Source organism: Trichomycterus rosablanca, chromosome 4 (assembly GCF_030014385.1).
Source record: "Trichomycterus rosablanca isolate fTriRos1 chromosome 4, fTriRos1.hap1, whole genome shotgun sequence".
In the NCBI taxonomy this organism is placed as follows: domain Eukaryota; kingdom Metazoa; phylum Chordata; class Actinopteri; order Siluriformes; family Trichomycteridae; genus Trichomycterus; species Trichomycterus rosablanca.
Genome location: NC_085991.1, coordinates 43,144,929 through 43,195,447, shown reverse-complemented (window position 1 = coordinate 43,195,447; position 50,519 = coordinate 43,144,929). Strand labels below are relative to the sequence as shown.

The 50,519-nt window shown below is 37.7% G+C and overlaps 1 protein-coding gene, 1 long non-coding RNA gene and 5 other non-coding genes across 7 annotated transcripts; 5 read left to right on the top strand and 2 right to left on the bottom strand.

The window, feature by feature from the left end:
* Window positions 1-3,755: 3,755 nt before the first annotated feature.
* Window positions 3,756-3,829, bottom strand: trnan-guu (transfer RNA asparagine (anticodon GUU)). Its single transcript has one exon. It is a non-coding gene; the product is annotated as a tRNA-Asn (tRNA).
* Window positions 3,830-4,219: 390 nt separating this feature from the next.
* Window positions 4,220-7,485, top strand: LOC134311713 (uncharacterized). The gene is made up of 3 exons (XR_010011470.1): window positions 4,220-4,326; window positions 7,051-7,151; window positions 7,265-7,485. It is a non-coding gene; the product is annotated as an uncharacterized LOC134311713 (long non-coding RNA).
* A 1,567-nt stretch (window positions 7,486-9,052) lies between these two features.
* trnak-cuu (transfer RNA lysine (anticodon CUU)) lies at window positions 9,053-9,125 on the top strand. The gene has a single exon. It is a non-coding gene; the product is annotated as a tRNA-Lys (tRNA).
* A 716-nt stretch (window positions 9,126-9,841) lies between these two features.
* trnak-cuu (transfer RNA lysine (anticodon CUU)) lies at window positions 9,842-9,914 on the top strand. Its single transcript has one exon. It is a non-coding gene; the product is annotated as a tRNA-Lys (tRNA).
* A 2,178-nt stretch (window positions 9,915-12,092) lies between these two features.
* trnak-cuu (transfer RNA lysine (anticodon CUU)) lies at window positions 12,093-12,165 on the top strand. Its single transcript has one exon. It is a non-coding gene; the product is annotated as a tRNA-Lys (tRNA).
* Window positions 12,166-12,637: 472 nt separating this feature from the next.
* On the top strand, window positions 12,638-12,711 carry trnan-guu (transfer RNA asparagine (anticodon GUU)). Its single transcript has one exon. It is a non-coding gene; the product is annotated as a tRNA-Asn (tRNA).
* An 8,859-nt stretch (window positions 12,712-21,570) lies between these two features.
* Window positions 21,571-48,439, bottom strand: gba2 (glucosidase, beta (bile acid) 2). The gene is made up of 16 exons (XM_062994342.1): window positions 47,732-48,439; window positions 38,169-38,260; window positions 37,959-38,074; window positions 35,557-35,775; window positions 34,135-34,374; window positions 33,725-33,981; window positions 32,498-32,623; window positions 31,368-31,552; window positions 30,225-30,329; window positions 29,969-30,076; window positions 27,218-27,369; window positions 24,813-24,919; window positions 23,330-23,472; window positions 22,765-22,880; window positions 22,472-22,663; window positions 21,571-21,911 (listed from the first exon to the last, which is right to left on the bottom strand). The coding sequence occupies exons 1-16, from the start codon at window positions 47,920-47,922 to the stop codon at window positions 21,645-21,647; spliced, it is 2,616 nt and encodes an 871-aa protein (XP_062850412.1). The 5' UTR covers window positions 47,923-48,439; the 3' UTR covers window positions 21,571-21,644.
* Between the last annotated feature and the right edge of the window lie 2,080 nt (window positions 48,440-50,519).

Here is a 50,519-nt window from a genome sequence, read left to right as displayed (position 1 = left end):
GCTGTATCCTGCGTTCTCATTGGCTGTTCGACATGTCACTCATTTCCAGTCGTACATCTGAGATCAGATATCTGGCTTGCTAGAAAACTCGATCCAGTCGCCGAGCGGTCGGCGAGCCGGTCGGGTCGAGTTGTTGGATAGTTCACACTTAGCGACTGAGAGCCGAGTTTTGATCGCCGAGCGAACGCTGAGTTGCTCCCGACCCGGAAAATCAATCGCCGACCAGTCGCCGAGCGAAATCTGGCCAAAAATCGTGTAGTGTGAACTAGGCATAAGGGGTGTACTCACTTTTGTTGCCGGTGGTTTAGACATTAATGGCTGTATATTGGGTTATTTTGAGGGAAGAATAAATTTACACTTTTATATAAGCTGCACACAGACTACTTTTCATTGTGTCAAAGTGTCATTTTGTCAGTGTTGTCCCATGAAAAGATATACTTAAATATCTGCAGAAATGTGAGGGGTGTACTCACTTTTGTGATACACTGTATATATTATTTGTTTATTTTAACAAACTACAATTAAGTTAAACAGTGAAAACACTGGAAATCTTTTCTTTGCACTTTTGTCAGTTAAATAAAGATTTAAGACAATTAACAAATCACATTTTCTTGTTTTATTGCATTTTATAGAATGTCACAAATAGAGTTTGTACATTTTCACATTTAAAATAAATGTAACTGTTTTACTTTGTTCATTCAGTATTTGTTAATTAGTTGCCGTTTTGCTATTCAGTGCAGGTCCTGTGTAAATCGCATCCTCATTCTTCTATGGGTGTTTCCTTTACTTTTGTTTAGTAGCCCACTTTATTTATGTTTTAACTGGTTGCAAGTAGGAAAACACATCTGCATGTTTCATTTTCCCTTAGGACAACATTTAGGAAAGTTACATTCTTACATGAACACACCCATCCTTTAATCCATGTGAACTGTTTTGCTTTCGGTTTGGTTCACAACTCTGGAATTTCCAGGAATAATCCTATCTGATAAAAAATAGATTAGAACAAGTTTCCAACTCTAAAAAAAAAGCTATATTTATTTCACAACCCCAAATCAAAAAAAGTTGGGACAGTATGGAAAATGCAAATAAAATAAAAATGCAGCGTTCCTTACATTTACTTTGATTTTATTTGATTGAAGACAGTTTGAACCCAAGATATTTCATGTTTTATCTGCTCAACTTCATTTCATTTATTAATAAACATCCATTTCTGCATTTCAGGCCTGCAACACATTCCAAAAAAAGTTGGGACAGGGGTAGTTTAGGGCTAGTAATGAGGTGAAAAACTAAATAATTATGTGATTTTAAACAGGTGATGTCAACAGGTGATTGTAATCATGGTTTGGTACAAAAGCAGCATCCAGGAAAGGCTGAGTCTTTGATGAGCAAAGATGATCAGAGGATCTCCAGTTTATCAACAAATGTGTGAGAAAATGATTGTAATGTGTAAAAACAATGAACCTCAAATAAAGATTGGAAGAGATTTGCATATTTCTCCTCTACAGTGCATAATATCATTAAATCATTCAAGGAATCGGGAGGAATTCCAGTGTGTAAAGGCCAAGAGCGCAAGCTTAAGCTAAACGCCTGTGATCTTCAATCCCTCAGACGCCACTGAATCAAGAACCACCACTTAACAATAGCTGATATAACCACATGGGTGAGGGATTACTTTGACAAACCTTTGTCAAGCACTACAGTACTGAGTTACATGCACAAATGCCACTTAAAACTTTACTATGCAAAAAAAAAGCCTTATGTTAACCATGTGTAGGGGCTCAGCCGCATCTAGGATGGACCATCACACAGTGGAAATGTGTATTGTGGTCAGATGAATCAGCATTCCAGGTCTTTTTATGGTAAAAATGGATGCTGTGTGCTCCGGACCAAAGACGAAAAGGACCATCCAGACTGTTATCAGCAACAAGTCCAAAAGCCAGGGTCTGTCATGGTATGGGGCTGTGTCAGTGCCCTTGGCAAAGGTCATTAACACTTCTGTGATGGCAGCCATAATGCAGAAAAGTACATTGAGATCTTAGAGCAACATGTGCTGCCTTCAAGGTGTCATCTTTTCTAGGGACGTCCATGCATTTGTTAACAAGACAATGCAAAACCACATGCTGAACACATTACAAAGGCATTGCTGTGGAAGAAGACGGTACGAGTACTGGACTGGCCTGCCTGCAGTCCTGACCTGTCCCCAATAGAGAATTTTGAAAGGAAAAATGCGACAACGACGACCCCGTACTGTTGCACATTTTAAGACGTGTTTGCAGGAAGAATGGGACAAAATAAAAGCTGAAACACTAAATCTCTTGGTATCCTCTGTGCCAAAATGTCTTTTAAGTCTGGTAAAAAGGAATGGCAACATTACAAAGTGGTAAATGCTTTACTGTCCCAACTTTTTCTGAAATGCAGGAATGGATGTTTATTAATAAATGAAATGAAATATCTCAGGTCTATCCTGTCTGCAATGAAATAAAAGTCAAGTAAATGTAAGAAACTCTGTGGGGTTTTTTTGTTTTAGTTTTTTTGTTATTTGCTTTTTCCATGCCGTCCCAACTTTTTTCTGATTTGGGGTTGTATTATATATACAGTGTGTTTGTGTGAAAACTCCTCTAGCTAATTATAGTTTTAGTGGATTCTGATTATATTGTGCTACTGGCTTTATGTTTTATTAAAAAAAAAAAATTAGTGTGATGTTAATGCTGAAATAACTGAAGTGTAATCCATTACATTAAAATGTAAAGTAAATTTAATGTAAAGTAAATGTAATGTGTAAAGCCATCAGGGCTTACAAAAGTAATAATATGTAATATCCCACTCATACCTATTCTTACATGTTCATGTTCATGGCGAAATAAGAAGTGCAATAAGTAATTTATTTACAATAAGTGCAATAGATAATATACTTCGCAAATCCGAATAATGTATATATATACAGTACCAGTCAAAAGTTTGGACACACCTTCTCTTCAATGTTTTTTCTTGATTATTTTTATTTTCTACATTGTAGATTAATACTGAAGACATTCAAACTATGAAGGAACACATATGGAATTAGTGTTAAACAAACCAAAATATGTTTTATATTTTACCAACTCTACCTTTGCACAACACAACTGATGGTCTCAAACACATTAATAAAGCAAAAAATTCCAGAAATTGACTCTTGACAAAGCACGAACATTAATTGAAAACCATTCCAGGTGTCTACCTCATGAAGCTGATTGAGAAAATGTCAAAAAAAGCTGTCATTAGAGCAAAAGAAGTCTACTTTGAAGAATCTAAAATATAAAACATAATCTGGTTTGTTTAAAACTTTTTGTTCACTACATAATGTCATATGTGTTCCTTCATAGTTTGGATGTCTTCAGTATTAATCTACAATGTAGAAAATAAAAAAAATCTAGAAAAACCACAGGAAAAAGTGTGTCCAAACTTTTGACTGGTACTGTACACCATATATATATATATATATATATATATATATATATATATATATATATATATATATATATATATATATATATATAACTTTTGTATATATTACTTTGATATTTTTAAGAGTAAATAACTACACACTATGTGTGCAATATTTTTCTCTTAGTTGTATTTCTTTCTGCTTTTCCTGTCTTCATACTGCTGTAACAAGTTAATTTCCCTAAGGGGATCAATAAAGTCTTATCTTATCTTATTTTATTTTAAAATTAAACACTGAAACATGTTGTGTTTGCGAAATGAAGAAAAACTGCCGTCCCTGGGTGGGCTCGAACCACCAACCTTTCGGTTAACAGCCGAACGCGCTAACCAATTGCGCCACAGAGACTTGAGGGCGAGAGAATTGCGAAATGGAACAAGGGCACATTGTTAAAAACAAGGAACACGTCGTTAGAAAAGCGTTTCTCCAAGACAACTTTTTAATAAACACACACTCCAGGACCCACACGCAAAAACACTACAGTTCAACAAACGAGGACCATATTACCTACACACCAAGTGCTTCCATAGTAAACATTACTTTACTCTAGTTTAGGTAAACAACAGTCCAAGAACACAAATCTGCTAACACACTGAGAAATGGTAATAATAAGCTTCTCCTCCATGTAACCTCCTCCACCCAGGACTCGGGGAACACATGCACCACGGCTCTTCTCTGTACTTGCACACAGGTGGAACGAGTCTCTTCACTGTCACGGATAGTTCCGGTGTTACGGAGAATTCAGTTCCCCCTGTTTCCCCTTTAACGCGCATGTGCAAAAATCATGACGTTTTTTTCAGTCGCTTCGTTGAGCGTCGGTTTATTTGGAATATGTATTTATAGCGGTATGTTCTTTTCACATTTCATGTTGTATGTTAGGTAGTTTGTGATTAAATACATACTTTAAAGTACTGAGTGAACTACTGTCAGAGGTTTTATTGCTCCACCGCAAGTCAGAGGTTTTCACACTGCTGTCTTCAGCCTTGCTGTCAATCAACTAGAATTAACGTGTCAGATTTATTTGTAAATAAATCCTAATACAGGACATGCTCTTATTCACACACTAGTTTAAGGTTATTCATCTCAGCTGCACTACCATTTACTTTCAATAATAGTTTCATTCATGGTGATCTCTCTCGTTCATTTAAACTTCACAAACTGCATCCATGTGATTTTAAAATTAACAAACAGTATGTAGAACAAGTTTAACCTATAGATCAGTCCATTATACTAACAACACAGGGGGGAACACATTTACCTGGAGACCTGGGGAATATGGTTCCCCACATGTATATCACTGTGTGTGTAATTATAAAACACTACAGTGATGCTGGTGATGTTAACTGTTGTTATTATGTAGAACAAGTTTAACCTATAGATCAATCCATTACACTAACAACACAGGGGGGAACACATTTACCTGGAGACCTGGGGAATATGGTTCCCCACATGTATATCACTGTGTGTGTAATTATAAAACACTACAGTGATGCTGGTGATGTTAACTGTTGTTATTATGTAGAACAAGTTTAACCTATAGATCAATCCATTACACTAACAACACAGGGGGGAACACATTTACCTGGAGAATATGGTTCCCCACATGTATATCACTGTGTGTGTAATTATAAAACACTACAGTGATGCTGGTGATGTATTTAACTGTTGTTATTATGTAGAACAAGTTTAACCCATAGACCAGTCCATTATACTAACAACACAGGGGGGAACACATTTACCTGGAGAATATGGTTCCCCACATGTATATCACTGTGTGTGTAATTATAAAACACTACAGTGATGCTGGTGATGTATTTAACTGTTGTTATTATGTAGAACAAGTTTAACCTATAGACCAGTCCATTATACTAACAACACAGGGGGGAACACATTTACCTGGAGACCTGGAAAAAATGGTTCCCCACATGTATATCACTGTGTGTGTAATTATAAAACACTACAGTGATGCTGGTGATGTATTTAACTGTTGTTATTATGTAGAACAAGTTTAACCTATAGATCAGTCCATTATACTAACAACACAGGGGGGAACAGATTTACCTGGAGACCTGGGGAATATGGTTCCCCACATGTATATCACTGTGTGTGTAATTATAAAACACTACAGTGATGCTGGTGATGTATTTAACTGTTGTTATTATGTAGAACAAGTTTAACCTATAGACCAGTCCATTATACTAACAACACAGGGGGGAACACATTTACCTGGAGACCTGGAAAAAATGGTTCCCCACATGTATATCACTGTGTGTGTAATTATAAAACACTACAGTGATGCTGGTGATGTATTTAACTGTTGTTATTATGTAGAACAAGTTTAACCTATAGATCAGTCCATTATACTAACAACACAGGGGGGGAACACATTTACCTGGAGACCTGGAAAAAATGGTTCCCCACATGTATATCACTGTGTGTGTAATTATAAAACACTACAGTGATGCTGGTGATGTATTTAACTGTTGTTATTATGTAGAACAAGTTTAACCTATAGATCAGTCCATTATACTAACAACACAGGGGGGAACACATTTACCTGGAGACCTGGAAAAAATGGTTCCCCACATGTATATCACTGTGTGTGTAATTATAAAACACTACAGTGATGCTGGTGATGTATTTAACTGTTGTTATTATGTAGAACAAGTTTAACCTATAGATCAGTCCATTACACTAACAACACAGGGGGGAACACATTTACCTGGAGACCTGGGGAATATGGTTCCCCACATGTATATCACTGTGTGTGTAATTATAAAACACTACAGTGATGCTGGTGATGTATTTAACTGTTGTTATTATGTAGAACAAGTTTAACCTATAGATCAGTCCATTACACTAACAACACAGGGGGGAACACATTTACCTGAAGACCTGGAGAATATGGTTCCCCACATGTATATCACTGTGATGATTCTTTTTTTTTTTAATGCAAACTACAGGCACACACACATTTTAAGAACAAAATATCTGTATTAGAAATTAGTGTTAAACTAAATTATGCATATATTACAATTATGCAAATATATAATAAAGAAATCCACCTCAATGCAAATTAAAACTTAAATACATATTTATAGCTTAATAGAAATATATATATTTTTAAACGAAATAAAATAAAATCTGGGATGGTGCCCTGGGATTGACTAGCATCACATCCATAGTGCACTCCTGCCGTACGTCCAGTTTCCCCAGGAACAGTTCTGGATCCTCCACGGCCATGACCAGGATAAAGCAGTTACTAAACAGAAATGAATGATTAATTTACTATCTACTTTATAAATAAACTAAAAGAGCAACATAAAATAAAATACAGCAACAAGCAAACTTTTTAGAAATAACATCCCAGTTAACCTTGGTCTAATCTTCAGTACATGCCGGACAATGAAGGTCTTCCTCTACTGGTGGGTTGCCAACACATGACTGGTGGTACCAAAGAAATAGTAATAATGCCTTAATTTTATTGGCTTTTTCATTGCACCATGCTATTATATATGTATGTCCTTGACTTTCCCTCTGGGATTAATAAAGTGATCTATCTATTATAGCCTGTGATGGATGTGACAGATGGTACCACCAGTCATGTGTTGGCAACCCACCAGTAGAGGAAGACCTTCATTGTCTGGCATGTACTGAAGATTAGACCAAGGTTAACTGGGATGTTATTTCTAAAAAGTTTGCTTGTTGCTGTATTTTATTTTATGTTGCTCTTTTAGTTTATTTATAAAGTAGATAGTAAATTAATCATTCATTTCTGTTTAGTAACTGCTTTATCCTGGTCATGGCCGTGGAGGATCCAGAACTGTTCCTGGGGAAACTGGACGTACGGCAGGAGTGCACTATGGATGTGATGCTAGTCAATCCCAGGGCACCATCCCAGATTTTATTTTATTTCGTTTAAAAATATATATATTTCTATTAAGCTATAAATATGTATTTAAGTTTTAATTTGCATTGAGGTGGATTTCTTTATTATATATTTGCATAATTGTAATATATGCATAATTTAGTTTAACACTAATTTCTAATACAGATATTTTGTTCTTAAAATGTGTGTGTGCCTGTAGTTTGCATTAAAAAAAAAAAGAATCATCACAGTGATATACATGTGGGGAACCATATTCTCCAGGTCTTCAGGTAAATGTGTTCCCCCCTGTGTTGTTAGTGTAATGGATTGATCTATAGGTTAAACTTGTTCTACATAATAACAACAGTTAACATCACCAGCATCACTGTAGTGTTTTATAATTACACACACAGTGATATACATGTGGGGAACCATATTCCCCAGGTCTCCAGGTAAATGTGTTCCCCCCTGTGTTGTTAGTATAATGGACTGATCTATAGGTTAAACTTGTTCTACATACTGTTTGTTAATTTTAAAATCACATGGATGCAGTTTGTGAAGTTTAAATGAACGAGAGAGATCACCATGAATGAAACTATTATTGAAAGTAAATGGTAGTGCAGCTGAGATGAATAACCTTAAACTAGTGTGTGAATAAGAGCATGTCCTGTATTAGGATTTATTTACAAATAAATCTGACACGTTAATTCTAGTTGATTGACAGCAAGGCTGAAGACAGCAGTGTGAAAACCTCTGACTTGCGGTGGAGCAATAAAACCTCTGACAGTAGTTCACTCAGTACTTTAAAGTATGTATTTAATCACAAACTACCTAACATACAACATGAAATGTGAAAAGAACATACCGCTATAAATACATATTCCAAATAAACCGACGCTCAACGAAGCGACTGAAAAAAACGTCATGATTTTTGCACATGCGCGTTAAAGGGGAAACAGGGGGAACTGAATTCTCCGTAACACCGGTCCTAAAATCTGACTGGCTGAGCCGCGTTCGAAGCCGTTGTAAAATCCCCGATATACACACACCTATGACCACCTCACATCATTCCACATTAATACGCCACTGAAAAGAAAAAGTACAAACTTAGTTGAACACTATTTTAAGCCATGTACTATACATGGAAATGTCCAGATTAATATAAACAGTAATCCTGATCATTAAGAAATAGTGTAATAGTGTTTGTGGAGGAACGTTTATTGCCAATGTTACGCTCGCCCGCATGTTGCCTAGCAACACTGTTGGGGGACTACCTGATTTCGCGGAAGAATGCTTTTTGTAATTGTTTTTGTAAATAAAAACATTTATAAATTGAACATTGTTGTATTTTATTATATTTTATGTTGACCGGCGTTTTATAAAAGCAATAAGCCACTCGAGACCGTGCGTTACTGCTTTGATTTGATCACGGGGAAAGACATCTGGAGAAAGACGTCTCTCGTGGCTTATTGCTTTATTAAAAACTCTCTGACATGTACTTACTAACGTTCTTATTTATTTCTAGAGTACTCCTAACTAGAGTAGGTAAATGTTTACTGTGGAAGCATTTCTGTGAGTCGTTCTGGATACACCACAATAACACAGCCGCTTCTAATGTAAAATGCTCCCCTAAGTAGGGTTAATCTGTCACACTTTAGATGTCCTACGACAGATGTAAACGCCTCCGTCCCCAGACAGCAACAGCCCGGCTAGCTCAGTCGGTAGAGCATGAGACTCTTAATCTCAGGGTCGTGGGTTCGAGCCCCACGTTGGGCGATAGCTTTTTAAAGTGTATACTTATCTACAAGGTTGAATCAGTGAATCTGGACGCAATATTGATTTGTGCATGGATCAAGGGATATACTTATTTACTTCACTAACAAACATATCATTTGATATTGAATATCAAGCGTACGTGATATCAAAAATCAAACACTGAACTTAAACAGTTGATGGTTGTCTTAGCTGGAGCTCTCTTGAAGGTTATAGCTCTCTTTTATTCCTTTGAAAAGTATGAGACATTTTACTTTACTCGATGTAAAAAAAGAAATTAAACAATGCACCCGTGACCTTACAGTAACTATGTATTGTTCATGTTAGAACACGAGATTTAATATTTGTTTATGGTGATGTTTGTTGCTGTTGCTGCCCTAATTTCTAATTTCTGTTCTCCTGAATATAAAGTATAAAGCGGTGATTAAACAGACAATGAAGGAATAACGCGCAGTGTTACATGATAAACTGTATGGTAGTGCTCTGCCACCTAGTGGATTCCAGTGTTCTTACAACAGGATGCCAGAGGTGGCGCTGCACCATCACAAGTGAGTATTTTAACACCAGCTGCAGTAATAAATGACTCGGTTGACTTTACAGCTAGACTTTTTGCATTGTGTCATAATATTTATCTTTTTCAAAACAACAACATTGTATCAGCGGAATAAGTAGTAACGCAGGTAGACAGTAGGTGGCATTTATACAAAAGTTGGTGCACGGCCTGGCTAGCTCAGTCGGTAGAGCATGAGACTCTTAATCTCAGGGTCGTGGGTTCGAGCCCCACGTTGGGCGACCATTTTCTTAAGTGAATTAGTTCATCTGGACACAATATTCATTTGTGTACCTGGATTATTGAGCATGCATCAAGAAATATACTTATCTACTTAACTAACATATCATTTGCTATTGAATATCATAAATCAAACACTGAACTTAAACAGCAGTGAGGTTGTCTGAGCTGGAGCTCTCTTGAAGGTCATAGCTCTCAAAAACATATCTTTGCAGATCTTTTGTTCCTCAAAAAAGCCCCGTGACCTTACTACAACTATGTATCGTTCATGTTAGAACACATGTTTTTATTTATTATTTTTACATGATGACATTTGTTGCTGTTGCTGCTCTAATTTCTAAAATGTAATGCATTAATTCTGTTCTAGTGACTATGATGAAGTGGTGGCAAAATAAAGCAATAAGCCACGAGAGGCCGTGTGTTACTGCGATTTTATCACGGGGAAGGATGTTTTGGCACAACGCAAATTTGCGTGCCTAAAACATCTTTCCTCGGGATAAAATCATAGCAGTAATGCACAGTCTCGAGTGGCTTATTGCTCTTATAAAATGGCGGTCAACATAAAATATAATAACATACAACAATGTTCAATCTATGAATGTTTTTATTTACAAAAGCACTTCCGCGACATTATGTAGTCCGTTAAGAGTGTGCCATGTTGCTAGGCAACATGAGGGCAAACATAACATTTGCAATAAACATTCCTCCACAAACACTATTACACTATTTCTTTGACGAAACACCCGCTTAATGATCAGGATTATTGTTTATATTAATCTGGACATTTCCATGTATAGTACATGACTTAAAATAGTGTTCAACTAAGTTTGTACTTTTTCTTTTCAGTGGCGTATTAATATGGAATGATGTGAGGTGGTCATAGGTCTGCGTATATCGGGGATTTTACAACGGCTTCAAACGCGGCTCAGCCAATCAGATTTTAGGACCAGAACTATCCGTTTTATAATAAAGCAATAAGCCAAGAGATTGTGCGTTACTGCGATTTTATCACGGGGAAGGATGTTTTTTATTGAAACCTCTTTCCCCGTGATAAAATCGCAGTAACACACGGTCTCGAGTGGCTTATTGCTTTTATAAAACGGCGGTCAACATAAAATATAATAAAATACAGCAATGTTCAATTCATAAATGTCTTTATTTACAAAAAACACTCACAATAAAGCATTCTTCCGCCACACCATATAGTCCGTTAACAGTGTGCCATGTTGCTAGGCAACATGAGGGCGAACATAACTTTCGCAATAAACATTCCTCCACAAACACTATTACATTATTTTTGTCTTCTTTTTTAATTCTCTGTTCTGTCCATCTCTTCACACCATTCAATCACTGTTAACCCACCCAATATGTAAAAATTTACCTCAAACGTTTCCATTTTGAATGTGCTGCAAACTAGGTGCAAACTAGTGGTGGGCAGATCTATCCAAATATCGATATTATCGATACCAACGTTGGTATTGGATCGATACTAGTGTGATGGGATCGATACTTTAGTTTTACTTTTTCTCTGCTACATTCAGCAAACACAACTATGAGTTAGCTGCTTGGTGGTAATATGCCATGATGGTGATGTTGTGAGAAAGTAACACACATAAAGGTCATGAAAATTCATTCAGATTAAGCGATTTGATGATGCATCTACCTTACTTATTAAAAAGTATCGTATCGGATCGATATCGGCGATGCTGGCCCTGTATTTACTTGGTATCGGAGCGATACCAAATTTTGCAGTATCGCACACCACTAGTGCAAACTGACAGTGGCGCATTAGTACGGAATGATGTGAGGTGGTCATAGCTGTGCGTATATCGGGGATTTTACAACGGATCTGAACGCGGCTCAGCCAATCAGATTTTAGGACCGGAACTATTTGTTTTATAACAGACAATGAAGGAATAACGCGCAGTGTTACATGATAAACTGTATGGTAGTGCTCTGCCACCTAGTGGATTCCAGTGTTCTTAAAGGCATGGACAACAGGATGCCAGAGGTGGCGCTGCACCATCACAAGTGAGTATTTTAACACCAGCTGCAGTAATAAATGACTCGGTTGACTTTACAGCTAGACTTTCTTGCATTTTACCTTAAAATTAGTATTAATTGTGTCATAATATTTTTCTTTTTCAAAACAACAACATTATATTAGTAGTAACTCTACAGCCCGGCTAGCTCAGTCGGTAGAGCATGAGACTCTTAATCTCAGGGTCGTGGGTTCGAGCCCCACGTTGGGCGAGAAATTGTTTTTGTTTCATTTAAAAGCTGCATTTATGTTTGTTTTATTAGTTAGAAGATCAAAACATTTGAATCTGACATATTGGCAAAACTACAAGAAAACGGTTAGGGTTAAATAGAGAGAGAGAGAGCAACAAAAGGTCTACCAATGTAATGCAATAAATGAAGTTATGGTCAGGGTGTGAGGAGTCGGTAATAATTTTCTCTGCCCGTTTCTTGGTTCTTGAGCAGGACTTCAGACCCACTGTGAACCTGACATTGAAAAAAAAAAAAGAAAAATACCTGGTGATCTACAAAAAAATCGGGCGTTTTAAAATATTTGCTCACTTACTTATTTTGATGCTCCAGGTCCTCATTCACCTGTTCATAGCAGTAATATAAACAATGAAGTAGCGACTGGACCGGACTCATGATATGCCTGATCGGTTTTCACCACTAAATCAAGGACATTTCAGGTCCTCGACGCTAACCAGTCTCTGTGGCGCAATCGGTTAGCGCGTTCGGCTGTTAACCGAAAGGTTGGTGGTTCGAGCCCACCCAGGGACGATGACTTTTTTTTCCCAGTTTCCTGCAAACATTTATAATAAATAATACAACAACAATAATTAATGAAGTCGAGAGTCTTGTCAACATGCTCCCTGTATTTACTACAGAACCAAGTGATATCGGCTAACTGGACTTTGTATGGAAGTAAATCTGTCTCATCAGATTTTGAAATTTAAAAGCCTTTGAATTTTGATTACTGAACTTTAAGCCTTTGAATTTTGATTACTGAACTTTTTTGCCTCAGAATTCAACCCACACATTTTACAATAACTCATTTTCACTTTCATTTTTTGATGTTAACAAATTCAAAATCAAAAATTCAAGTTTATAAAATTCAAATAATATATATTCAGGTTGCTCAAATTCGATAGGTCAAATTCAGATCACAAAATTCAGATTAAAAAATTCAGACTAAACATCCGGGACACGCAGGATGAGCAATCGATTCCAGAGCCGTAGAGAGAACAGAGTAGCGACACTCCCATAGAGAACCGCTGTGACGGGGGCGGGACATTTCTCTGCACAGCTCCGGGTGGAGCTCTGTTCATTTCCACTACTGAGCAGCATTTTCAGCTGTATGTTGCTTTGTTTTAAAGAAATAATGAATTTGGTGTCATTAATATACTTAATACTGTTATTGTTTAGCATTTGCTCAGCACTAAATGTTACATGTTTATCTTATTTAATAGGTATAACTGAATTTAGCTCAGTCAGTTAAGCTTAATTAATGCCACACGAGTCTTTTCACCTAAAATGAGGTGATTAATCAAGAGTCTTGTTACAGAAATGATAATAAAACATTAGAGCCATAATAAATCATACTACTTTTACTTTCACACTTAAGTACATTGGAAGGTAAATACTTTAGTACTTATACTCAGTGAAGTGGAGGTAAAGAGTATTTTACTTTTACTACTACTTTTACTGGAGTAATATTTTACCTACTTCTAATCAACTACATGGTTTGTGTACCTTGTCCACCACTTACATTAGACAAAATGAACTAGTGCATATTATTATGAATTAATTCATGTATTACATGTAGGAATGAATTATTAATCACTCATGAAATAAGAGATGAATGAAGCTATTTCATGTACCTGCACAATAATGTTAAAGGTACGGGAGTGTGTTTATGAATCTGTTCATTCAGTGCAGGTAAACCTTATGAATCCAGCCACATGGCTCAGTGTTTAACCAAAATGATTATTATTATTATTATTATGAATCCTCAGGAAAGTGAAGGGAGATTATAGTTTATGCAAAAAAAAAAAAAAAAAAAAGCTCTTTAATCTCTGTACTGTATATTGTTTATACTACTTAATGATATCACATTATGTAATGTATGCTAATATAATGTACTGTGTGTTAACAAGAACAACCTATTAAGTCATTATAAAAATCTTCCACTTCATATACCAAACTGACATTAAAGCAGATGCAGTAAATGTAAAGGCAGGTGAAAATACCCAGAAATTGTACAATATTTTATTATTTGCCGTTTAATATTTCACTCACTGCTGCTTGTCCCATGACAGCGCCGGGTTTGTTCGGAACTACTGGAGGGGTACATAAACCACGTGACCGCGAGAACAAGAAGTGTCGCAACTCTCTCTCTCTACGGCTCTGCTGTAAACGAAGCCGCTTCGTTGTCACTTGATCGCTGGAGTGTAACTTGATTGGCTGGGTGTCGGTTCGATTTGAGACAGAATCGATCAGAGCCGTAGATAGAGAGAGTTGCGACACTCCTTGTTCTCGCCGCCACACGGTCACGTGGTTTATGTATCCATCCAATAGTTTCAAAAAACCCCGCGCTGTCATGTTCTCATATCCCAGCTAGCACAATCATCTGGTCCAGCTCCCTCTTTTCTATCGGCACAGTCGGCCGAGTGTCAGAATCGGCCAGAATCAGTGTAGCCAGATCCGGTCCAGTTGTTACCACAGCTGGGTTTGGCTGGTGCTCGTAGAGACGCGGAACAACGTCACCATAGCAACAGTGCGATGCGAGCCGTTAAAAAAGAGGACTAATTATTTGTTCGTGTTTGGTAAATTAACGTTGAATCTTAACATTTTACTTAGCAAAATGTAAGCAGAAAGTCTATTTGGAAATGGAAACTGTTAGGTAATGTTATCTATTGAGTTTCAGGTTAACTGGTAGTCTGAACTAATACACTTCAGGTAACGTTAGCTAAAAGGTAAACAGTTTCTTGCATTAGCCAACAGCTGCAAAATAATTAAAGCTCATTCAATAGTGTATTAAATACTTAATAATAATAATTAATAATATAAAATACTTATTTCCACCACTGTATATATATATATATATATATGTGTGTGTGTGTGTGTGTGTGTGTGTGTAAAATATTTATGGTATGTATGTAGGCTGTATTAGTAGATGTAGTTGTAGTAGTAGTATGTTTAGTAGTATTGTGTATGCGTAGTATAGTATGTATATTTACAATATTGTTCACTTTGATAATTATCATTCTTATATGCAATTATATGTTATTTTCTATATATAATATTAATATAGTTGTCATTTTGTTTCACTTTTATAATTTGTCTTATTTTTAATATTCTGATTATTATTATTATTATTATTATACTTGCTGCAATTATCTTAATAAAATACTTTCTGCTGCACAATCTGTAGTTAATCTGTAGTTAATCTGTAGTTAATCTGTAGAATAAATGTATTATTTTATCTATGAGGATGTGAAAGGAGAAGAAAACGGGAAATAAATGGTATCGCAGTGTTTTGGGGGCTATTCCGGCCCAGCTGCGCCGGAAGTGGGCCACAATTACAAGGCTAGCTGGGATGGGACAAGCAGCAGTGAATGAAGTATTAAACACTAAATAATAAACATTTGTACAATTTCTGGGTATTTTCAACTGCCTTTACATTTACTGCATTTGGTATATGAAGTGAAAGATTGATGTTTATAATGACTTATAATGAATAGATCGTTCTTGTTAACACACAGTACATTATATTAGCATACATTAAATAATGCCATATCATTAAGTAGTATAAACAATATACAGTACAGAGATTAAAGAGCTTTTTTTCTTTCTTTTTTTTTGCATAAACTATAATCTCCCTTCACTTTCCTGAGGATTCATAATAATAATAATAATCATCATTTTGGTTAAACACTGAGCCATGTGGCTGGATTCATAATGTTTACCTGCACTGAATGAACAGATTCATAAACACACTCCCGTACCTTTAACATTATTGTGCAGGTACATGAAATAGCTTCATTCATCTCTTATTTCATGAGTGATTAATAATTCATTCCTACATGTAATACATGAATTAATTCATAATAATATGCACAAGTTCATTTTGTCTAATGTAAGTGGTGGACAAGGTACACAAACCATGTAGTTGAGTTAAAGTAGAGATATCCAAGGTAAAATATTACTCCAGTAAAAGTAGTAGTAAAAGTAAAATACTCTTTACCTCCACTTCACTGAGTAAAAGTACTAAAGTATTTACCTTCAAATGTACTTAAGTGTGAAAGTAAAAGTAGCATGATTTATTATGGTTCTAATGTTTTATTATCATTTCTGTAACAAGACTCTTGATTAATCACCTCATTTTAGGTGAAAAGACTCGTGTGGCATTAATTAAGCTTAACTGACTGAGCTAAATTCAGTTATACCTATTAAATAAGATAAACATGTAACATTTAGTGCTGAGCAAATGCTAAACAATAACAGTATTAAGTATATTAATGACACCAAATTCATTATTTCTTTAAAACAAAGCAACATACAGCTGAAAATGCTGCTCAGTAGTGGAAATGAACAGAGCTCCACCCGGAGCTGTGCAGAGAAATGTCCCGCCCCCGTCACAGCGGTTCTCTATGGGAGTGTCGCTACTCTGTTCTCTCTACGGCTCTGGAATCGATTGCTCATCCTGCGTGTCCCGGATGTTTAGTCTGAATTTTTTAATCTGAATTTTGTGATCTGAATTTGACCTATCGAATTTGAGCAACCTGAATATATATTATTTGAATTTTATAAACTTGAATTTTTGATTTTGAATTTGTTAACATCAAAAAATGAAAGTGAAAATGAGTTATTGTAAAATGTGTGGGTTGAATTCTGAGGCAAAAAAGTTCAGTAATCAAAATTCAAAGGCTTAAAGTTCAGTAATCAAAATTCAAAGGCTTTTAAATTCAAAATCTGATGAGACAGATTTACTTCCATACTTTGGCTGAACACTGCACTATAGTAATATATTATTCATATTAACATGCATATATTCTATTTACAATCAAATAGTCAAAGTACATTACTTGCTTTAAAAGGGAAACCTTTGTGCATTTCTTTTATCTGGCAGCTTTAAGGACATTTCTTCTTCGACATAGGGCAACATGATCTCCTCAAGTATTCTGATATATTTAAACTGATCCATGATCCCTCGTATGTGATAAATAGACGTAACACCATGGTATGAAAAACATCCCCATATCATCATTTTGTACCACCATGCTTTACTGTCTTCACAGTGTACTGTGGCTTGAATTCAGTGCTCGATGGTCGTCTGACATACTGTCTACAGCCACTAGACCCAAAAAGAACAATTTTGCTTTGATCAGTCCACAAATGTTGAGCCATTTCTCTTTGGACCAGTCAATGTGTTCCTTGGCAAATTTGAACCCATTCAGGACACGTCTTTATCTTAACAACGGGACTTTGCAGGAGTTCTTGCTGGTAAATTGGCTTCATTTAATCATCTTCTGTACTCACTGGTAACTTCAGATGTTCCTTGATCTTTCTGGTGGTGATCATTGGCTGAACCTTTGCCATTCTGGCTATTCTCTGATCCATTTGAACAGTAGTTCCACGCTTCCTTCTGCGTCTTTCAGGTTTTGGTTGTTTTTTTTTTTGAACACTACTGTACACTTTGTAAAAGTTAGATGCTACGTAAGAATTTAACTGGCTAAATTCGGACATTAACTGTTTACTTTTTCACATAGTTGGCAGTTTTCAGCAACATTAATGAAACATTAGTTAAACAGAACTCACAAACACCGACATAATTTCGCTTGAATCATTTGCTGCTCACGAATAATGCACCAGTTGTCTTAGCCCGCAGGACACGCAATAATATGTCATAATAAGCCATTACTCACTAATCTTTCACCAAGTTCCCTCAAACTGAACACTTTTACTCCCTATGGTTTGGAATCTGACTTGAAATGTACAGATTCTCTGTGCAGTCCACTTAACAGGGAACTACTGGGGTAAATTGAATGCACATCGTGTTTGGAAAAAAGTGTGCACTAAATAGAATAGTATGTCTAACTAGTGCACCTCCAAGTGTAGTAAAGCTATTTAGCTAAACGGATGCAGACCCAGCCAGTAAATCAGGCCTGTGCTTAATCAGCCTGTCATAATCGTTTATACTAACATGCATAGATAATGTATTTATTATTTATTAAGATTTTTAACGTCATGTTCTACACACTTAGGTTACATTTATGACAGAAACGGTAGTTACTCGTTCATCAGTTCACAAGTTTAACGTCAAACACGGTCATGGACAATTTTGTGCCTCAAATTCACCTCACTTGCATGTCTTTGGACTGTGGGAGGAAACTGATGCAGAAACAGGGAGAACATGCAAACTCCCCACAGAAAGGACCCAGACCGCCCACTTGAGGATCAAAGCCAGGACCTTCCGGCTGTAAGGTGACAGTGCCACCCACTGAGCCACCGTGCTGCCCCGCATGGATAAAAACCAGCAAATATCTAGCCAGTTAATTAGTGATATACAATCTGATTGTCAAGTCGGTAAACCTTGAACATATTAGATGCACATATTTTATGTTACTGATCACATTTTCTGCTTTGTTTGTGAAGGTCTCCAAAGCTCCAGGTCATTTCTTTTATTTTTTACTTTTATAGCAGTTTTTGCCTTCTTTGACAACTGGCCTAAATAAAATATTAATGCTTAAGCAATACTTCCTTTACTTCCTTTACTTGGTACACCACCATGTCTTACTGTTACTTCAGCTTGTACTAATTACTTTGTAATTCACGATATGTGCAACTGTGTTTATTGCTTTAAGTTATGTAAGCGGGAACATGTGCCTATAAACTGAAGATAATGTTATTGAACCATGGCTAATGTTTTGCAAGCTAAATGGAGATTTCCCAAACCCAAACTTACATATTAAAATATGTAGGAATGTGGTTTAGTTTCAGTATGTACGTACTTCTATATAGCTACAAACGACAATAAGGCCTTCTGAAGTTAAATATCATTGGACAAATCCTCAAAAGTGAATTCAGCAGATCCATTCATTTATTTACGTTCGCAAGTCTTTAATGTGCATATACAGAAATGGATTGTCAAATCTACAGATGCAACATGACTAAGTATAAATCAAATAATTCATTTAAAATAATGATGGTTACAAGATTAATATTAGTTATTACAGCTGTCATTTTAAAAACGGTTAGTTTTAAATATCAACATTATTTCTGAATGAATCAGGTACCATAAGACTGAGGTAAATAAATCATCTGTCTAAACATTATAAAGGTTCTAAGCACTTAAGTTTTTTTCTTTTAATTTTTTAGCAAATTACATTGATCCACACTTTAGAGTAAATGCATGGATGACTATTTATAATATCTGAGTAGACTGTGTAACAAATGCATTATTTGGAGAATAGAATTTTGCTAATAAATAATGCACATTCGTTTATGCTGCCACATTGACTAGAAGATGGCATCTTCTCATGTAATACACAGACACTGACATCGCTGGCTAAGTTTAGTCCTGCTTTCTTCTCACAAAGAGTTTCAGGAAAAGATACTGTGATTTTTCAAGTTCTGCTATTATTCAGTCTGATAATTGCTAAACAGGACTATTTCCTTTTAAAACATCTATTAGAACATTTTTAAATGAGGAAATACTATTTTGACTCTTGTGAATCCCTGACAACGGGCAAACTCTCAAGTGCTTGAATTCCATATTGAATTGCAAATCAAAGTTAAAATATACATCAATTTACATATGCACTACTACACAGTTATCAATCTTGCACTGTAGTGGTGGCATAAATAATGAAACAATACAGTTACAGTGGGGCCAAAAAGTATTTAGTCAGCCACTGATTGTGCAGGTTCTCCTACTTAGAAAGATGAGAGAGGTCTGTAATTTTCAGGAAATCCAGGAAATCACATTGTAGGATTTTTAAAGAATTTATTTGTAAATTATGGTGGAAAATAAGTATTTGGTCAATAACAAACAAGCAAGATTTCTGGCTCTCACAGACCTGTAACTTCTTCTTTAAGAAGCTCTTCTGTCCTCCACTCGTTACCTGTATTAATGGCACCTGTTTGACCTCGTTATCTGTATAAAAGACACCTGTCCACAGCCTCAAACAGTCAACCATGGCCAAGACCAAAGAGCTGTCGAAGGACACCAGGAAGAAAATTGTAGACCTGCACCAGGTTGGGAAGAGTGAATCTACAATAGGCAAGCAGGTTGGTGTGAATAAATCAACTGTGGGAGCAATTGTAAGAAAATGGAAGACATACAAGACCATTGATAATCTCCCTCGATCCCATGGGGTCAAAATGATCATGAGAACGGTGAGCAAAAATCCCAGAACTACACAGAGGGACCTGATGAATGACCTGCAGAGAGCTGGGACCAAAGTAACAAAGGCTACCATCAGTAACACACTACGCAGAGGGGGACTCAAATCCTGCAGTGCCAGGCGTGTCCCCCTGCTTAAGCCAGTACATGTCCAGGCCCGTCTGAAGTTTGCCAGAGAGCGTATGGATGATCCAGAAGAGGATTAGGAGAATATCATGTGGTCAGATGAAACCAAAATGGAACTTTTTGGTAAAAACTCAACTTGTCGTGTTTGGAGGAAGAAGAAAAACCCAAGAACACCATACCAACTGTGAAGCATGGGGGTGGAAACATCATGCTTTGGGGCTGTTTTCTGCAAAGGAGACAGGACGACTGATCCGTGTTAAGGGAAGAATGAACGGGGCCATGTATCGTGAGATTTTAGGCCAAAACCTCCTTCCATCAGTGAGAGCATTGAAGATGGAACGTGGCTGGGTCTTCCAGCATGACAATGATCCCAAACACACCGCTCGGGCAACGAAGGAGTGGCTCCATAAAAAGCATTTCAAGGTCCTGGAGTGGCCTAGCCAGTCTCCAGACCTCAACCCCATAGAAAATTTGTGGAGGGAGTTGAAAGTCTGTGTTGCCCAGCGACAGCCCCAAAACATCACTGCTCTAGAGGAGATCTGCATGGAGGAATGGGCCAAAATACCAGCAACAGTGTGTGCAAACCTGGTGAAGACTTACAGGAAACATTTGACCTCTGTCATTGCCAACAAAGGTTATGTTACAAAGTATTGAGTTGAACTTTTGTTATTGACCAAATACTTATTTTCCACCATAATTTACAAATAAATTCTTTAAAAATCCTACAATGTGATTTCCTGGATTTTTTTTTCTCATATTGTCTCTCATAGTTGAAGTGTACCTATGATGAAAATTACAGACCTCTCTCATCTTTCTAAGTAGGAGAACCTGCACAATCAGTGGCTGACTAAATACTTTTTGGCCCCACTGTAAATTACTAACCTAATTGTTTATATAATAATACATCATGAACTAACTACTACTTTGACTATAAAAATAATTAAACAAACACATGCCTTTACTGACTGATTCCCAGTGAATTGGCCAAATCCTTGATCAGTGTAGCAACCCTACATTTAAGAAAAAAATCATAAAAATCTGGTGCCTCAAATTGAATACCACCATTCTCAAGCAGCTTCACAAGAAAAACAATTATCTTCAAGAAGTAAACCTCTGCATTAATGTTCATTTATTCAATATCAGAAGTGTTTTGCCCATCAGCAGATCATACACACTATGGTTAATGGCAGTTCTCTTGAACCGGTTGATTCTGTAAATCAGTCTCTAAAGGTCCTGGCTCACTGTTTTGTTGGGTGGTCTTGCACAGGTTTGAACGACTGTCCAACGCCAGCTGCATGGCCCAGATGCTGAGAGGCCTCATGTAGGCTAGGGAGCGATAGATTCCTTTCTCGCAGTATGCCTCTGGAGTCTGAAAAGCCATTCCAGAGCGCTCCCACACTGTCCGATAACAACCCTCAGCAGTGTGAAAACCTTCCTCTAGCATGTCCTGAGAGAAAGAGAAGAGTTGTTTATAATTATAGTAAGTGAACAGACTGGTCAAACTGTTGACATTGTTACTGCACAAGGGTTGCTACATTCTGAACAGTAAATGATTGTGTATAAAAACTGAAGCCTGGGAAACGTCTTTGTAATTGGGAAGATCTGAATGTGTTTGGTGCATGAAGAGCCCATGACAAATTTAAGAATTACGCTAATTACCACTCTTTAATACAGTCTGTAATGTAAATTGACTTGGACTCCTTGTGATTTTAACCTTTAGTAGTTAGTTTAAAAAGTTTGTCTGTAGTAGTGTATTAAAATAATCCCACAAATACTCGAGCTTGTTTGAATTCAGTAGCACTTAAAATGTTTCAGATCAGAACTTCAGATGTCATGTTCCATATGATTTTCGCATCAAAAAAAGACACATTTTAGTTTCTTTATTACAACAGCTAGAAATGGACATTTCCACTTGTAAAACCAGGACAGGGCAGATTATATAATGAGACAATTAGTGACAATTTAGCAGTTGCTATAATGTCCCCAACCATAATGATCAATACTGACCTCATGAATCATGGTAGCTGCTAATCCATAAACCACCCCGACCCAGACCTCATCCGACTGGACGCTGGAGCGATCAGGGACACCTTCTGGCCTCATGCCATTTACAGCCCCCATTTGCCCATTCGCAAAGCTCATCACATTCAGATCAAACACGCTCTTCAGAGCACTGCGAATCTTCTCCTTAGGAAAAACCTGAAAGCGTAAAAATGTACTCATTGCACACACAACCCACATATACACCTGTGATATGAATATGTGAAACATGCATAACAAAAATAGATGGGGGAACTAACTTCGAATGCATCCTTTTCCAGTCCAGATGCCCGGAGGAACCAATGGCCTGCACACTGGTCAGACATCACACTATTAGACAGACTTCGACCACTGCTGTCATAGTTATAGTACTTTCCTAAAATATCAAACAGAATCATATGTAGTAAATAAAGAGATTAAAAAAAAAATAATAATAGTGGAAAGTGACAGCTAAAATAATCTGAGATTTGTTTTGGTCAGTCAACATTAAAAGAGCAAAGATTCTTCTTTATAGTTGGTTTATCTTTGGTAATTGTATATAGGCCAAATTTATGTTCATTGCACCACTCACTACATGTACACTCAAATTATCCATGATTGGTTCAAATGTTTTATAATAAACACAAGCAAAATATTTTGGGTTTTATATTTTAAAGGCTAATTACAAGAGCCTATGTGCTAATCTAGGAGAGTTGGCATCACTCCTAACACCCTGTGTAATGCTGGCTGTTTAATTGAGGATTTTTTCTCCATTCTCTCTCAAATCTGACCAAAATTCAGCCAATGGCTTGTACGGCTGTACTGTCTTGCATGCACTAAACTTACCATTCCAGAGAAGCTTCTCGAAGGCTGCGCTGCCTCGCTTCAGGACCTCCCGATAGTGCCCATACACATGATCATTTTTTAGGAGTTGAGCCATCTTACACATTACACACACCGAGGCCAGCCACAGACCTCCACAGTATGCACTGAAACACCAACATCAGCATTAATGTGTTAAAAAAAAACATTGATTTAGGAGCATTTTAATAACATTTGATTAATGTTGGCACTGCTTTTAAATAAACAGGCTGCCTTCCAAGTTATGATAAAGCATTCCATTACACACAATTTTTAGTTTTGTCTGGGGGCTTAAGAGCTTTTAAAGATTATTCAAAATGACACGGGAAACTTACACCCGAGGCATTAGTTCAGATTATTTTAAACTTAGTGAAAGAACTCGTCAGGGTTCACCACTCTCACCTTTACCTTTTTGTTTAGTGCTTGAGCTTCTAGCTACAGTAATATGTAGGGACAATAATTTACTAGAGTAGTGTTAGGAGGTACAGTACTGTACTGTTCATTCTGGATTATATTTTGCTGTTTATTACTGTGGGTACAGTGCCCAATGTACTTAAAAACATAATCAACATCAGCAGTTTTTTCCCATTAACACAATATTGTCCTATTTGCCAAAACAGGGAACATGTTGTTAAGGAGAAGTTTAACCTTCTTTTGCAAAACAATCATCTGATATTAGTAGGTTGTTACCCTTACATTTGGCTATGTGTGGAAGGGTAAAAGTGTGGATCCGTAGGAGCCCTCAGGATGGTCAGGACAAGGGATTTAAATACAGAAATTAGTGGATCAGTGGGAGAAAATATGTTGAAATTTGAATAGACAAATCGTTTTCTGTATAATGTATTTAATTTCATTAAGAAAGGGGGTTGCAGCGGGATATTCCGCTAGCACACCAGAGCCGAGATTCTGAACTCCTCGGTTCGAAACTTTGCATTGCCACCAGTCAGCTGGGCGCCATCTAGCGGGCATTATTGGCAGTGCCTGCAGCAGACATGGTTCTGCTAGGGCGGGATGACCGGACTATGTGGGTGGGGTCTTCAAACGCTGTGTAAGGACCCTGACTGGCAGAAAGAGAGGCGTCTCTGCAGAGTGCATGGGTGAAAGGGGGTTCCGCTGGGGGCTGCGTGCGGGTCAGAGGATGTGTGGGCAGCAATATATCCACCTCGACTGCAATCAGGGATCCCCCAGCAGCAGAAGACAAATTGACTACACTGAATTGGGAGAAAATTGTAGAAAAATGCATAAATAAAATAAAAAAAAAAGAAAGTGGGTAAGGTAGAATTAGATATTCATCTGCCATGTACTAAGCTATTAGCTTAGTTTTGTGTTGTATTTTTCTCCAATCACACAAGTTTTCATACTTTTCATACCTTGTTTGTCGCTTCAGCTCCACCGTTATCTTTGTCCTCCAGCACTTTTCATTAAGTTAAACCCACAATTTAACCATTTTCTCTCCCCTTTAACAAACCTTGGTCCTGTCACAGTCCATCCATCATAAGTCTGGTCAGCATAGCCAGAGTTCTCTATCAAGCCATCTCCATCCTTATCAAACTTCATTTCAGTCTCCATAACAACCTACAAAAACCAACAAACACTGAGTAAGCTGAATGACATGTTCAGCCAGCAAGTAAAATGAACTCAACCTGTTCATCAAATCTGCAAGTTAGAATCATTAGCTTTATTAGCTTTAACGAGAAAAACAAAAAATGTGCCTTTAAACATAATAAATAATAAACTGACGTGAATTAATTTTAGTTTTACATAAAAAGTATGTATGCATGAGTGCCTAATCCAGTCGTTACACAATGTGTGGTGTGTATTCATTACAAGTATTCATGTTTTTATTCTGCTGTCAGTGACCTTGTAGAAGCTGGTCTAAATCAGCTAGAACTGGGCTTTGGAGGTCAGACAATGCAACTGACGCACTTGTTATCACGTACACCATGTTAACATCCTACATTCTATTGTAGCAGTATTCTTGGAATATGACTACTGGCAAAATGCCCTAAGCATATCTACATTTTCTAAGTAGTAATTGATTATATATTAATACTTCTAGTATAAACTAACATTTTTCTCTCACAGTGCACTGTAGGTTTAATTCAAACAAAAAAAAAAAATGTAATTTCTCTTTCTTTAAATTATCTCATTACATAAACAATTGTAACAAATTAAAATCACAAACGGAAGCCGTTTTGTATCAGCATGGAATCTGACTGCATGTTAAACTGCTCATGTGGATCTGCATGTGTAATGTTTTTTATGTGTATATTTTGCATAATGTCTCGGAATAACGATAAAACTCATCAAGCTTATCATCTTTTATACATTAATGCTGTCAGAAAGAGCTTCAACATAACAACTTCATCTCAGACCTTTAATTAGCATGTTTAGTTCGCATTTGTAATGAACTGTTTGCTACAGACTTATATTATGAATGCTGAAGCTGAACTGGTTCTGCCCTGTGTTCATGTTCATCCTACTGTTCTACTGACAAGTTCACTATGTTACACTGTTTCATTATAAATGAATAAAGTGCAAAGAGCTTTAAGCTTGTCAGCTTTGCCAAGTTCACACTACACGACTTTCCAAGTCGTCAGGTCGCTGTACAGTTCACACTACATGACTGGATCTCTTGTAATCGGGAGTCTTTCAAGTTGGTGTGTATTTCACACTGATAGGCGATAGGGGGTTTCACACTACACCATCTATCACCAACTGGATTCGCAGGCGAGTTTTTCTGGTCTCCCAAACTACGTTTTGTCACAAAACAAACGTGAGAAGTGACGAAAGGTTTAATGATACCACGTCCAAAAAATGCACGTCAACAAGTAGCAAGTGATCAAAGTTGTTTGTGCGCTGATGTGCAGCGTAAAAGCAAAGAGAAAAAGAAATGAATCCGAGTGGATTTGGCAACGCGACCAGCAGGGCTTGTTTTGTTCTGTAGCGAGTTGGAAGTTAATAAATATTTTTTGTAATGCAGTGTCGGTATTATGGTTTGGCGTGGACGTTAAGTTCACAAATATTGTAAAGCTGGTGTGTGTGTGCCGATGTATTCTGATACAAGCTATATTATCCCCCTCACCACACGCATTGCCAGTCGCAACCAACTGATCCAGATATTTAACATGCTAGATATCTCTCTTCAGTCAGCAAGCGCTCAGCAAGCGCTCAGCAAGCCGCTCAGATCGAGTCGTTGAACAGTTTACACATAGCGATTGAGAGCAGAGTTTAGATCGCCAAGCGAACGCCGAGTTGCTCCCGAGCTGCCACATCTAGCGGCGACCAGTCGGCGAGCGAAAATCAGGGCAAAATCGTGTAGTGTGAACTAGGCATTACCACTTAACCTTCGACAATTGGTTAGCAGTTAAAGGAAATTTTATGATTAATTCAAACTACAACAGCATAAAAATGTCCTCTTCCTCACTATTTCTCATAGATGCCTTGTACACAATATATAAGATGTGGAACCTTCCTTTGTGAGCTTTGCTTCCATTGTCCACGTACATACAATTCATTGATTCATATAAAAAGGGCTGTGTTGATTTCTATTTTTAATAATTTGTCATTTAAATGTTTTATATCAACCAGCTAATTTTAATATAAGACAAAGACAACTTGAGTAAACATGAAATCCAGCTTTTAAATGACCGTTTAATTTATTAAAGATTTATTTAAAACCTACAGTTCAGGCTTTTCGAGCATGAACTCATGAACGTTAAACGGTAGCTGACTTAGGGGCACAAAAGTGGATTCCCTCCCCCAAAAACAAAACCGAGTAATCGAGCACCTGCTCATTTTCTGTGCTGAGCACTTAATCTTTCATGTCACTAACAGGGCTTTACATTTAAACTCTGCACCCACGCAGCTCACCTGACAGATGGGCCACATGTCCTTCAGATACTGCAAGTCCTGAGTTAGGTAATAGTCGCGGTACACCTGCAAAACAAACTTTAGGTTCAGGTCTTTCCAGTCGGCTGTGTCGTGAATCTGGTAGGCATTAACACGCTGCCAAGGCTCGTCATCTGTTAAGAAAGATAGATTATCTTCAGTGGAACCACAAATAGAAGGAAGAAGACACACGCTTCAATGAAACTATTTGCAATTGCTCAACAAAAACCTTTACACCGATGTAGGGCAATTCAGTGTACCGACTTACTGTATTAAACCACATATTAATCCTTGTTTCATCCATCTTAATACTATAATTAAATCAAGTTCCCTAAATCAGAGGTCTTCAGGAATATTGGACATGCACAACCTTTTGTTTGTCTAGTTTGCTTTTGATTGCTTTTTCCCTCACATACATGAACATGTGTTATTTCAGTTATTTTATGTCTTCTTTGCAAGTGCCTAATCCCATAATAAGCCTGGTGCACAGATTTACAACACTTTTCTTAATGTTTATTTATTTTATTTATTTATTAGGATTAAACATCATATTTTACACACTTTGGTTACATTCATGACAGAAACGGTAAAGACTCATTACACAAGTTTCATCAGTTCACAAGTTTAATGTTAAACACAGTCATGGACAATTTTGTATCTCCAGTTCACCTCACTTGCATGTTTTTGGACTGTGGGAGGAAACCCACGCAGACACGGGGAGAACATGCAAATCCCCACCTGGGGATCGCACCCAGGACCTTCTTGCTTTGAGGCGACAGTGCTACCCATTGAGCCACCGTGCCACCCCCTTTTCTTAATGTACCATAGTATAATAATATTACTTGTAGGAGAAAATGCTAAAACACTTTAAAATCACATGAGAAAGTCAGTCCTGTTAAGTATTTTAAACCCTGAATTCATTCTATTAACCATATAAGATATGGTGTCCATGGTTGTGTTTTCTGTGTTTTTTAGGTTTACTGTGGAATTACTAGACTGCATAAAATTGTATCAAAGATGGTTCTATTCTTTAATGGAAAAATGCATTCGGAAACAAAAGGCATTTACATTGCAGCATTAAGCAGACGCCTTTATTCAAAGCAACTTACAATTGTGACTGAATACAATTCAAGCAACTAAGGATTAAGGACCTTGCTCAGGGACCCAACAATGGCAACTTGGTGGGCAACTGTGAAATTGGTGAAATTTTAGTACAGGTTGGCAAGTTTAGAATGGATTTAATATTTCAGAAATAAATGTTACCAATAACAAGGTTCTATTCATTTACAGATTGTTTAAGTAGAGTACTACTCAACATTAGTGCATGTACTTAATGGCTCCTTGTGTAGCGTTTTTTTTAACAACCAGAAATGCATCAAATGAATGGCATAGTAAGTATGAAAGTTGAAACACCCAATAGCTAACAACATCTGTGGGGAAAAGAGCTAATACAGGATACTAGAAGTAACTTAAAGCAAATACGACATTGGGAAAGTTATAACATGTTTCAGCAGAACAAAGAAAAGCACAGTGTGGGAGCTAGAGTAACCATTTGTTCAAACTAATCTAATAGCATTGACCCAATCTTTAGTAAATATGCACGTGTGTCACTAAGATGACTTTAACATTCTTTCACACTAAACCAAAACTCAAATATTTTAACTAAAGATAAATTGTACAAATAAGCTAGCATTTACATGTATGTTGGTAATTTACCGAGATTTTATTTTTCATTTTGAAAAACCTATTGACTAATACTAATCGAAATCTAAATGTCATTACTTTCAGCATTGTCGAACTGTCAGTTTCTAGTGTCTTTGTTTGTGTAATGTAAAGCAGCAGCATAAACTTGTGTAAGGTGAAACTTGTTGAGCCTGTAACGTAATTATTCACATCTATAAGACACACTGAATACCAACTTTAAATGTACATGACTTCATAAAAGGCAATCACAACAAAAATATGTAAAACCCCCTATACTTTAAATTATAACAAAGCTCACAAACAAGTGCCCTAAAAGCTATACTATGTGTGTAGGATTGTTTCCTTTTTATTTAGTCCTTAGTCTTGCCTGATTAACAATAACTGGGCACTCAGGTGGTGCAGCACCCTGGCACACCACTGCAGAGCGTCATCTTAGCTAAACCACCAACCTAGCCAGGTGTCCACACAAACGCAATTGCCCATGTTTGACAAAGGGAAGGTTGGACAGGGTGGCTTTACGCTGCTGCTGCAATATGGGACTTTGGGACTGGTCCGGGCACCTGCGTGAGTGGGGAAAGGGGGTCACATGGAGCATAGCATGGTTCTCCATATGTGGCTCTGTGTGGGAACCCAGACATGTAAGGTGATGAGAAGTGACCGCAGACTGGACACATTTCTCTGGGATGTGTGGCTCTACTTGATCAGCTCAGGGTTGTGCAAGGAGCAGCAGATTCACAATCGATAATTGTAAATGACTAAAATGGAGTAAGAAAAAGGGGGAAATCTTGCCTTGGGAAGTTGTAGCCTGGCGGATAAGGTACTGGACTAGTAATCAAAAGGTCACTGCTTCAAGCCCCACCACTGCCAGGTTGCCACTGATGGACCTCTGAGCATGGCCCTTAACCCTCAACTGCTTAGACAATATACTGTCATGTCATGTAAGTCACTTCGGATAAAAACGACTGCTAAATGCCAGAAATGGAAATTCAGGAAATAAAAAACAAATAAGAAAATGTATATTGTACTAACCTGGGTCTCCAATATCATGAGGTACTACATTCCGGGTCTTGACTGGGGTATTGGTACCACTCATTAGGTTTATCCTTACTGTCGGGTCATACTGCACCACACTACCAGCTACAATCAGACGAGGAAAAGAAGAAAATTAAAGTAAGTGGATGGGTAAAAAATGAATTGCTGAAAAGTGTGCTAAGTAAGTCCTACAGTTAAATAAATGATATTTCAGCAACTACACAGCATCATAAAGTATAATAATACCTCTTACCAATGTCATACTGTAGACTCAAAGCCAGTTTAGGCCAGAGCATGATGAGTGCAAAGGAAGCATAGAAGTGGACATCGTATGTGTTATACATCCTATACTCCTGACCTAGCAACGAAAGAAAAGAGAAACAAGTCACCAAAGCTGCAGACTTCTATTTTAATTTTCTATAAGATTTATTACATTTATATCATGACACCTCAGAATGATTATTTATATATAGTTATTTATTAGAATTTTAACGTCATGTTTCACACTTTTGGTTCCGCTGAATAATTACTAATCAGTTAAACTCTCAGTAGACATTACATTATAGACATTATATAAAGTAAAAATAAATGCATTTTTTCTAATATGTTACTGCTCTATTTGTTTACTTCAGTCATTCATTCATTGTGTTTTACCATCGCTTTATTCTGGTCAGGGTCACGGTGGGTCTCATTCCCGTTCACCAGTCCATCACAAGGCAAACAAACACACACTTAGGACAATTTTCTGTAGCTCCAGTTAACCTGACTGCATATCTTTGGACTTCTGGGGGAAAACCAGAGATCCCGAAGGAAGCCCACATGGACACAGGGTAAACATGCAAACTCCACAAAGAAAGGACCCTGGCTGTGGCTGCCCAGTTGTGGATTTAAACCCAGGTCCTTCCTGCTGTGAGATGGCAGCATTACCCACTGTGCCACCATGTCACCCAATAATCTACTTTTATTCATTTATTTTCTTCCCATTAGCTCTCTTACTCCTACTTAGCTACTTACTATTAAGCCTAACTAACTCATTGGTCAGTTAACACTGCACTTTTACTCTACCTTGTGCATACAGCATTTTATTTACAACTTCTATTTTTCTCAACATTTGACAACAACTATTTATTTAACTGTTTTTTAATGCATTTGTACATGTTTCCTTTCAACCTTTTTATGTATTTGTGCATTTTAATTCACGTTTGGAGGTGCTGAAATACAACTGATCATTTTAGAACATTTGTGAGTGTTGATTAACAAGCCTAAAATCATGTAAACCCTTAGCTTTATACTAGCACCATTAATTGTAACAGATGAAAGAAAATCCATGATGCACAATCTTCAGGCAGCATAAAAACTGGGAGCTTGTCATAAAGACTAGAAATGATTTACTTACCCTCTAAATAGGCAAAACGGCCATACTCCTTAATAACAGAAGGCTGGGCTGGAAGACCACCATCTTCTGAGCGTAGCCCTCCGCTGATATCACAGTCCTCAGGAAGTTCCACCCACACCGTCCCACCATCCGCAATAAAGTAAAGCTCATTAAATAGAGCGGATTTGTACCAGGAAGGGAGGGAACTAAAACAGAAGCACAAAGAAATAAAATAAGTCACTGCACTTGCATCCATTGACCAGCACTCACTTTACATGTATTTACAACACTCGTTCATTTTCCAGAAATTTTCAGCAGTTGTCATAAATACCAAGTGGACAAGTTGTAATAAAAAATGTAATATGTAAATTTAATATGTAAAAAATGAAATATGTAAGAGATTTTGTCTTGAGGGTGGGTGGGAACCAAGTCTTATTAGTGCAGAACCATTGTGTTTTTATAAGCCAATCACATAACTCAAAAATAGCAATTAATACAACAGCGTGGTGTTTTGTATAACACTGTACAGCACTAAGTCATACATGTAATTAGTTATTAGTTATAGTTATTAGCTAGTGTTATCAGTGCGATACTAATGTATGTAAACAACATTCAGATATTATAAGTTTTAAAAACGTATAAGATGACAGTGTAAAGTTGTGTATTTCAGGTGTGGAAAAACATGTTCAGTAATGTATTAATGTAAACACTAAAATAAATCTCAGCAAAGGAAGTAAAAGTAAATAAGAGGGGTGATCATATCTGCTGATTACTAATATGACAATATAGCTAGAAATACAATATACTACGGGAAATAGCAGCTATGGTCATAAAATATAAACACTTGGCTTATACTACAGGAGGTATTTGGTGCATTGGTATGAAAAGGATGCACAAATTACACCAGTGCTTTAAAACACCATTTAAACTATGTCAAATAATTAGCACATAGAGCTTTGCGTTGCTCTCCATACACGATACAGCTCTGTGTGGGGACCCAACACTGGCAGGTGATTAAAAGCAGCCACAGATTGGACACGTGTCAAAGGGAAGAGTGGTACTCCAGTTCTCCTTGATCAGATTGGATTCCTCCAGTGATATGGTCCACTTTCGGCCTTTAAGCTTCTTTGTAATAAAAAAGCTTACGTTACCTGTCCTTCAGAATTGGTCCCTGCCATTCCTCGATGCTCTTTTCCCAGTCTTTGTAGTGTGAGAGTGCATAATGAGAGAGAGCTGGACTTAAGTCTTCTTTAGTATTAAAGAAACGTGTGTATCGCCTGTAAGGAAGAATTACCACAACAGTGCGTTACCGTTTTGTGATCAGTTCTGCAAGTACTCATAATCTTAATTAAGTGCAAGATTAAAATGCCTGATACAAGCTATACAAGACAATTAACTTATGTTACATAAATACATGCTAGATGTTGGCATGTTTATTCAAATGAACAAATATAAGAAAATTCAATTAAACAAATGTACGCCTGTCCACAGAAACTCCCAATAAATTACTAAGGCTAAATCAATACAGGGAAGACACACTTTGCGTTATTGATTGGTATGTTTGTTTATTAATTTGGATTTTAACGTCATGTTTTACACTCTTTGGTTACATTCATGACAGACACACGGTAGTTACTCGTTACACAAGATTCATTAATTCACAAGGTTATATCAAACACATCTCTAATTCACCTCACTTGCATGTTTTTGGACTGTGGGAGGAAACCGGAGCACCTGGAGTAAACCCACGCAGACACGGGGAGAACATGCAAACTCCACACAGAAAGGAACAGACCGCCCCACCTGGGGATCAAACCCAGGACCTTCTTGCTGTGAGGCAACAGTGCTACCCACTTACCCATCATGCCGCCTATTGATTGGTATGGGCCAGCAGCAACATCCTATGCATAAATATGTAGGGAGTTTCCTCCTAGGGCCAGCTGTGCTGGCTAAAAGACTACAATGACATTTCAGTTCGGTCCAGTGAGGGTGGCCGTAATATAGGATTTATTTATTCATTAATATAACAAAATAATTTGTTAATATAATATGCTGTTTTATCAAACCCCAAATTGCTTCCAATTCACTGCACATAAGCCCCAATTATGGTACACAAAAACAGATAAATTACTTTATGCAAATTAAAACCACAGCACGCTCCCGTAGTGTGTACCCAATTTAGCAGCCCAGTTTCTCAGGTCACCTATTATTGGTTTAAACTGGATACCTAACATAATTTTAAAACAAACTTAATTAAAAAAATTTAACCAGAACTGCAAACAATATACTGGTGGCAGTGCAGAGGAATGAGCAGTCATGTCCACCCTTTTCTATTTTAAATATGCTGAACTGTGATACATATAGTGTTGTTTATGTACCTGATGTGCTCCCTCTCCCTCGAGCCAAAGGTCATTTTTGGCATGTCCCAGGCCAAGCAGAACTCTACACTGTTGTGCCCATGTGCAGGTACAGAGCAGCTTACTGCCAGTGCCGCTGCCACCTTCTCTCCTGTCCGTGTAGGCGTGCTGGGGTCGGTAGGTGAGTCTAACCGCCCATCACTCACCAGGTCTTGCCAGAGAGAAGTGCCCGTGTCGTTCGGACTAAACGCAGTCTGATGACTGATTTCTCTGTCACCCTAACACACACACCAAAGCATTAAGTTCAAATAAATGTTTAAATATTTTTAAGATACTCAGGATAGTAAAGTCACTTCATAAACTTTAACCAAGAGCAAATTTAGCAACTGTATACATTATTCCATAATACATCCATTATTAAGATGTGTCACCTGTTGTCGTGCTGCCATACACAGTGTGTACGGGTTTACAGGTGAGCAGTGGTGAAGTAAAACCCCAGACACTGACTCGCCCTCTTTTTCCAGGTGGAATGGTTCATTCCAGTGACCACCGCATTTATCATCGCTGTGGCCTGAACCATTGACCATAGTGAACATGATAGACACATCAAGCGGGTAGTCGTTCTTGTTCTCTATCTCCCACACAAACACACCAACTGGAAAACTGGAGTCCTGAGAGAGACAAAAATGCAGAGATTTAAAATCATCTCACTGTTATGTTTATAATCAAGTCATTTTTTGTCCGATAGGGACTCAGAAGTTCTTTATAATCCTCTTTTAAGTTTATGCATCTGCCAAGTAAATAAATGTAAAAAATAACAATGTAAAAGAATGCATCCAATTTGCTAGTAATTATTGCAGTTAAATTGTCATCCGATAATATACTGCGATATACACAGATCAGCCATAACATTAAAACCACCTCCGGGTTTCTACACACACTGTCCATTTTATCAGCTCCACTTACCATATAGAAGCACTTTGTAGTTCTACAATTACTGAGTGTAGTCCATCTGTTTCTCTACATACCTTTTTAGCCTGCTTTCACCCTGTTCTTTAATGGCCAGGACTCCCACAGAGCAGGTATTATTTAGGTGGTGGATGATTCTCAGCACTGCAGTGACACTGACATGGGGGTGGCGTGTAAGTGTGTGTTGTGCTGGTATAAGTGAATCAGACACAGCAGCACTGCTGGAGTTTTTAAATACTGTGTCCTCTCACTGTCCACTCTATTAGAAACTCCTACTTAGTTGGTCCACCATGTAGATGTAAAGTCAGAGACGATCGCTCATCTATTGATGCTGTTTGACTTGGCCATCTTCTAGACCTTCATCAGTGGTCACAGAATGCTGCCCACAGTGCACTGTTGGCTGTACATTTTTGATTGGTGGACTATTCTCAGTCAAGCAGTGACAGTGGGGTGTTTAAAAAATCCATCAGCATTGCTGTGTCTGATCCACTCATACCAGCACAACACACACTAACACACCACAACCATGTCAGTGTCACTGCAGTGCTGAGGATCATCCACCACCTAAATAATACCTGCTCTCTGGTGGTCCTGTGGGGGTCCTGACCATTGAATAACAGGGTGAAAGCAGGCTAAAAAAGTATGTAGAGAAACAGATGGACTACAGTCAGTAATTACAGAACTACAAAGTGCTTCTATATGGTAAGTGTAGCTGATAAAATGGACAGTGAGTGTAGAAACAAGGAGGTGGTCATAATGTTATGCCTAATCGGTGTAAATACCAGATTTACTTATATCTAGTCTAACATTTTTTTGAACAGGTAACATAGTTACTCTTAATACCAAGAGCATGATAATTATTCAGTGAATGGCAGTGGAGTCACCTTGTAGTTGTGGGGAATGATAGGTGACACCTGTCTGCAGGTAAGCGTGACATTCTGGCCAGGCAGCTGGTAGACGGTCCAGGCTCGTGGGTAGAGTGCATGGTAGAAGGCAAATGCACCACAGTATCCCCAGTTCCAGGCCTGCAAGGTGCGAGGACGTTCAGTGGACAATACTTGCTGATATACTGTCTTATCGTCCTTACGCAGGCACACTGTAAACTGAAAGAAAGTAAAAAACAAAGAACACACCATTGAAGAAGCACACCTTATCAGGAACAATTTGAAATTCTGATACCAAATGCAAATAGCAAAAGACTTATTTTTTTTGCAGCATAGTATCTGCAACTTGATTTATGTTATGTTTGTTTGTTTAATTCTTAACGCCATGTCAGCTGCTATGGCTATTATCATGGCTAGCTAATAGATTGTCTTAAAATGTCAAAGTGCTGGGTCGATTTGCTTTCTTTACTTGTGCTTATGGTGGTTAGTGAGTTTGTGTAATTATGAGGTTGTAGAGTTTTAATTGTTTTTTCATAACTTATATGGCAGTTTAAATGCAATTGCTTCCAAGAAATTAAGTAGTTGTTGGGGAGGTACTTCCTTGTAGTTGTTCGTATGGCAGAATTTTGTTCTGATGGTGTTCATCTGTGAGCATGAATATGATCTTTATGACCTTTAATATTCCTGTACGATTTGCAGAGGCAGCCACCCATACCACGACGTGCCATCTCCATACTTTACTGTGGGTGTGTACACCGATCAGCCATAACATTAAAACCACCTCCTTGTTTCTACACTCACCATTTTATCAGCTCCACTTACCATATAGACGCACTTTGTAGTTCTACAATTACTGACTGTAGTCCATCTGTTTTTTTGCTTGCTTTGTTAGCCCCCTTTCATGCTGTTCTTCAATGGTCAGGACCCCCACAGGGCCACCACAGAGCAGGTATTATTTGAGTAATGGATCATTCTCAGCACTGCAGTGACACTGACATGGTGGTGGTGTGTTAGTGTGTGTTGTGCTGGTATGAGAGGATTAGACACAGCAGCGCTGCTGGAGTTTTTAAATACTGTGTCCACTCGCTGTCCACTCTATTAGACACTCCTACCTAGTTGGTCCACCATGTAGATGTATAGTCAGAGACGATCACTCATCTATTACTGCTGTTTGAGTTGGTCATCTTCTAGACCTTCATCAGTGGTCACAGGACACTGCCCACAGGACGCTGTTGGCTGGATATTTTTGGTTATTGAGGTGTTTAAAAACTTCACCAGCATTGCTGGGTCTTATCCACTCATACCAGCATAACACACACTAACACACCACCACCATATCAGTGTCACTGCAGTGCTGAGAATGATCCAACACCCAAATACCTACTCTGTAGTGGTCCTGTGGGGGTCCTGGGTCCTGACCATTAAGGAACAGGGTAAAAGCAGGCTAAAAAAGTATGCAGAGAAACAGATGGACTACAGTCAGTAATTGTAGAACTACAAAGTGCTTCTATATGGTAAGTGGAGCTGATAAAATTGACAGTTTGTGTAGAAACAAGGAGGTGGTTTTAATGTAATGGTTGATCAGTCTTTTGCCAAATAAATTACACCCACACATTTACCATTTTCTATAAATAAATACGTGACAATGCTCACTAAACGTTATAAAACTATATGGGAGACAATAATACCATCCTTTCCACCTAGAGAACAACACTGGTAATGATTTTTTGGACTCTCAGCCACATATGCCTATGGCTTTATAAAGAGTAAATGTGAAATCTTTTAACAACAGGAAAGATACTTTGGGCTAAATGTTTTTTTCATTTTCATTTCCCCAAAAATTATGTGTCCAAGTTCCCAACTGTAACTTCCTCTGCCACTGCAAACACCTGCCCTGACAGAGGAGAGGAGACACAGACTATCACATGCTTCTTTAGACATGTGAATAGTCGCGACCACTTCTTACCGGCCGAGACAGCACCTCACATTATCATGTATGCAAAGTCAAGCACTGCTATCTGTGAATCTTCCATCACACTTACAGGCACACATTGCAGCAGCAATAAGGAACCCCATCAATCATCACCCCCAGGCACAGCCAACCTGCTGGGTGCCCAGCTAGGTCAACAGCACAGCTGAAGTTTGAACTGTTGCAGTTCACAGTTGACTCTACAAATTATAGACGCATAGGTGAATAGAATGGTGACCAGCTAATATAGTTATCCTACAACAGCTAACTAGTTGTCCTACAAAACTATACCCTTACTAAATGTTGTCATGCTTTTTTAAGGTCACTCTCAGATGCACAAAACGCACTAGCTAGTTATATAACATTATCATGAAACATTATGTCTCTCTACAGTCACATGACACATGACTGTCCACGACACTGACTGCTTTACCTGGTTAGCAATAACAGTCTTGTAGTGATACATTCCTGGGTTAAGCTGCCACCTACAGAACTCCCCCTTCCATCCGCGTGTAATAGTTCCTCCCCCAATTCCACCCAGGGGGGCACCTACAAGAAAAAATTTGTAAGAATAATTAAAACCATTGTAATTTTTTTGAAAATTAGATTTCTAATAAATCATTAAACATAAGTGAACACTTACCGTAAATCTGACTCAGAGGCAACGCCTGAAATATGTCTATAAATGGTACTTTCTTCTCCACCTGGGTTTTTTTGTACCACCACTTCAGATACCTGCAAATAGGAAAGAAGGGCATAAATACTTTTCTTAATTAAAACTTTCTTTTCAAAACATAGATCAGGTTTCATCTTTTTTATTCTATTATCCACATGAACTAACTATTGGGGGCGGGTGACTATAGTATTTAAATCAAATAATCACAGCCAATTCAGTATTTTTTTTAGAATAAGTACTATTTTTTTTAGAGACTGCTATAAAGCTTCTAGTTTGCTGGAGTTTTCATTCCCCCACCACTGTTTACTCTATATACAATTGTGAGAAATACCTTGTTTACACCCAGACATTTTATGGGTCTTGATTATCCAGACACAACGTAAACACACGTAAAACAGCCAGCTGTCAGCTTTATGTACAGATTAAGTAAAAAGTTTGCAAAACACTGTAATGGACATGTACAATGGATCCCACAAGTCTCAGACCACCGGTAAAAATGCTTCTGTATAGCATTTTTTATAACAATATTTTAAATGACAGATCATATAATCCACACAATTTGAGTAAAAAGTTCAATCTTTCACATTTTTACTGGAATTCCTAAATTTTGTAGTATTTAGTATGGTCATATTTATAATAGGTGAACAATGGCTGCATATGTATTGATTGACTGAGCTTCTGAGGAGTAGATCCACCTGCTCAAAGTTTTCTGACCATGACCTTTAATGTAAAAAATAAGACCTTTTGACCTTTTGTTGGTCAGTTTTCCAAAAGGTGCTTATTTTATTTTTAGTGGTGCCAAAGAGGGCAGCACTGTCACCTCATAGCATGAAGGTTCTGGGTTCTGTTCCCAGATGGAGCAGTCTGGGTCCTTTCTGCATGGAGTTTGCATGTTCTCCCCATGACTGTTTGGGTTTCCTCCCACAGTCCAAAGACATTTAGGTCAGGTAAACTGGAGATACAAAATTGCCCAAGGTGTGTGTGAGTGTTTCACAGGACTGTTTCCTACCTTTCGCCCAGTGAATCGTACTTACTGCAACCCTGAATAGGATAAAGCGATGGTAAAACAAACTGAATGAATAGTGCCAAATACAATTTTGTACAAAATCCAAAAATATTTGTTCCAATTATTTGTTTACAAAATAAATAACAATTAATTCATTAGCCTATATGTCCTTATCAAGACAGGCCTAACCAGGTAGAAATTTGTGTTAGACAGCTTGCTTTTAGTAAAGTGTGTCTCTGATTTGTTGGATTACAATAATTTTGATTGCAACAATTTGCATAATTCGTTTTCATGTTTTACCACCGCTTCATCCTGGACAGGGTCACGGTGGGTCGAGAATCACCCACGGGTGGAATGCAGTAACAGACTATGGTCAGAGGATTCTCGATTTGGCTTTCCTAAAATATACTCATCAGGATGGAATTCAAAAACATTTCCAAAACGACCACTTGTGTTCACACTCCAGTAACTCTTGTTTGTTGAATTGAAAATATCATTATGCTTGTAAAGTGCATAATATGCCAACTTTTTCATTTACCTAATTGACAGATGTTCTACAAAAATGCTGACTGCCACATTAAAAATCACAAATGTGCCTGGTTATTAATTCCAGAGTTGAATAACAGCACACTGCTGGGCTAAAGCTGAATACTGCATGTTCTAGATTTGTTTACCTATTACAGCACTACTGAAACAATGTTTTGTGTACTGAGAAACAAAAGTAAATGTTTCTGGCAAAACCAGCCAACCTAGCATTCCGGAAAAAACTGAGCAAAAACGCAGCACTGCACAACTGTATGTCATTGTGAAGACAGAATAATGGCTTTTACCGGGACGGCCTAGAATCAGTAATCTAAACTTTAAAAGATGTTCTTTTTACAGACAATAAGCCAGGAGTAAATGAAAAAGAGACAGGTGGAATTTTTTATGTGGTAACCAAAAGCATGTAGTGCATAAAACAAACATACATTCATATGTGTCCATTAATCAGCTATAAAATAAAAAAATAAAAGCCTTTTATACAAAAATGAGCAGTCTGTACTGTGAGATCTAAGGGAGGAAAATAACCACTGAATGAAATGCGTCATTGATCTCTCTCAAACATTTGTCCAGTTGTAACATATTCTGTAATCAAGAACACTACACATTAGGACTCTGCTCTTTTGTATTTTGAAAACTGCTTTTGACACATCATCTGAATTTTAGCTGAGTAATTGATTTATTTAGCGCATGTACGCTCCATTATCAGATGTCTAACAGATTTATGGACACACCTTATGTGCCAGGGTGCAAAACATACAGTCAGGCAATATAATAATATAGGAAAGTCAATCAGTTTAAACAGTTTGGCACAATTTCTTACTATAAAGAATTTCAAATAAACATTTAAACAACAAACTTACTTAGAAACATTACAGTTCTATTTATTTCCCGCCATCAGTTTTAACAGCCATTGGTAATTAATGTGACATTACGCTTGTATTATGCTCAGACTGCTAAGAAGTTCAATTACTGTTTATTAATATAAATGCATCATAGTTATTAAATAAGGCTGCATGGTGGCTCAGTGGGTAGCACTGTCACCTCACAGCAAGAAGGTCCTGGGTTCGATCCCCTGGCAGAGCAGTCTAGGTCCTTTCTGTGTGGAGTTTGCATGTTCTCCCTGTGTCTGTGTGGGTTTCCTCCAGGAGCTCCGGTTTCCTCCCACAGTCCAAAAACATGCAGTCAGGTTAATTGAAGACACTGAATTGCCCTATAGGTGAATGTGTGTGTGTGTGTCTGCCCTGAGATGGACTGGCGCCCCGTCCAGGGTGTTACTGTGTGCCTTGAGCCCATTGAAAAGCTGAGATAGGCTCCAGCACCGCCCCGCGACCCTAATTGGATAAGCGGTTAAGAAAGTGAGTGAGTGAGTGAGTTATTAAATAACTTTTAAAGCAAGTCCAGATAATTATTGAACTATTAATGAGAATGAAAGTTATGTAGTAGAACTACATCAACAAACGTGGCATTGCAAGATACTCATATTTTAAACTGGCATTAGCTTTTAATTTACTAAAGCTGTTGTTCATGCAAACTGCACCGAGTACTACCCACTAACTGTTTAAAAGCGGCAAAGAAATGGTTAACCATTAAGCTTGAAAAGTCTGTAAATGATTTTTGAATGTAAACACTGGTGTTAGAAGTAAACACTGTGCGTGTACTCAACATAATATGTTTGTTTCAGGGAAACTGGTTTTATCTTGATAAAAATATATACCGAGTTTGAATTTGTAACTGAGACCACCAGGCCTTTTTATCCAACATCAGTTCCTGATCTCACAAAAGCTTGTTTGTCTAAACAAACCCAGATCTCCACGGATACACACTAAATCTGGTAAGAAGTCCTTCAGAGAAGTGTGGAAGCTTTTGTAGCAGCAAAGGGAGGGTGGTTAAACCAATATTAATGGCCATGGTTTTGAAATGGGATGACCAACAAACTCATGGCCAGCTGTCTATATAGTTTTGGCCAAAATGTGTAACCTGATCCTGTAGTTTCAAAGTAGTAACTCAATTTAGAAAAATAAATACAACAACTAAAAAAAGTCAAAGTTTTTTTCATATCTTATATGGCGTTTTTAAGTCCTATTGCTTCTAAGACTTTCAGCAGTTTTTAGGGGGGACTGAGGAAGATTTCTTTGTAGATGTTTGTATTGTAAACTTTTGTTTTGGTGTTTGTTTATTAGGATTTTATCATGTTTTACACTTTGGTTACATTCATGACAGGAACGGTAGTTACTCATTACACAAGGTTCATCAGTTTACAAGGTTATATGGAACACAGTCATGGACAATTTAGAATCTCCAATTCACCTCACTTGCATGTCTTTGGACTGTGGGAGGAAACCGGAGCACCCGGAGTAAACCCACGCAGGCACGGGGAAAACATGCAAACTCCACACAGAAAGGACCCGGACCGCCCCACCTAGGGATCGAACCCAGGACCTTCTTGCTGTGAGGCGACAGTGCTACCCACTTAGCCACCGTGCCACCCTGTTCTGGTGTTATTAATTTTTTGTATGTGTAGAGAATGTGTTTAACAGAGGTTCTTGATTTACACATGGTTCAGAAAAAAATTAGGCAAAACTTTATAAATTTTTTCTGCAAATTTACTGCTCTGTGAATATGCACTTAACCAGCTACACAAACTGTGCACGTAAGCCAGTTTTATGCAAATTGCACCTGAAAACAGCCGTAAAAGGCTGTACAGCTAGCTTAAAGCATAAGCATACACAACACTGAACCACACAGCACTTTTCCTTCCACTAATAATTTTAATGTTATTAGAAAAACATTGTTGCTTCAGTCTAATAGGCATTATGGGCTATCAGTAGTAATGAGTATAGCTCTTAGGCAACAGTCCGCTGGTCATGAACTAATAACCATGATGACACAGCAGTGTTTATGTACGCAGGAGTGAAACTGAGAAAAAATTTGTACATTTAAGGGAACTAAACTGCTTTATTCATACAGGTTTGTATCTTAGGTATGTCAGGTTTGTATCTTACATTCACTTTTATTCTCTGAGACCAAAGTTCAATCATTAACACAGATTAGTACATTTGATAAAAACTGTAGATCTATAAATTATTAACTTCAACACAATGATTCAGCATGAAACATATGCCCATGTTGCCTTTATAATTTAGTCCTGTTCATGATTTCACATATTTTAAGGACATTTATGTCAATTTTAGGATTTTAATATCTTGTGAAAATGTTATTTTTCATAACTGAATTATTGAAACACATTTCTTTGCTGAATAAACTTTCCTGTCACAATTTGACTCTGCTGACAAGTATATGATAGTTTAATCACCTTGTTGGTAATTGAGATTAACTTCAGAGACCTCTGGAGACTTCTCTGCATTTATAAATTGGGCTAATTTGACAACACCCGTTAGACTGTGACGTTATAATGGGAAAGTCTAGGAAGCTCCAAAAGATCACAGGATATTCAGAAGAAAAAGCAGAAAAAAGTCACACAATCGAGTGGGTTGGGGGTTCTGCATAATGGAACAAAGCCAAACATAATTCAACCAGCACATTTAACATAAATATTAGGGACATATATTTTAAATATACCAACTGCTTAAAAGACTCAAGCATTTTAAAGTTTTAAATTGTGGTTTTAGTACAGATAAAACTTTTTATGAAGTTGGCGGGCTGTGAGCTTGTGTTTTCATTATAAGCACATTATTACATGAATACAGTATTATACTGGCACGTGTATGGAGAAACATTTTACAAAGATTTATTATGATAATAACCAGAATAAACTGAATAGCCAATCCAACGCATCAAGCAAAAGAGTTCAAAGCAAACGATGAATAAAAACGAACTGCGTCCGTAGCTACACAACACTGTACTAAACAGCAAGTAAAAATGCTGAACTACCAACATTACTGCTTAGTACACAGGGCGCTGCTGGAAACACCATATAAATAGAAATATTATGTTAAAAAAATACCAACTACTATCAAAGAAAGAGAAACACAAATTGATGTGCCATTGGTGCTATTATTTAATATTATATATACTGTATATATATATATATATATATATATATATATATATATATATATATATATAATATTATAGTCCTACAATTACTGACTGTAGTCCATATGTTTCTCTGCATGCTTTGTTAGCCCCCTTTCAGGGCCACCACAGAGCAGGTATTATTTGGGTGGTGGATCATTCTCAGCACTGCAGTGAAACTGACATGGTGGTGGTGTGTTAGTGTGTGTTGTGCTGGTATGAGTGGATCAGACACAGCAGCGCTGATGGAGTTTTTAAACACCTCACTGTCACTGCTGGACTAAGAACAGTCCACCAACCACAAACATCTAGCCGACAGCACCCCATGGGCAGCGTCCTGTGACCACAGATGAAGGTCTAGAAGATGACCAACTCAAAAAGCAGCAATAGATGAGCGATCGTCTCTGACTTTACATCTACAAGGTGGACCAACTAGGTAGGAGTGTCTAATAGAGTGGACAGTGAGTGGACACAGTATTTAAAAACTCCAGCAGTGCTGCTGTGTCTGATCCACGCATACCAGCACAACACACACTAACACACCACCACCATGTCAGTGTCACTGCAGTGCTGAGAATGATCCACCACCCAAATAATACCTACTCTGTAGTGGTCCTGTGGTGGTCCTGACCATTGAAGAACAGGGTAAAAGCATGTAAAAAAACAAACGGACTACAGTCAGTAATTGTAGAACTACAAAGTGCTTCTATATGGTAAGTGGGGCTGATAAAATGGACAGTGAGTGTAGAAACAAGGAGGTGGTTTTAATGTTATGGCTGATCAGTGTATATGTAATAAGGCCAGCAGTAAAACACTTTCAAGGAAGCTGAATCAAGTGGTAAATCCTATTTTAAATACATTCTATTGATTCTATTTAGCTTTAACTTGTTTCCTGACTTTGGAGATATTTTACTTGATGTGCACTATCCAGTGTTATAAAAAATGAGTTTCACAAAACCTTGGGCATAGCTGCACTTGACCTTGGCACAGTTCATAACCAACTTTTGCAACTTTGGCAGCTTTTCCTCAGATATGTATACTTATAATAGCTCAGCAAACCCGATTGGTTTTTTCCTTTAATTTGTCACTTATCTGTATCAGTTTCAGCGGAACCTCTATCACCTGATCCAGGTAATTCTCTAAATAATAAAGGCACATCCGTCACTCACTCACTCTGTTCTTTTGTACGGAAGTCCAGAGAGGCCATGGGTTATTACTTAGCTTATCTCATGATCTCAAGATTAAAAAAAACTGTGTTTTCTTGAGATCACAATTTTTCTGTTGATCAAGGCATTAGCAACGTTCGAATATGAACTAACATGAATAAAAATCAATAATAGTTAACTGACAACATTTTCATAGGCTGTATGATATTATTTTTACTAAGCCTTTTCATAGTCAAAATGTGCAGTCTTAATAAGATTAACCAGCCTTGGTGGAGTGTACACGACCACTGTTATCGTGAGAACACAGAAAAAATAAAGCCTTCTGTTATCCTGAGTTCACAAAAAAATTGTGCTTGCAAGAAAACAAGATTTGTTGATTACTAAACAAAAAATAGAAATAACACATTTCTGGCCTTTTTGAACTTCATTACATTTGAGTGCTCTTCTGAAACTGTTTTTTATGTGACGAAAATGCATAATTATTTGTAATATCTACTGTCAAGCATGATGGTGGGAATTTACTTCTCTAAGCTTGTTTTGCTCCAAGCAGAACTGATGCATTGTGGAAAAACAAAAAATAAACTAAAATAGAGGAACTTGTTTCACCTTGTGTTTTGCAACAGGACGATGACCCAGCTAAAATAAGGGCAATATTAAGCTGTTGGAATGACCTTCTTATGACATCCTGACCTCAACCCTATTAAGAATAAGTGTATTGTACTGAAAGGTTTGTATGAGAATTATACTGTGCCAGGTAGAGTGGTCAGAGCCCCAACCAGATGTTTTCACGGGATCTATGCCTATCAAAAGCAGTAAATGAAACAAAAAGAGGTGAAAGATATATAACCAAATATTAGGGGTGCTGTATGGATATTTTAACTCAATATATTTTATTGTATTTTCAGTAATGTACACAATAAACCAACAACTTTATAATCTTCTTTTGGACTCACATGTTAGTGTTTCAATCAGTCACAGAAAAAGAGCATATTTGCCATAACCTAAGTGTAAGTTTTAACTTTAACTTTAAAGATTATACTACATAGTTCAACAAGAACCCCACGCCATAAGCCATTTTATGTGTTACTATAATAATACTCACTCAAAAAGATTCTTTATGGCTGCATGTTTTTACATAGTGCAAAGAAATTATGTGTTGGTTTATAAGTATGATTACCTGAGAACCCAGTATCAACTAAAGCCCTTCCACCCTGCTAATAAAGCGAGTATTAAAGACCAATGAATAAACGAACAGTTAAAATGTATAAAAGAATCACATCAAACACTAATAACATTTAACACGTGTGTATCAAGACAAAGTATCGTAGTTTGATATTTCTGCTACCTAAAGTAATTAAAACTTTGTTGCCAAGTTCTCAGCAAAGATGAATATTGTGATACCTACACTTACGACATTTAGCAGACACTTTTATCCAAAGCAACCGACAGTACTGTGACAGTATATTGTCTAAGCAATTGAGGGTTAAGGGCCTTGCTCAAGGGTGACAACCTGCCAGTGGTGGGGCTTAAACCAGCAACCTTTTGATTACTAGTCCAGTACCTTAACCACTAAGCAACAAATGCCTCGTTGTACCTGATGTATATCATTAAAAGCCCTTAAACTGTTACAATATTATATTTCTGCCAATACATTTTTATGAAGATTAACTTAACAATAAGTTCATTAATACATTTAAACAATACAAGTCTATTTTCTCAAATTTCTGCCTTAATAAAGGAATAAATATATTATTTATTAGCCAATTTGTTGACTAAATACTAACTAGAACCAAGTACTAGGATAGCTAGTGGCTAACCAATCAGGTTATACTGTATGATATTGCTGCTGATAAGGAGGTTACTTAAGATGTAACAAATGTCTGTTGTGTTAATGATTGGTCAAAAAGTCCATAGCTCAATGAAATATTAACGGGATATACACTGATCAGCCATAACATTAAAACCACCTTTTTTTTCCTGCACTCACTATCCATTTTATCGGCTTCACTTACCATATAGAAACACTTTGTAGTTTTACAATTACTGACTGTAGTCCATCTGTTTCTCTGCATGCTTTGTTAGCCCCCTTTCATGCTGTTCTTCAATGGTCAGGACTCCCACAGGACCACCACAGAGCAGGTATTATTTGGGTGGTGGATGATTCTCAGCACTGCAGTGACACTGACATGGTGGTGGTGTGTTAGTGTGTGTTGTGCTGGTATGCGTGGATCAGACACAGCAGCGCTGCTGGAGTTTTTAAACACCTCACTGTCACTGCTGGACTGAGAATAGTCCACCAACCAAAAACATCCAGCCAACAGCGCCCAGTGGGCAGCGTCCTGTGACCACCGATGAAGGTCTAGAAGATGACCGACTCAAACAGCAGCAATAGATGAGCGATCGTCTCTGACTTTACATGTGCAAGGTGGACCAACTAGGTGCTTCGTGTGTCTAATAGAGTGGACAGTGAGTGGACACTGTATTTAAAAACTCCAGCAGCGCTGCTGTCTGATCCACTCATACCAGCACAACACACACTAACACAGCACCACCATGTCAGTATCACTGCAGTGCTGAGAATCATCCACCACGTAAATAATACCTGCTCTGTGGTGGTCCTGTGGGGGTCCTGACCAAAGTATACTATTAAGATGATAACTTTAAGTATGGCATTGCTATATTTATCATACTGCCCACCCTGTACGACTGAATCTTACTATAGTATGTTGTTGTCATGTGCTTGAATTATTTAATGCTGTAGCTTATTTCCTGGTGTTTACCTGAAGCCCAGTCCGATGTGTTGCAGGACGTTGGAGAGAGAAACGTCCTTCGCCTGGAAAGGTTTCCTCTTCTCCTTAAACTCGTGTGCCAGGCAGATCCTCCATCCATCTTTGGGCAGGTGGAATCCAGTCTCTGTGCCCTTATAGCTGCCCATCAGCTCAGTTAATGAAGTGCTGTCATTTAAATCCATGCTGATGGTGCTGGTGGATGCAGTCCTTTAATCAGTCCTTAATGTCACTGAAAAGATGTGTTGACTTGTTTTATTATACCAGACTGCTCAATTAGATTCTACCTGTTCAGTTCAGACCCAGTCAGTTGACTTGGTTGGTCTAAACTTAATGTCTAAGACGTGACAGTTTTTAGGACTTTGTTCTTTGCAGAATCACATGCCACAATAACATCCGTATTGCTTGATTACATGCTATTTAAAATACCAACATGCTTCATCCACAGCAGCTCGGACCTGTAATAAAGACTCGACGGTGAATTTGCTTGCAGAATTCATCCATTCAGCCATCCGGGTTTTGCATCCGTTTCACACTCGGTTGTCCTATTGGTTACATGATGAGGAAATGCAATCCATGGATGTTTCTAAAGCTCCCAACCAGGGAAGAGTTCTACTTCAAATCAAGTTAACTAGGAACACGAATCACGTCTAGTCACGTCCGCAAACAAGACAAACCAAAAACACAATTCATCGTCCTTACTGCCAAGTGCAGTGTCCATAGCTAACTCAAGAGTAACCGAGTACGGACAAGAATCGATTCCCAAAAGAATCGATTCTCTGATTTCAGAAATTGCAACTTGATACTTGATAAACAACTTTAGGGCGTTCCAACTGATTCAACACATTCTAGTTATATGTTATGCTCTATATTGAAGGCAGTGTATATATATATATATATATATATATATATAAATATATATATATATATATATATATATATATATATATATATATATATATTACAATTACTGACTGTTTCTCTGCATGCTTTGTTAGCCCCCTTTCATGCTGCTCTTCAATGGTCAGGACTCTCCCAGGACCACTACAGAGTAGGTATTATTTGGGTGGTGGATCTTTCTCAGCACTGCAGTGATAATGACATGGTGGTGGTGTGTTAGTGTGTGTTGTGCTGGAGTTTTTAAATACCGTGTCCACTCACTGTCCACTCTATTAGACACTCCTACCTAGTTGGTCCACCTTGTAGATGTAAAGTCAGAGACGATCACTCATCTATTGCTGCTGTTTGAGTTGGTCATCTTCTAGACCTTCATCAGTGGTCACAGGACGCTGCCCACGAGGCGCTGTTGGCTGGATATATTTTTGGTTGGTCGACTATTCTCAGTCCAGCAGTGACAGTGAGGTGTTTAAAAACTCCAGCAGCGCTGCTGTGTCTTATCCACTCATACCAGCACAACACACACTAACACACCACCACCATGTCAGTGTCACTGCAGTGCTGAGAATGATCCACCACCTAAATAATACCTGCTCTGTGGTGGTCCTGGGAGAGCCCTGACCATTGAAGAACAGCATGAAAGGAGCTAACAAAGCATGCAGAGAAACAGATGGACTACAGTCAGTAATTGTAAAACTACAAAGTGCTCTTATATGGTAAGTGAAGCCGATAAAATGGACAATGTGTGTAGAAACAAGGAGGTGGTTTTAATGCTACGGTTAATACAGCAGTTTCTCACTTTATAAATTTATTTCATCATTTATTCCTCTTAAAAATACTTTTTAATCATGGGTTGGCCAGCACCACCCTAAAAGAATGCAGGGCAAAATCATACCATGGTCAGCCAGTTTATAGCATGGCAGGCTTTAACCCATTCACTTATACCTAATGGCAGTATAGAAAAGGCTGCAAGACAGTGGCTGCGGCTTAAACCCAAGCTATAAGATTCTGGAACAATGAAGCTGCTGGGCCAATTATTCAATTCAATTCACTACAGTTCATGGGGTTTTAGTTTCCTAAAAAAAAACATCATTTTAGTCAGTGTTGACAGTGTAGCCTAGTGGTTAAGGTACCGAACTAGTAATCTGAAGGTTGCCGGTTCAAGCCTCACCACTGCCAGGTTGCCACTGTTGGGCCCTTGAGCAAGGCCCTTAACCCTCAATTGCTTAGATTGTATACTGTCAAAGTACTGTAAGTTGCTTTGGATAAAAGTGTCTGCTAATGCTGAAAATGTAAACAAGTTGCAATGATTGAGTTAAAGTGAATGCATTTTTTAAGAAGGTGAAAGTTTAGCTCATTTTAACTGTTATTTAAAGTCCACAGCTGATCAGCCAAATTATACCAATTGCATAAATAATAGGTTTCCTAAAAACGTTGAATCGACTCACGAAATCCACCATATTAACGTGGAATCGGTTTGGAGTCGACTCTAAAGTATGTAGAATCGAATAGCCCTGAATGACACGCCCTGCAAAAGACTGAACCATTTTCTGTTCACACAGAGGGAGAATCATGTAGATGCACCACGCATTTAAAAAAATAGAAATGTGTAACATGTTTATTTCTATGAATTCAAATATTTTATAGTATTAAAACGGTATGATAAAGCTCAAGAATCATGTCAGATATGTAAAGGAAGTTTGTGTTTGTAACAAAAAAGATGGTTATCACCTATTTTTCTGAGTGCCATTGCGTCACACAATGCCACGGATGCTTCCAGCCTTGATTATAGTGTTCAGTGATAGGCTCATCTACATTATGTTTTGTCCTTTTTTACATTGTAACCCGTCTAAATCAGTTCAATTTAGAGAGTAAATGCTCTGAT

Coding starts and splice junctions, on each gene's coding strand:
- gba2 (XM_062994342.1), bottom strand. CDS start 47,922: ATGGATTTAAATGACAGCACTTCATTAACTGAGCTGATGGGCAGCTAT. Junction 38,261..47,731: donor CACATCGGACTGGGCTTCAG/GTAAACACCAGG, acceptor TCCTATTTGCAG/GTATCTGAAGTGGTGGTACA. Junction 35,776..37,958: donor AGACTGTTATTGCTAACCAG/GTAAAGCAGTCA, acceptor ACTTTCTTTCAG/TTTACAGTGTGCCTGCGTAA.